This window comes from Zingiber officinale, chromosome 4B (assembly GCF_018446385.1).
Source record: "Zingiber officinale cultivar Zhangliang chromosome 4B, Zo_v1.1, whole genome shotgun sequence".
Classification (NCBI taxonomy): Eukaryota; Viridiplantae; Streptophyta; class Magnoliopsida; order Zingiberales; family Zingiberaceae; genus Zingiber; species Zingiber officinale.
In genome coordinates, this window is record NC_055993.1 from 8,289,986 (window position 1) to 8,359,836 (window position 69,851).

Consider the following 69,851-nt stretch of genomic DNA (forward strand, 5'->3'; position numbering starts at 1 on the left):
CAAAGTTGCTGACTCTTTGATTTCCCGGCATTTAGCTGTTACTAGCATTAAAAGATACATCAGTTATAAACAACTTTTAATGAGGTTTGAATAGGGTTTAAGACAACATTAATAGTCTTCTCTCCCTACATAATGTGACGGTAGGAGGAGGGGGTCTAGAGGGGGTCCATGTTAACTTAGGAATCACAGAAATTTCATCGGCTCTCTCGATGAACCTTTGATGTTTATTACTATATGTAGAAAATTACTCTACCGTATCATCGTGGTGATGACATTTTCAAATCGGATCAATATACATTAAACATAATTCCACATTGATACAGACATGCCCAATTTAGAGACGGGGAACCTCTACAATTAAATCACATCAGCTTGTTTGCCTCCACGAACGAAGGGAGAAACAACACTTGTTAATTCTGAGCAAAAGAGTAGTCTGTTTATAATGGTAAACTTAAATATACCACCAAAAATGGACATCAGTACAATCCTGAAACTTACTTCTTTGTTTTTTTTGTTTATTTGTTTTTAAAAAATAGATGAACAGTGTTAATTTTTTTTTCCTATAAGTTTGAGAGGAAACCATAATCTTGAGAGAGGAAAAAAAAACTTTCTTTCATCGTATTCTCGTGATCTATCGTTCCCAAATTGTTTTTTTTTCAATTAAAAGAAAAACAATAGATGAATTTGTAGATTTCTAAATTCTGATACGATCTCCTTCAGCATGTCCCTGTTCTCCATGGTTTCCCCTCTTACGCTTCTGTTTCACCTCTTCTCGACGGCCATGGCCGCCGACACTCATCTCGGCCGCAAGGACCACGCCATTCGGCAGGCCTGCACCGCCACCCGCTTCCCGGACCTCTGCGTGTCTGCCTTGTCCCCCGCGGCGCCTTCCATCTCACCAAATCCTAAGGCCTCCGAGCTTCTCCTCGCCTCCATCTCCCAAGCGGCGGCCGGCGTTAAGTCCGCCCGAACCACAGCACAGGCCATCCTCGACACCTCAACTAACGTCAACCGCTCCACCGCCGCCCGAAATTGCCTCGAGATCCTCCGCCTATCCGGCTACCGCCTACAAGCGGCCTCGGATTTGTACGCCGCCGGGAAAATCGCCGACATGCACGCCTACACCGCCGCAGCGCAGATCTACCAGTACGGGTGCATGTCCGGCCTCAACAAGGTCAACGACACCAGACAGGTGGTCGAAGCGGCGGCCTTCCTCGCCGGCGTCGTCAATACGACGAGTTACGCCGCCGCCATGGTGGCCGCGCTTCGGCGTTACGGCAGTGACATGTCGCGATGGGGCCCGCCGCAGACCGAGCGCGACGGGTACTGGCCGGAGGCCGCCGAGGGGAGCGCAGGAGTGCGGAAGAAGTTCCCGCCCCGGTCTGCGCCTGCCAACGCTACGGTGTGTAAGGGAGGCGGCTGCGGCGGGTATGCAACGGTTCAAGCGGCGGTGGACGCGGCCCCGGAGAAGTCGTCGGCGCCGTTCGTGATTCATATAAAGGAAGGGGTGTACAAGGAGACGGTGAGGGTACCGTTGGAGAAGACGAACTTGGTGTTCGTCGGCGACGGGATGGGCAAAACGGTCATCACAGGCAATCTCAGCGCCGACATGGTCGGCCTCTCCACTTACAACACCGCCACCGTCGGTGAGTTCGGATCTCATTAAATGTGGCAATTATTTTACGGAGAGTCGGTGCTCCTGTCTCTTCTAATTTTAAAATATTTTTATCAGTTTTAAAAATAAAATCGTTATTTTATTTTTTTTTATCAAAATTATTATTATTTATTTCAGTATGTCCTTTTCCTCAAAAAGAAAAAAAAAATACCGGCAATCGTGTTCGCACATGGACAGGTGTCAACGGCGACGGTTTCATGGCGCGGGACATGACGATGGCGAACATCGCCGGTCCTGAGGCCCACCAGGCGGTGGCTTTCCGCTCCGACAGCGACCGCTGCGTTCTGGAGTCGGTGGAGTTCATCGGACACCAGGACACGCTGTACGCGCTATCTCTCCGCCAGTTCTACAACGCCTGCCGCATCGCCGGCACCGTCGACTTCATCTTCGGCAACTCCGCCGCCGTGTTCCGAAACTGCGAGATCCTGGTGCTCCCGCGGCAGCTCCATCCTGAGCAGGGGGACGTCAATACCGTGACCGCTCACGGCCGAACCGACCCGGCCCATCCGACGGGGTTCGTTCTGGAGCGGTGCACGGTCGACGGCAGCAAGGAGTACCTAGCGCTGTACCGGTCCAATGCGGCGGCGCACAGGACGTACCTGGGGAGGCCGTGGAAGGAGTACTCGAGGACGGTGCTGATCCAGTGCGCCTTGTCGGAGATCGTGCGGCCCGAGGGGTGGCTGCCGTGGAACGGCGATTTGGGGCTGCAGACTCTGTTCTACGGGGAGATCCAGAGCACGGGGCCCGGGGCGAATGCGACGGCGAGGGTAACATGGAGCAAACACATTTCCAAGAAGCATATGGGGATTTACACGGTAGAAAACTTCTTGCAGGCCGATCAGTGGTGATGGAGTAGGAATTCCTCTTTTTATCCAATACTTAACTGATTGCAAGAAAGAAATTCTTATGAGGAATTATTAATCTATTGAAATAGAAAGAATTAATATAGGTTTTCCACATCTCCCATGTAACAAGAAATGTTTACCTATCGACTTCTCTATGAGATCGAACAAGGAAACATGGCGTATGAAATTACAATCAAATTCAACACCTTTGCATTTATATATATCTATATCCAGCAAAGGAGATCTAGCGACGACGTAAAGGACGACGATGGATGGATGGATGGACGGACGCCGATTACAAGCTCGGTTTCGTTGCTTTAGGATCTGCATCAGTAGTCTGTCCCCAACTAACCAGCATGCTTCGCCAGTTGCAGAAATTCTCCGTGCAGATATGCAATCTGGGATCGGTAATGTTCCTCCTCCAGTGCCCGTCCGGGTACTCTCCCTTCTCCGCCTGCCGCCGGTTGTACTCCAAGAACGCCTTGTTCCTCGTCTGCAACAGGCAAAACTTCTGGAGCTCCTCGGGCAACGCGTCGTGCACCCTCCACCACGTGGCGTGCGCCGCGTCGCTGGCGAAGCCCCAGAACATCTGGTTGTCCCAGTTGCAGTCGTAGTCCCTGAAGCAGAGCCACGGCTTCAAACCCAGGTAGTGCAGCGCGTGGACCGCCGGCGGGTCTGCGGCGAATAGCCTCTCCCTTCTCGCCTTCCTCTGCTCCGTGTCGCCCTCCCAGAAGTGCTTCAGGAAGTTGGTGTGCCTCGGCACCCGATGCCACCACGTGAAGACCTCGTTCAGGTACCCCTGGTCGCCGCCGTTGTACGACGTGATCTCCTCTATGTTGTCCATAAGCCACTGGAATGTGCACTCCGACGGCTCTACCACCATCACGCCGGAGTTGAACATGGTGCCGTCGTTCCCGATCGCGCTCACCTCCGGCAGCGCGAAGAGGAAGTCGATGTTTCGAAGGATGAGGATGTCGGCGTCGAGGAAGACCACCTTCTCGTACTCGGTCAGCTGCCACAGCCGGAACTTGCTGTAGTTCCACTCGTTGTACGCGTCGCGCTTCGCCTTGGGGTTGCGGATCCTCTTAATGGTTCTGACCTTCCACCCTGCGGATTCCAGCCCGGCCCGGTCGCTCCCGCCTATGGCCTCGTCCACCAGGATGACGAGGTCTCTTGCGGATCCCGACGAGCGGATGCTTTTGGCCAGCGCGATAGCTCCGCAAGCGTACTGGTCCGCGGAGTGGAGGATGGTGGCGTACGCCTCCCTTCCTCGTCCCACCTCGGTGTACGCCCGCGTTTTTGACTCGAATGGAATCGACAGCTTGCACGACCCGATCGGAAGCCGAAGCTTCTCCTCCAGCGCTGCAGGTTCAGGCTCGTACAGCCAGAGATTTCCCTCGCGTCTGTTGAGATTCTTGCAAGGGAAGAGATTGGGAATCGGAAGGCACTCTGTGAGAATAAGTACACTGACCGGAGACTTCCCGGCGGCCAGCTTCGCCGCTGAGAGTTGCAGGTGTAGCCTCGCCACGTCCCTGGACCAGCTCTGGGACCGGTCGCAGGGCAGCTTGACGGCCACGAGATCGAACCTCGACCCCTCCTTCGCTTGGGGCTCTGGGAGAGATGGACAAGAAGGCACTTTATTTTCCTCTTCCTCGTCGATCCATACCGGATACAGCAGATCCCAGGTGATGCTCGTGTCCGCGTAGTCCAGGTGCAGCAACGAGACCTCTGTTTCAGGCTGTGTCTGCTGCCAAGATCTAGCCTCTGTCACGTTGAAATTGAGCAATCCAACTTTGAGACTTCCATCTCTTGGTTCTAAATCTTCCAGTATGGTTGACAAACGATTCCATCCGATATCTAAGTGCGATATGTACCGAGGGTCGGATGCTGTTGCTTGCCACATCTCTCCCGCATTCACAAACCGCGATCTATCATCCAAAGTTCATCGCCATTTAGAATTTGATCCGTGCAAAAAAAAAAAAAAAAAAAAACTTTTAGAAAGAATGCAAAAGTTGAACCTGGAACCGGCGCGCGGCGGCGGTTGTACTTTACGGATCACGGGGGAGAAAGCCACAGTCAAAACCGTGCAACAAGTGAGGATGATCATTGCAGTTTTCAAAATCTCGAATTTGCAGACTGAATACCTCTCGGGACTTAGTATCTTGCACTTGTCTACTATCTTGACATCTTTCGACTTGGTCAGCTTTCTTCTGTCGGTGTCATCACTGTTGATACAAGCAGATATCAGAAATCAAACTAATGAATTAAAGAATCCCTGCCAAATCGACTTGGGACATTAAAGTATGGTCTGTTTCCAGCTCATTGGCTGTGGAATGAGAATTATGAGATACAGAACAAAACTTGGCATGCAGCTCTGTGTTTGCTTATCAGAGGCTCCTGTCTTTGAGCGGAACAGACGCCAGTTGCTGGACCGCTATCTAAGAACTTGGCCATTTTAGTAAAGCTTGATAATTACTGATTCAAGGAAGGATAAAGCGATGGCTTTTTCTCTCAAAAAGAGAGAAGAAAAGAGTGATTTTTCTCTCTCTTTTTATAGAGAAGAAGAAAGTGAGTAGTAGAAACAGCAAATCTTCTGCATCAGAATTCTCAACCAGAGCCTTAATGTGGATAAAGTTATTTATCATTTGCTACATGCAAACAAAGAAGAAGAGGAAGAAGAAGGAAAAATAGAGAAGTGGTCCGGGCTAATAAATGAAAAGATAAAAATGGTGGTTCGTTTGATCAACAACTTTTACTGTGCTAATAAATAAGAACACATTTACCACTTGGAGTACTTGCTACTGCTCATGAATAAAGAAACCATTCAGATGGAGGAATGGGGGGAGAAAGAAGTCCAGAATAAAGGCACTTGGATTCCCCTAGGCCTTCAAGGCCATTTCGATTTGTTTCTTCCCCTTTCTAATCTCTCCAGGGAGTCGCATGGGTGATAATTCCCCGCTTCTCAATGCCTCAAATCTAATCTAACCATGAAATATTATGGAATTACTGTATATTAACTATTTTGGATGATATATAATCACTAATAACTGGACCAAGATCAAATAGCAGATAAAACAGGATAATTCTGAAAAAAAACTTACTCCATGGCCGTCGATCGTTGCCGGGCTTCGGTGGTTGAAGGAACGGCGAGTAGTCCTTTCATCATACCAAGTTGAGATGCGAGAAAACTTCTTAATCTGGTGAATTCATAAATCATATCATCCGTGAGATTACGGAAGGCACAGACACCGATAAAAATAAATAAATTAGGAAACAGATCGACAACGTGGGAGAGACATGGAAAGTATTTTTCAGGCTTCAAAACTCTACTGCCATGGAAGTGGAACCACGCAGAATTAACGTACAATTCACACAGTCTGGAATGGAGAAGGACATGGAGCCCAAGTTCATGGAAGAAGAAGAATCAAATAATTCCAAATCAAATCACGACAAGATGAGGGGAATGAAATTAATTAAGCAAGAAATCACTGTTTCGAGAGAAAAAAGAGAGAAGAAAGAAGCTCACCAGTGCTCAAAGAGTGGTGTCGTGAAGAAGAGGAAGAGATGGAAGCTGAGTGGGGCAGGGTGTGATGAAGAATGCGACATTGTTTGTTGTGGGTTTGGGTCTCCTTTATATTCTTCTAGTTATCTAATGGATTGCGAGAGGTAGATCCTTGCTTGGCAAGGGGTCCCTGGGGAAACATTTAATCCATCATCTTCACCCTGATACCGACTCCAGAGTCCTTGGCCAAAGATTGAGGGGTTGGATTCGCTCACTCACTTTGACAAAAAGAATATTTAAGGAAAGTGTGAAATTGTAAATATGTAATTCATAAAAATATGAACCAAGAATTAATAATAGGCCAAGTAATTAAGGTTTGATCATCAAATGATTACTTTACTTCCTACTATTTTTGAGGAAAAAGGAATAACAAAAAGCATTCAAAGTGAAATTACTGGCATCCTATTTTTTTTTTCTTCTCATTTTTGTTGTGTTTCCTATTTGTTTTTGTTATCTCAAGAATCGAGTTGTTGAATGAAGAAGACATGCAAACAAATTTTGGTAATGTTAAACGTGGTTTAAAAATTATGCTTCTCATATGCTTGTAAGTTGGAAGTTACAACTATTATTTATAATATACATGAAGCATCTCTCTCTCCTCGGGGCTACATTCTTGCCCTTGAATTGATTGCAGAGTCAACTTGTTTTGGCCATGCATAAGCCAATGGAATATATCTGCTGCATATGTTTTTTCTACTAATGTTCTCTTACTGATCAACGCCTGAGCAGCAGATATCTTTTGTTATTCAGTTTCAGAAATTTCAGATGGAAGTATTCTGATTCCTGAGGATGCATGTTCTCCATTAATTTTAAGCAGAAATGAATCATAAAACTAGAGCAGATGCCACAGAATAGTTGGGCATCCTCATCCTCATGCCTCAGCCACCATTAAAACAGAGTATTGGTGATACAATTAATTATGTTAAGTTTGGTGATCCATCATAAATCTTGGTTATGGAACTTCATTATAACATAGATAGAGACAGCTTCAAATTCAATAGATTATATGACTCTGAGTTTTGCAACAAAGAAGTAATTTGTTGGAATAAGTAAGTGGTTTAATTTTTCTTTTGCTACTCCCTTTTCAATCTTCTTACAGAAAAGGGCAGGCTCAGTTTTCTGCTTTTGCCTTTAGAACAACTTAAATCAGTGAAATAGATTTTTTCCCTTTTTTTCCTAAAGAAAAACAATGAGATCCATCAATTTCTCAACATACATCCAACTTTTGGTGTCATTTTGTGCCAAAGAAGGTTAGAATTTTTATATGGCTACTGATGAAAGAGGGGTTAAAATTTGACTAATTAATTGTCTTCATTTTCAAAGGAAATGCTCTAATCCGCAATCCTCAAATCAATTAGTTGAAGTGGCTAATCTGATATGAAGCTGAAAACATCAATCACTGATCAGTGTACACCGATGATTGGCCGTGGAGATATTTAATTGTTAGTATGCTAATCGCTAATCGTCGTTTATGCAATGCAATTAATTAATAGTCGTTGGCTGATGGATGACATGGTACTTAACTCATTAATAAGGACCCAACATCCTTTTCTAATTATATAAATATCAGGGATATGTTCGATGCATAACAAAACATCCTTTTCCCATTAGAGATAAATCTATGGAAGAGCATGAACCATGCTCTCGGATACCTTTGTCCTTACCACCGAATGAAAAGCATTTCTAAAGTTGATTATCTAAGTGTTGATAAGTAAGACCAAAAAAAATCGGGAAAGAAGTACCTATCATGTTTTGGTTGAACTTGGATTCGATTCCACCTCGAACAATGATGGATATGAATCAAGAGGAAGATCGATACAAGTGTTGATAAGTAAGACGAAAAAATAGGGAAAGAAGTACCCATCATGTTTCGGTTGAATTTGTATTCAAATCCAACTCGAACAATGATGTATATGAATTAAGAGGAAGATGGTCCATGTAACAAATCACTGTTAATTGAAGTGTACTTATATTCTTTCCTCACTAATTATATGCTTAGCCGACAAAACACGTGGTGTCGCTCGGTTATATCACTACTATCCACAACTTTTTTTTTTCTTTTCAAAATTCTCACCAAACATTCCTTAGCAAATTTCATATTTTGGAATTATTTTTGTATAAGCCTCCAAACTTGCTCGCTGGTAGATCTGGAATTGATGGGCCATTGCGAATAAGTTCGTTGAGGTTAATATTGCACCACTGGCAAGCATTATAAAAGTTCCAACATCGAAATCTTTATTAAAAGTACCGAGGAGCAATCATGAACACATAAATGAAACGGTCAATAATAATCTAACAAACATAATTCACAGATAAAAATAAGTAACAGATGTTGAGGGGAACACAAAATGCTTGGTGCTACGTAGACTTAAAAGTGCCAGTGAAGGCACGGTCGCACCTACCAAAGGGGTAGGCATTATCAACATGATGCATTAAATCTTACACAGAATTCCAGTAGCCACATATCATATAATGCACTGTTAATTTGGAGATAGAAAATGTACTCGAGCAAGGAGATACTCTTTGCCAGACACCCAAACTCCGGTTTGTGACCACTGGATATCTTCCCAGTCCAAGTTATCATATAATATCTGCACACAAAAAAACATTAAAAACATTGCAAATTCATTGAAAATTGGTCGTCCATCAAACAAGCTATAATAATGATGGTAATGGAGTATGTTTCTACAGGGAGCAGAGACTCCCAGATGGAAAAATAATTAAGCGTAAAAATGGATTTGAGTCTTGGAAGAGGTTATATTTGAGTTACTAGTGGTTACCTCTAGATGTTCCATGGGTAAGGGGATTCCTGATGACCTCATTAGCTTCTCGGGTAACGGTGTTTTGCAGCGGGACCACCTAAAAACATCGATGACAGTCTCGCGTTCTGTCGAATTTCTATCTCCATTTGAAGCGTGTAAGCCGTGGTTTTGTAGTTTCTCATGATCCAAATCGGTTGCTTGAGAAGTAGATGGAATGGGCTTCTCTCCATTAAAACAAAGTTCATATCTGCTACAAAGAGGTCAAGTAAATATGATAAACACATTAAAATGAAAAGAGAACTTATACAATAAAGGAGTGGGTATGTTCCTAAAAGTATCTGCACTCAAGTATAATTTCAAAGTCAATTCTAAAATTTCTGATGGAACTGTCTCTACCTTGGTCAACGCAACTTATTTCTTTGCAAATAATCAACTTTCAGAATTATCTATTAGACTACAAGAGCCTCATCCGGACAAACTGTTACCATCAAAAGCAATAGACTCCACCACCTTTATATTCCATAAAATAAGAGACACAAAAACAACCACATACTTCAACACAAATTTCATCTCATCTAGAAACCAAGTTTTCCAGGGGAAAAAAAATCAATCAATTCCTAAATGAGATATTTTCCATCTAGTCAGCAATGATCCTAACCAACAAAAACAAAAGGCCGTGCTAATCCCCAAATAGCAACAGTAATCCTAACCGGTAAAGAACAAGAGAGTAGAGAACAAGATTATCTGACATCAGATGTGCACGAAAATTTTTAAGCACGTCTTGTAAAAGTAATCTATTGCCATTTGATAAGATAAAAAAATAATATAAGAAAAACAATGTCAAAAATAAGCACACCTGTTGAAATGCGTCTCCAAATATAGAACTTCTCCTTTCTTTAGACGTGCTGAAGTATAAAGAGGCTTCTTGAGTCCCTTATCAGCGACAATATTAATTGTGTATTTCAGCCTAAGGAACATAAAACAAAAAAAAAAAAAAATCATTCCAGGGGATACAATAGGGTAAAGGCTGCATCATGTGCTCACAGAAATTAGAATAGTAGATTAATACCATCATGCATGTGGATATGTTTCTAAGCTGATTATGCAAACTGAAGATTCTGAAGCTCATGAGTAAACATGAAGTTTACACAACTGCTTAAGAATGAGCAATCGTGTCTGTCATCTCAAATTTTCCAAGACCACAAAAGAGCGGAAACACAACATAATTTTATACATAAGTTCAATTTATATATGAACAATCTAGGTAAGAAGAATACTTGACTATCTATTCACTGACATAAATCTTATACAAAAATGCAAGTCATATATCAATCAGGTTCTCCTTGAAAGATCACAATCACAAAATCCTGAAACCGGATGAAAAACCCTCACTGCTTGTTTATGTGAAATCCTTTATTACATAATATCTATTATCAGGCTAAACAGTGGTGTAAAGTAGTAAGCGGTTTATCATGTATTTACTTATCGATATAGCCTTCATGATGATATTGATGGTGTATACAGAGAAATATCTAAATAAGCAATATCACCTAAATTCTGAAGTAAATTTGCTGAACAAGTTACCTAGATTTCAAAAATGCACACAAATTATTTACCAAACATTTCTTTGGTCATATAACAAGTGAAATGATAACTACCATGGTTCATTGCAAAGATTGTACTGAATGGTAACTTCTCGAACAAATCTTTGATGACGCAAGGCATTCTGCAAAAGGAAATAATAGAAAAAATATCTGTCAAGATCAAGAAAGAGTGATCCATCAAGCTAAAATACACACAGAAAGGCAAAAGGTGGAAACCAAAATCTCATGCTTCAATTTCTACCATATGAAGTTTATCGCTAGACACTTCAGGAAGTACAGTCTAATTGTGAAGGCTTTGCAGCCATTAAAGAAAATATTTCATGCAAAAAACACAGATAGTCGACAGCCTAGCCACTTTAAGAAGAGCTGGATAATCAAACTCAATCATTGACATGTATATATAGAGAGTGTGTTTTGTTACCCCACATACCTTACGGCGCACCCCGTGAGCACCTCAATATTTTTTTTGTTTTGAAAATTTATTTGTGCTTAGTACTATAACTTAACCCCTAAACTTCCCCAAGCAAAAAAAAACCTGGTATATATCAAATTGTTTAGGGTCTAAATGCTAAAATCATAGGCATGATTTTAAAAAGTATTATATAACCTAGCAAGCATAAAGGGCTATGATCAAGACTAGGAATTAAGATCATTGTCATTTGAGAACTCCTAGATCTATATGACAGGAATTCAATTTTGGGGATATAATAGTAACGTTAAATAATTGGGTTTAAATAGAATATTAATGTTGTATGAATGAGCCATCATTTGGGATAGATGAGGTTATGATTTAGGTTGTTATCTATGTCCAAGGTTAGATTTTTTGTTAACATTACCGAATGGTAGAAAGATAGTTAAGGTGACTTTTATAAATGTTATTTTAGGTAGAAGGTTAGATTAGGGCAGAATCACAGACCTGCTAGAAGCAGATATGTGAAAACATGGTCGTACAGTATTGCCTTATGCCTTCAGATGCTAAAGGAGACCTTCAGGTGCTTGAGCAAAGGGATTGTCACACCCAATCGGTAATCGATTTTGGTTGGATTGGAAGCTCATAATACTTTGGTATGTGAACTAGCTCGTCTTCCCTATGAGTTATGGAACAAGAATAAGCCCAACTTGAGGATGACTAGGTCTGGGAAGGAAGAAATGTCATGGATCTTGCTAGAAGTGAATCTGTAACAACATGATTTCCATATTGAAACATCCAACCTATCAGATGTTGGCATGAAGAACTAGAAAGTGGCTCATTCAGTCCCACATGTTCAAGTTGGGGAGGTCTCTTAGCCCTTGTATGGAAGTAGTGCCACCGCCAAGCTGCTATAGTTTTGGTTGGATTAAAGCTCGTAGCAGTCACATTCTACCATTCAAACAACACAAATTGTAAAATTCAATATCAATTCTTCCAGTAAATTTCTGTAACATATAGTATTCTTATATCAGTAGCTGAGAACTTTAAAAAAAATAGTATAATGATGTGGATTGCTCTGACCATAGATAATGTTACATATAATTAATACTTTTGAATATGAAAGTGGTAGACCACATACCACCAGCATATGCTTTTTAGAACTTTGACAGTAGTTACCCATCAAATAGCAATGCAATGTTAACTGAAAATTTCAGAGTGAATATTAAATCATGTGAAGAGATAATTGTACTACCGAAGCTGCAGCTCTTGTTGTCATTGTACGCTCAACTGATATTGGAGCTATAGTTGGCTCCACTGCTGATGTATACGTAAGGCGAGGTTCCAAATCAATTGTCCCACCGCATTTCTGTCATAAGATAGCCACAGTCTAAAATGAGAAACAGTCAGATGATATATGCAAATGACAAATTCATTGCAATGCAAGCAAGCAAACATTAGTCATAAATGACTTTAGATATGAATCCGCTAAAGCATAAATCGAAAACCGAATAGATAGTAACAATGAAATTTCAGGAGCACATGAAAATTAAGATATCAGAGTCAACGAAAAATACATACCTTCACAATACAACAACGCTCAACTCGAAAACTACAATCAATTCCTGCCCCCCAAGCACGTGAACGGACATTGTTTCGTAAAGTTGAAGTATAACCTGTAATAAGGGGACAACAACTAATCACATAACACAAAAAGAAATATTGCATAAATGTAACTGCCAATGGTAAAACATATTGTAATAGTATAGTCACAAGTAAAAAGTTCATAAAGAAAGGTTGATTTTAGCAAAATAATATATAGCAAAAATAAGGCCCAAACAACTCATTACTGCCACTACAAAGAAAGCAGCAAACTTCTAGACCTGGTGTAGTATTCAGATTTCCTAACTGAAATCTGAATTCAGGGTAGTTATTTTCCACCAATTAAACTAGCCACCACCACAACAACAAAATCTACTGGAGGTAATCCAACTCATTCAAGAATCCTGAGCATAAAAAGTGGCCCAAATATTAGGATCCTAAGCATGCTAATATCCCCACATACTTACATTCTTGTGATGGTAGAACTCGAACTGTTGTGCATAACTCTTGAATGCCAAGTGGCGGACGAGATGACGTGGAGATATAACCAGTGTGCATGAGAACTGGACAATATACACCTTTAAAAATAGCCTCCAAGAAGACACAGAATTCAAAATATGAATATTGTACAATGGAGCAGTAAATATACCAGCTACTAGATCTGAATCATTTGAGTATATATCTGTACCCCAAAGCTGAGCACCTTTCACCTGCAAAAAGTTACTTGTATTACATTCATTGGTTGTACTAATTGTTCATACTTAATGATTTAATTCTTCAATTGCATTGAATTTTTGGTTCCAGTTTGAATTTGAGGTCATATTCAAAGAATATATAACATACAATATATATTGCTAAATTCTTTTGACTAAGTGATGCCAAAATTACAAAATTATTTAAGACAATTAGTTTCTTTACTAGTTAGTACAAACATAAGAACACCACTGACTTAATTTGCATCCGTGCTTCTATAATAATTGTTTTAGGAAAACAGAGATTAAGTAAAGAAACAAAAAAGCACACCCTTTTCATTATTCTGGTTATTGAGCTCTTTTGGTGTGTCTTTATCTAAATGTCAAATATAATGGATTTATCCTATAATTGTAGATCAATTTCAGAATTCAGATAAAGACAATATTCCTAAACACACCTAGAAGTAAAAACATAATTAATTAATTTAAACATTATTATTAATATAGCCTTGCAAAGAGAACATTGGAGGAATAAGGTTCTTGTAGCCGAATTCATGTAGTTCACAAAATGTGAGTTTATGATATGAAGCCTAAAAACAAATTGCTTTATTACTTGTCGATTTGTGGAAGTTATATATTCTGCAGGTATTCGAATTTCCAGAGTTGGACCATCTTGCAAGATCTTCTCATTTTGTACATCCTGAGATGCTTTAAATTCCTTCCAAGATTTCATAAGTTCCTGCATACACTCACCAGCTTTATAGACTATTGCAGATGCATCAGATTTTCCTGCAGTGAGAGAAGTGCAGATGAGCAAGACTAACAAGCAAGTCTAATCACCAAAAGCCACAAAAGTTGTTGCTCTGGAGGAGAAGTCCAATTAAATTCTCAGACAAAATGCTATGACATATTTTTTATCTATGCATACTACAGCAACTAGAGCATCAAAATACTAATGAATCCAAAAATGAAAAGGAACTATTTAGCAGAATAAAAGCAGTGGAAGGAGGATAAAACTGAGAGGCATGTCTTCTTGAAAAGGCGAGTAAAACACGAGTCAACTGCTTTGCCACCCAAGTGTCAGAAAACTTTATCAGATTTCAATTAATGGAAGCACAGATTGTAAACACAAATCAAAGAAGAAATGACCTATTGATGTATTATTAAATTCCATTCTAGTTAGTGGCAAATACAAAACCTTGCACAAGCAAGGTGCTAAGTCAGGTATTTCAGAAGATATCACAAGTTATCCCTCCTTTATTGACTCTAGTTTCTTAGATATACAAGCGGCAGATCTCTGCCCAAAACAATAGTGTGTTGGATGCTCCAAAGACAAATTGAATGTATATTAGTTTTTCACTGGCCAGAATAAATTACTTTCCAACAGGTAGAAAGGCAAGACAAAAAATGGGGTCAGAAGAGTCAAGGAAATAATGTAATGTGCTAAGAAATAACTTGAACAAAGGTGTACGCTAAAGCACCAATAGAGTTTTGCAACAACAGTTAGCCAGTTAGCATTACCAAAACAGAACAATAGTGTAAAAGTAGAGTAGTAATTAAACTAACAAAAAACCAGATCAAAACAGAAACAAAGACATTTTTTTTGTCAATTTCAAGTTTAAACCATGATAATCACGTATTGAATATGTTATGGCATATATCCAATACTGAATCAAGCAAATATACCATAATTAAATAGTGACTAAATGCACAAACTAGTTTTGATATTCTCAAGTAAATATAAAAGAGAATTTCTTGCAGAAATGTTGAGCTTTAAACCTTGGGAAAATTTTTGAAACAACCTAATAAGAGCAAGGATATGAGCACATTAAGTGAAATTCAGCACATATTTGAATCAAATATTAAAGACAAACAGGCAAGTCACATAAGTTTATGGAAACTTATATTCTCTACATATATGGCCCATCATGTGCCGCATTAATCTTCAGAAAGGACCCCTGTAATATCCTCAATGAATATTTAATCACGTTGTATGATGGAAAAAGTGGTACAAAAGCAATAAAATATAAACAAGAAAAATGAATGTCAAGAATGAAGTTGCAATGTTAACTAGTTCTAAAGCACCAAGTGAGTCTAGTGAAGCAAAACATCCCCCACTTGCACCAATTGGTAGCCAGATAATGAGTCACCAAAATCCATTAAAAGCAATGAACCTATGAGTGAAACTGACCTTGAGATCTGCAAAATAAAAAACCAGAAAAAATATATATTAGCAATTGCACAACAAAGATAAAAATTAACCAAAGGAAAATGGAATGCCAGTGACAAAAAAAGACTCCACAAATTTTTTCCTACAAACTTTGAGTAGAAAAAGTGGTACACTATGCCATAACAGGAAACAAGCAAAATGAAGAATTACAATCTGTTAGGAACAAATAATTCAGACACATAAGCATAGCAAGTGAATGAAGTAAAAGCCCAATGATAATGACTAATTCATTCAACAATCCAAAAGGTTAAACAACAATAAACCATTGGTCCCAACTATTTGGGATCAACCACAACCCCATGAAAAAAGCAACCAGGGTTCAAAGAGGCTAATTAACACAATAAAAATATCATTATGAAAGGTTTCTTCCATGTAATTGCAAATACTCTAAGCATCAATGTGTAACGAAATATTACGAATGGTAAATACAAGGTGAAGAGGGAGCACAAAAAGGGATTATTATAAGTAAAATAAGTAGAATTAGATTATATTAGTGGACACCAAAGAACAAAACATAATTATGATAACTACAACAACAATCAAGCCTTATCCCACTAGGTGGAGGAGTTAGTTATATGAATCCTTCTACACCATCGGGCTATATCCCATACTATATCATCACTTATATTTAAATAAATTATATCTTGTTTTATTGTTGTAAACATCTTCCTCGTTTGATGTGCATAATTGTCATAATTTCACATCGCCTAACGGGAGCATTAGTAATGATCTGACTTGAGACAAACAAATGCATAACTACTATTCTTAAGGAAAAGGACAATCACCCATGACATAACTAATTAATTTAAACAATTGGACTCAATCTCCACAATAATCAAACTAGATCGTCTTCAAAAGAAAGAGGTTAATTTTCCCTAAGGTCAAGTTGGTCATTCCATAACTACTCAGACATAGTTGTTGGTGCAACATCCCTCAGGTCAAGGTTGACCTGGTTGACCAAGCTAAGTCTTCGTTTGAGTTTAGATGTTTGACAATAAGATGTTAATTGAAGAAGAGTCAAGTAGGTCAAGGTTGACCGAATACTTGACTGGGAAGTCCTAACTGGGATGTTAGGCAGAAGGAAAATCCTGGTGAGTGAAGCCAGGTGAAAGACCTAGTGAGTGAAGCTAGGCAGATGGAAAACCCTAGTGAGTGAAGCTAGGTGAAAGTCCTGGTAAGTGAAGCCAGGTGAAAGACCTAGTGAGTGAAGCTAGGCAGATGGAAAACCCTAGTGAGTGAAGCTAGGTGAAAGTCCTGGTGAGTGAAGCCAGGCAAGGGAAAATCCAGATGGATCAAGGATGATCGGACATCTGGTGTTGGGAAGTCCAAGTAGGTCGAAGGATTGTTGGATACTTGGCACGAGGAATCCAGATAGGTCGAAAGGATTGACCGGACATCTGAATAGGAAAGTCCAAGTAGGTCGAGGAGTGACCGGATACTTGGCATGACGAGAAAAGTCCAAGTGGGTCGAAAGGAATTGACCGGACACTTGGTGGGAAGTCTGGCGGTCGAGGGTGACCGGATGCTAGGCATGATGTACCAACAGTCGAGGATGACCAGATGTTGGTTTGGAGTCTTGGAACTTGGTTTTGGGCAAAAACCAAGTCTTGATCGATCAGGGATCGATCCTGATCGATCGGTGGATCGATCCGGAGCTCCCAATGAGAGCCTCCGGATCGATCCGTGGATCGATCTAGATGTCCCAATCGATCGGTGGATCGATTGGGACGCCTTTTCGGGAATAGCCGGATCGATCCGTGGATCGATCGAGCGCCGGAAGCAGAGACTCGGATCGATCCGTGGATCGATCAAAGCCTCCGATCGATTGGGAACATTTGAATCGATTGGGTTCCGGCCGTTGGCGTCGATTTAAGCTGCAGGCGCGATGGCTGCGGTATCTCTTCGTAGATTCACTGATCTCTCGCCAACTCCGCTCTCAAAGATCGGATCGCCGGTTCTTGAAGGATCTTGGAAGCTTTCAAGTCAAGAGGCGGATACGGCAAGAAGAAGCTAGGGTTAGGGTTTTCTGTACTCGTTGTAAGCTTTGCGCTTGTATTTTGTTTCCCTTTCCTTTCTTCTTGTACTGAGAGTCTTGTAGGGCTTCTCCGCCCTCGGTAGTTACCGAAAAGGAGTGTTTTCGTAGTGGAGGGTGCGTGCGTGGTGTGGATCCTTGGCCTAGTCACCTCTTGTGAGGTGGATGCCAAATAAACCAACCGTGTTAGCGTTGTGTGATTGTTTCTTTGTATTTCAGCATCCTTGAAGAAACAAGTCACGCCGAGGGCACGCGACGAGCTATTCACCCCCCAGCTTCTTTTGGTCCTAACAAGTGGTATCGAGCAAGGCCGCTCTTCACCGGAATCATCGCCGGAAGGTCAAGCATAACGAGAAAAGCTAGAGGGTGAAGAAGTTGAAGCAAATTCTTGAGTTCAAGACTTTATCAAGCTCGACTTCAAGATGCATTCAAGATGGACTTGGATTTGACACAGGTGGCTCCACCATACACTTCCACGAGCTTGATTCTTGGAAATCAAGAATCGAAAATTTTCTTATGATGGAGATGGAGCAATGGTTTGCTCTAATGGAAGGCTTCAAGGCTCCATGAAATTGAAGGGCAAAGTTCTCAAGAGGAGCAAGTGGAGCCAAGAGCGAAGTCCAAAGGTGCGAGGCAAATGACAAAGTGACCAAGCTTTTGGTCAATTTATTGCCAACACCATCCTTTGCAAAATTGGAGAGTTTGAAGATGCGAAGGAGCTATGGAGCAAATTGGCCAAGCTTCATGAAGAGATCCCTCCACTGTACAAGATCATGAAGAATCCAGAGAGGGTGACTCTTTGGAGCAAGACCAAGAGGAGGACTCAGAGGTTGAGAGATGCTCAACCTCCGAAGAAGAGAAATCCAAGAAGCTTCATCCTCAAGGGAATGCAACGAAGGGAACAAGGAGGAGCATACTCCTTGTTTCATGTTCAAGATGATGAAGCCTCCACCTAGGATTGAGGGGAGCGATCCTTGGTGACGGGATCAAGAAGAAGGAGAAGCTTCACATCCGGGTCAAGTGAAGAAGAAGAAGATGGTGCCACCTCCGAAATTCAAGAAATAGCAAATGGAGGAGCAAGTGCCATCCCTACACAAGAAGGTATAAATGTTTCAATTAAAAATAAAAATCATATAATATGTTTTGAGTGTAGGAAAGTGGGCACTACAAGAGCAAGTGTCCCAACTTGGCCAAGAAGAAGGGTCAAGTGACAAAAGGGCAAGGAGAAGCCCGAGGAGACCGTTCCGAAAGAAGAGCAAGGAGCATATCATATGCTTCTCTTGCAATCAAGGGGCATTAGGAGTCGATGCCTCAAGGGAAAAAGATGGTCAGGATCGAGGAGGCTCAAGTCAGGGGAGCCTCTAGGTAAAAAGGAAGGTAACATTTATCGAGCCTACCCTTTACATTATGGTAAAAGCATGATAGTTCTAACTTTTATCATTTTAATGCGATTTACCATAAGAATAGGAAGCATGAGGGCTTTAAGGAAAAGCATGTGGCCCTACATGCCAAAACTACTACACCTAAGGCTAGGAATGTAGGTAAAAGTCTAGGCAAGAACTCTAAGGATTGTAGCTACAAGCCTAGAAACAAAAATGCTCATGAACTTAATGGAAAAACAAAAACTAAGGACTTAGTGATGGAAAATCAAGTCTTGAGGTCAAGACTTGATAAAATGGAAAAGACCCTAAAAAGGATGGAAAATATCCTATTAGGGCAAAAAGAGCATAACCTAGGTTTAGGGTACAAAAGTCATCCAATGGCCATGGAGGTTTGGGATACAAACCAAAGGCTAAGAAGGATGTGCCCTCTTACCATAGAGTTCCATATAGTTATGGAACAAACCCCAGGTCTAGTGGTCAAGCCAAAATACTAGGGAAGTCATCCCTAGAGTTGCAATAAATGTGACTAAGGCTTCTAAGAAGTCCAACAAGGTCACTAGGAAGTTATCCCTAGTGAGTACCTAGAGCATCCAAGGAGCACCAATAGGTGTTGGGTTCCTAGGAGCATTTTCTCTACCCCATAAATGGGTTAGAGAGTGTCAACTCCGATTAGAAGGGTAGTTAACCCAACTTTGAGGAAATTGACAATCAAGGAGCATTTTCAAGGTTTTTGTTAACCTTTGAAAATGAAATGGAATTATTATTTACTCCTTGAAAGAGTAAAATGTGCCTAATGGTGGAAGAATTGATTTTAGTCTTAAATGGCACATATTGGGAAATTCATAAGAACTACCAAGTTGGGATTCTGGTATGTTCTTAGGAAATTTAAGGCAATCCGGGCCTTAATTTAAAAGTGCTACTCTTGTGGAAAAATGAAATATGCCAACATTTGAGGATATGCTTACTTTCAATTGGCATACATTAATCAAGGGAATTAGAAATGCCAATTTAGGTTTTGGCATTTTCTTGAAGCACTTTAGGGCAATCTAGGTTTAAGTTGTAAGTTTAGCTAAGATTTTAAGGATAGTTAGATAGTTAATCTAGGAATACTTTATTTATGCTAAATCTTGCCATGATTGTTTGCCCATCATATGCCATGACATCATGTCTATTTTTGCATTCATGTTTTATTATGCAAAATCCAAAAATATCATGTCATGACATTCATACATCATGTAGTTATAGGAATCTTTCTTTTGAAAGTTATTTTATTTTGATGTATGTCATAACATTATCATGCATTAGTTTATTTCCTTGTAATTAAGGACAAATGGCATTTAACAACAATTATTGACAAGTGACATCCTAGGTGGATGTCTAATATCTCTAGAATGCCTAGATAGATATGCATGATCCCTAGATTAGGGCAAAATCAAAATCTCACATCTCACAAGGACTATAAGGTGACTTGTACGTGTTTTAGTGTACATTAGATACAAGTGAGATGTTAGGAAGATGAACAAAACTCAAGATGTTGATTTAGTGCATTCTTTTGAGTTTTAAGTTTCATCAAAACACATAGTTATGTGTTTTCCCATCATTGGGAAAGCTAATGTACAAGTCATGTGCATTATGCCCAAGGAACATGATGGGATATTGGTTTTGAAAATGTTTTTAAAATGTTTTTGGAAAACCTTGGTGAAGGCTATCTTTTGATAGTAATCACCATTGAATAGTTAGACACAAACTTGAAGAAAACACTAAAGTTTTTGCAAGTTTTCAAGTTTGTGTCAATCTTTGAAAATATGATGTATTTTCATAGAAAGCTATTTTTCCATGATTAAGTATGCCCTAAATAATGTCTACACGAAATTTCATGATTTTTGGATTTTTGTAGAATTTTCTAGGGGTTTCTGAAGTTGACTGAAATGGAATTTCAGCAACTATCGAGCTCCGATCCATGGATCGATTGGAGTGCCTGAATCGATCCATGGATCGATTCAGAAGGCAAATCTCGCGAGCAGTAGCTCGCTGGATCGATCAGCCGATCGATCCAGGTAGTCTGAATCGATCAGTGGATCGATTCAGAAAGGTTCAATCGATTGGAACCCAACTCCAATCGATCCAAGTTGCTGATTTTGGCTGGGAAGGCCTGATTTCAGCATATTTGAACCTCGTTGAGTCTAGGTAACCATTCCAAATCCCTAAAATACATTTGTATACATACAAAGGGTGTTTTCATGTGAAAACAAGGATGGATTGGTTAAGGAAGGCTTCATTGAAGTTTAGGTTGAGGTTTGTTTCAAATTTTGAATATTTGAACCTCAAAACTTCTAAATTTGGGTTTCCTAAAGGTTTAGGGATTCCAAGTCATTGTTGGTGCAATGACAGAAGTTACCACCATGTCTTTAGGGGGAGGGACTCTTTAAAGACATGAAAAATTATTTTTTCATGAACCTTGGAAGGTGGTTAACCTTCTTTAAAGAAAATGCTCATGTATGAGCTTTTGAACTTGAAATGGGGAGTGGATATCCTCATTATTTCAAGTGGGAACTCACGTGGTTAGAAAATGCTCAAGGTTGAGTATTTGTCTACAATGAGGGAGAAGGTACGGATAAATGAAGGGTATGGGACCTTCTTTATCGTGTTGATCACAACGAGTGATGTTGTGAACAACGATGCGCAACTCTTCAGGGGGAGAGTCTTTCAACAATGGATTTGTTGAAGTATACCCGAAATTGAGGCATGGGTTGGTGTGTGCCTAAAGATGGGTTGAGTGTGCCCCACAGGGGAGTTTGATGTGTGCCAATAGGGGGAGAATGAAAAGACTAGTGAAAGGGAGTAAGTTAGGCTTTCATTATCTAAGAGGGAGTTTGCCCTCTTAGGGGGAGAATGAAGAGCTTAACTTATGCTTTCATTACCTAGTGGCATGAAGAATGAGGCTATGGGATTAGCCTAACTTACATGTGGTATTGTAAGTGTTATTGTGGTATTGTCAAACATCAAAAAGGGGGAGATTGTTGGTGCAACATCCCTCAGGTCAAGGTTGACCTGGTTGACCAAGCTGAGTCTTGGTTTGAGTTTAGATGTTTGACAATAAGATGTTAATTGAAGAAGAGTCAAGTAGGTCAAGGTTGACCGAATACTTGACTGGGAAGTCCTAACTGGGATGTTAGGCAGAAGGAAAATCCTGGTGAGTGAAGCCAGGTGAAAGACCTAGTGAGTGAAGCTAGGCAGATGGAAAACCCTAGTGAGTGAAGCTAGGTGAAAGTCCTGGTAAGTGAAGCCAGGTGAAAGACCTAGTGAGTGAAGCTAGGCAGATGGAAAACCCTAGTGAGTGAAGCTAGGTGAAAGTCCTGGTGAGTGAAGCCAGGCAAGGGAAAATCCAGATGGATCAAGGATGATCGGACATCTGGTGTTGGGGAGTCCAAGTAGGTCAAAGGATTGTCTGGATACTTGGCACGAGGAAATCTGAGATAGGTCGAAGGTTGACCGGACATCTGAAAGGAAGTCCAGTAGGTCGAGGGTGACCGGATACTTGGCATGACGAGAAAAGTCCAAGTGGGTCAAAGGATTGGACACTTGGTGGGAAGTCTGGCGGTCGAGGGTGACCGGATGCTAGGCGTGATGTACCAACAGTCGAGGATGACCGGATGTTGGTTTGGGAGTCTTGGAACTTGGTTTGGGCAAAACCAAGCTCTGAATCGATCGAGGATCGATCCAGAGGCTGGATCGATCGGTGGATCGATCCGAGTTTCAAAATCAGAAGCTCGGATCGATCCGTGGATCGATCTAGATGTCCCAATCGATCAGTGGATCGATTGGGACGCTGCTGCTTCGCGCGATAAGCGCTGGATCGATCCGTGGATCGATCCAGGCGTTTTTCCTAGAGCACAGAGGCACTCTGGATCGATCCGTGGATCGATCCAAAGCCTCCCCGATCGATTGGGAACATTTGAATCGATTGGGTTCCGACCGTTGGCGTCGATTTAAGCTGCAGGCGTGCGATGGCTGCGGTATCTCTTCGTAGATTCACTTCAGATCTCTCGCCAACTCCTCCACAGCGCTCTCAAAGATCAGATCGCCAGTTCTTGAAGGATCTTGGAAGCTTTCCAAGTCAAGAGGCGGATCAAAGGCAAGAAGAGAAGCTAGGGTTAGGGTTTTCTGTACTCATTGTAAGCTTTGCGCTTGTATTTTGTTTCCCTTTCCTTTCTTCTTGTACTGAGAGTCTTGTAGGGCTTCTCCGCCCTCGGTAGTTACCGAAAAGGAGTGTTTTCATAGTGGAGGGTGCGTGCGTGGTGTGGATCCTTGGACTAGTCACCTCTTGTGAGGTGGATACCAAGTAAACCAACCGTGTTAGCGTTGTGTGATTGTTTCTTTGTATTTCCGCTGCACATCCTTAAAGAAACAAGTCACGCCGAGCGACGAGCACGCGACGAGCTATTCACCCCCCCCCCCCCTCTAGCTTCTTTTGGTCCTAACAATAGTGATATAAGCAAATAGGTTATCAGTATAATGGCATGGACAAGTTTGCATTTTGAAAATCAATAAGCCATGTGGTGGTATAAGAAACTGGCATGATCAAGAAATTTTCTATTAACCAAGAGCACTTGCAAAAATATTAAAATCAAACTACTAAACTACTTTCAGATCTATAAGTCAGGCATGTATATATAGAGGAGTGATATGCTCCCCAACTCGCTGTCCACCCCGCTCGTCCACGATTGAGTGGTCGGGGCATCCGGAAGTGATCCAAGCAGCCCGAGTGCATTCACTTTGGGGCGCCCGCAATGGCATAGCGAGGATCTTCAACTGCCCTAGACTAAATTACGAACAGTTGGTACTGGAAAGAGCACAGGGCAGTTGGCACCAGTGAACGCCGTGCTTCTCAGCCAGTGAAAAAGGAACAGTGCAGCCCAGCACTGGACTATGATTTAGCGCCGGTTTGCCAGTGAACTTATTTTTATGATGAAAATGATGAAATTGCTGGGCTGCACTGGGCTGGAGCACTGGTTACGCCATTGGGTGTCCGGATCACTTCCGGGAGCCCTGACTACTCAGTCTCGGACAAGCAGGGCGAATAGTGAGTCGGGGAGCATATCAACTCCCTATATATATATTCTGCAATGGAGTTTACAGAAACACAGATGACATTCATGCATACCCCTCATTATCACGTGCTTTAGATCGAGGACGACCTTCACGTTGAGGTGTTTGAGGAGTTCCTCTCGTTCGTAGTCTCCGACGCTGTTGAACATTACCAAAAGCTTCCTTTTCTTTATCTGTAGCCCCATCTCCATCTACGAAACTATCATCTAATTCCTTGTCATTATGCTTACCACGTTGTTCTGGTCTCTCCCCAGCATCTCCATTCACTTCTCTTTTTTTCTCTTTCATGTCCTTCTCATGAATTTTCCAACTATCAAATTTTCCTCTCTTAGGTTCAGAGGTAGTGTTATCCTGCTCAAAGCTTCTAACAGAACCATCAATGAACTCCTTTTCAGATTGCACAGTATCCTTTTCATTTGCAGCCAATGTTTCTCTCTTCAAAGTATCCTTCATATTCCATTCTTTATCTTTCTGCAAATCTTTCCGCTCCCTTTCCCATTTTTCCATGTCTTTCTCTTCTCGCAGCAGATCTTTGTGTTCATCACTAGTACCACCAAGCAGCATATTGTTCTGAAAACCATTTTTATCCTTGTCCTTTTCACCAAGATCTCTTTCCTTTGTTTTCCTGTCCTTATCTCTGAATTTTTCTTCAACCTTCTGGTCAATTTTGTTATCTCCAATTCTATCAAGTGTTTCAACAGAGCGATCCTCAGATATTAACAGATCCTTTGTAAGTTCATTAGCACTTTGTAAACCACTTCGGGATCCAGACCATGAATTCAAACCATCAGCTGCAGATCTTCTACTCCTGTGATGTTCTTTACTATCTTTCCAATTCAAATGAGCATTAGCTGCAGCATAATCTTTCTCAAACTTTGTATCATTCCTACAATCACCTTTATCAGTTCTATGTTCTTTGTCTTCCCAACTTTCACTCTTGACATTTCTCTTCAAATCTAATCTGTTTTCAGATGTTATTGGATGGTCTAATGAACTGATAGATGCTGAAGGCATCCGATGCAGCAGAGATGATCTTTTATCAACTTCACGGGCTTCTAAGCGTTGAGCTTTTGCTACTCTTCCTTCATGTCCATGGTCAAGAGGGAGGTGAAATTCATTACCAACTGATTGGTTGGCCTTTCCTGATGGAGATGAATACATCACAAGTTCTTCATGTGGTCGTTTTAGAGGTGTAGAATGCCCACCCTCCTCATGCAATCTCTTTGGAACACCACTCATAATGCTAAAAAGTACACAATGGGTGCTTCTTCAATCTGACAAGATTGTTGATAATCATCCACCACCTGCGGCAAAGAGAAGAGGAAACTCCCATTAGTGCAAAAGCCTAAGCAATACCTGAATCATCCATATCATACTAGTTAGGAACATGTAATCAGTTGTCAATGACTAAGGAAAGAAATACCCAAAAACTTCAAACTGCAAAAACAGAATTCATTATCTCAAAAGAATTTCTAATAGTCTAGATAAAAGAATCACGATACCAAGTAAGATCTTAAATATGGGAAATATTTAACTTATAGCATATGGATCTGCTTCCTGATCATCTTTGACCACTAGATATTTGATGGAAAAATACATAATTTTAGTTAGAGAAACGGTGTTAGGATAGTAAATTTCACTCTGTTAAAGAGTTCGATTGCATCAAAAGGGATTAGAAGGTTATGAACGCCAAAGGCGAGAATAAGATAATTTGCGTTGGAAAGCAACAATTGTTGATAATTACGCGAGCAGATTAGAAGATTAAAAACAGCCCTAATACAAAGCTATTAATGCGTAGCATCCGAAGTCTCTGGGGATAAATGAACTCGAACAATGGGCAAACAACTACGTCCGAATTCAAGGGTTTTAAACTGGAAAGCAATCAACTTCCCACGAAGACGTCCATGGAAATCCGCGAGGTGAATCCGGCACAAGAAGCGGAATACATCTGTAATTTGGTAAAGAAAACAACACATTACACAGTCAACGAGATATTTGCAAGACCAGGAGGATCCATTACAATTCTCCATAGAACAGACTCCAAATCAAATATTTTTTCAAGGCAAATAGGATATGCCACAGCGAAAATTTTGAACCAAAGAACCAAGCTATCCCAAACCAAAATCCAACCTTGTTTGTCGCTCAATCCATCAAAAAAGAGACCGAATACCACAAACCAGAATATAAATAAATAAAACAGCTCTACCGATCTGTGAAGGCGGAGGGCGGCCGGGGGAAGGAGGCGGCAATGGGAAGAAGGAAAAGACTAGGATTTTCGCCCAGGTCCCGACACAGGAACCATTTGTTAACAGGACCAGTACTGGAAGATAAAGCAGTCTAGTTCTTCTCTCCTATTCTCCCAGTTGGGCTTGGGCTTTTACCCGCAAGAATAAGTAACTTACAGCAGGTGCCTTCAACGCGATTTACTCTAAGAAAACAAATTTGGTAAATCTATTTTATACTTTAAAAAGTTTAATTTATCTAGATTATTCGCGTCGTTGAATCAGAAATTCCTAGGACTAATTAATAGATCCCAAATATAAAAAGAAAAAACGGTGAAGATCGAATTTGAGGCGACCGATTTGGTCGTATGGAAGTTCCACCGACCAAGTAATTGCTCATCCTGAGTGACTCGACGCACTTACCGTGGAGTCCGCATAAAATTTTTACTTTTATTAGCCCTACACCGAGCAGACCAGAGAGGGTAGAGGGAGTGGCGTCAGGAACTGCTCGATGGCATCTTTCGCCGAAGCCCCGCCGGGAGATCCCAAATCTGGGGAGAAGATCTTCAAGACCAAGTGCGCGCAGTGCCACACCGTGGAGAAGGGCGCCGGCCACAAGCAAGGTCGTTTGGATTTTATCTCTCGAGGGTTTTTAATTGATCCTTGTGTGGTTTATGCTTAAAGATGATTTTATATATATAAAAAAAGAAGAACAAACTGCAACTGCGAAGAATGTTTTGTATGTGCCCTTTCTTCTATCGATTTGTCTTCGTGATGTCGTATAGGCATTTGATCCCTGGAATCAGCATCACGTTATTGTTATTTTCTATTGTTGTGTTTTGATTAGTGTCTGTTTTTGATCTCTCTCTGTCCGGAACTCACAAAGTTCTAATCCTAAACTGGCAGGGCCGAATTTGAATGGACTTTTTGGGAGACAATCTGGTACGACCCCCGGCTACTCGTACTCGGCTGCAAACAAGAACATGGCTGTTATATGGGAGGAGCATACATTGTATGACTACTTGCTTAATCCTAAGAAGGTATCTACGGTCCTTTTAATGTTTTTAGCTATCTTGGACAATTGAAGGAACAATTATGTAGCATTACTACTGAAAGGCAGAGTTTTGAAAACACAAGAACAAATTATGTAGCTTGTACTGAGTTTTACAAGCCCTTGATCTATTTCAGTGAGATGAGTCCTTGCAATCTGCTTAAGTTACTGCGACTCCTACATTTGCCTCTCAGACTTGAAACTCCATCATTGTATGTAGACTAATTCTTTGGGTGTTGAACTCCTTCAGTGTGGCCAAATGGCATATCAGATTCATGACCTTTAAGATTCCACAACCTTCAGGAGATCATGAATTAAGGTACCATCGCTGGGGGCGAGCGTATTCGCCTTTTTAAGTTTTACCGCCATGAATTAAGGTACCACAATTGGTTGAGTCAGAAATGTCATCCTAACTTGCAGTCTTAAGTTTCTATAACCTTTAAGTGATAGAGTTGATATGTATGGGCTGCTGTCTACTCTAAGCTTGTTTTCTGCATATTTAATATAAGATGATTGTTTATTTAGTAAAGAACGAGGGAAATGATTCATGATAGATTTATCCAAGCTTCTTGACTTATAAGCCACTCTTTTCAATTTAGTTGGATGTTGTTTCCTCAGAAAAATATGATAGAGGTTAATTATGGTATTAACCAATAACAAATGTGTTTTTGTTTGCAGTATATTCCTGGGACCAAGATGGTTTTTCCTGGTTTGAAGAAGCCACAAGAGCGTGCGGATCTAATTGCTTATCTTAAACAGTCGACGGCTTAATGGTTTTCTTTCAGTTGCGTTGGAAACATTTCTTTGTTTTTCAGTAAATAAATGACAGATTGTTAATGCTTGCGAGGAAGCGGTAGAGATACAAACTTTGTTTACAAAATCTGTACTGTTGTGAGCAAGCAGTTTGTTAATGCTTGTCAATTCATTTGCCATCATGTGTAGTTTAATCAGACCATTTCGCTGTCTAACTTATCTACCTGTTTGGCTGTTGTGTTTCATGCGAAAATAAAAATCTGGTGCTAATTTTGCTCAATAAATTTTAAACTAAATAATATTTAAGCTTTTTTGAGTACTTCAAAATTAATTTAGACAAATTTAAAGCATTCTCTCTTTCCTGAAAAAGAACAACGAAAGTGAAAGAATTCAATTCAATTTCAATAATACCAGCACAAGTTTCTGAGTTTGATCTACAAGATAGTTATTCAGTAATCTCTATATGTAATAATGCCTTTCATAATCATGCTGAGATTCAAAAGCATCACAACAATGTTGAACCCGATATAAAATTTTATTCAGGATCCAGTAATCTCTATATGTAACGATGCCTTTCATAATCATGCTGGGGATTCAAAAGCATCATAACAATGTTGAACTCAATATAAAATGTTATTCAGAATGGGGAAACCCAGTAAACATACTCAACAAAGTGATTCACGAATCAATTTGATTTTCATGTCCATACTAAACAGTTAGTTGAACAGTTTATGAATTACAAACAGGATGGACCTGTGCTAGTGTCATGACTAGGAGTCGTAATTCCGCAAGCTGGTAATTGTAAATCAAACTCGTGAAAAGACACTTAACAGAGATGCAATGTGATTATTTTTGAAAATTATCTGGCTACACTGTCTTCTACAAGATGAACCTCAAATAGGAACCTTCTGTTGAGGCACTAAATAAATTGATGGTTGCCAGTAGTGCTGCAGGTTCTGTAGATTTAAGCTTGAGAAAATAAGAATCATCCACCAGCTGAAAGCATTTATTGTTAGTGTTGCAAATTCTTGGTAGATATTCTAAGCCCAGTCTTTCATTAGTACTCAGCTGAAACCATAGTTTTTAATCTTTATTGCAGAGAATCATCTGCAGCAAAGATTTGCCCAATTTTAATCAGTCCGACTGGTAACCGTCTTTGCTGCTCGTGAGTCCATGTTGCAAATAACAAATAAACAAAATTTGCTATGTTCGTTCATCTGTTATTGGTCAGCATGATGAACGACTTCATGGTCTTTGAAATGTGCCAATCCTAGAATGATGTAATGTCCATTTAGATCTATGCATGGTTTAAGTTTGTGAATGATTCCAGGTTTAAGTTTACACGGGCATTTCTGACAAATGGAAGCTAAATAGCTAATTCTATGTCTGAGATCAAAAATTTTTCACCCCTCAATGTTATCAGAAGATCTGAAATCCACAATTTCAAGTTGCATAGGATCACTCATTTGTCCAGTTAATATGTCCAACACCTCGTATATTTCATGTGCAAGAGGGTTTGACCGATCATCCACCAAGAAAGGATGAAATCCATTTCCTAAATCAACCCAAGCCAAAGCTGGTGTTTTCCTAACACCCAAATCCCTCATCATTGTCCTCACCTTTGCAAGCTCATCCCAACATCCAGCAGTTGCATACATATTAGCAATCAATACATAGTGCCCCGAATTGTCTGTCCCCATCTCTAAGAGCTTCTTTGCAGCTCTTGCTCCAATCTCTGTGTTCAAATAGACCTGGCATGCTCCTACTAGAGCTGCCCACATAGCCGCTGTCGGTGGTATTGGAGCTTTATTAAGCAATTCCTCTGCTTTTGCAACCAATCCAGCTCGAGCAAATAGATCAACCATGCAAGAGTAATGTTCCATCTGTGGCACAATGCCATATGTGTCAACCATCATGTCAAAGAGCTTTTGACCCTGAGATACAAGTCCAGAGTGGCTACAAGCTGAGAGGATAGCAACCATGTTTATGTGGTCTGGTTTCATCCCACAGTCAATCATCTGATGAAACAGTTGCAGGGCAGCAATTCCTTCACCTTGAGATCCATAACCGGCTATCATTGAAGTGTATGATACTTCATCACGATTGGTCATCGAGTCAAACACACATTTAGCTACCAAGATTTTTCCAGACTTGGAATACATGTCAATTAGGGAATTCCAGAGTAGGAGGTAGAGCTGAAAATCATGCTTAGTGATGTAGCAATGGAGCTCCCGCCCATGCTGGAGGTTTGCAACACGAGCACATAGCGCAAGATATGTGACAATGGTTACGTAGTTTGGCTGAACTTCTGAATGTATCATATCTCTGAAAACGATAGAAGCTTCCTCAGCTTGGTCTGTGAGGCTGAACCCAGTGATCATTGTGTTCCAAGTAACTAAACTCCTGAACTCAGCTTTCTGAAACAAGAGCCAGGCATGCGCTATATGGTCGCACCTTGAGTACATTGCAATCAAGGCATTGCGGACATTCTCAAGCCGATCACAGCAGCTACGGATTGCAAACCCATGGAGCTGTTTCCCCAATTTCAGCGATCTGACGTGAGAGCAAGCACTAAGACCGACAACTAAAGTCACAAAGTCGACCTCTGAACCACTGCAAGTCACCTCAGAAATCAATCTCAAAGCTTCTCTAGGATTGCCCCTCTGCAAATGCCCACCAACAATTGTGTTCCACGTTACACTGTTCACCTCCAAACCTTCCGCTCTCATCCGCTCGAACAACTCGAATGCCTCCTCCCACATCTCCCGTGATGCATACGCCGACACGATGGAGTTCCACGATACCACATCTCTAATCGGCATTTCTTCGAACAGCTTCCATGCAACTTCCAATGCACCGCATTTAGCATACATCGCCACGAGCGCATTGTGGACGAACAGGTTCCACTCCATGCCGCTGCCATCGATGGTCCTGTGCACCTCCCTGCCAAACTCCAAGTCAAGCAAATCTCCGCAAGCCTTGAGGACGGGTGGGTAGGTAAATTTATCAGGCTCGACGCCTCTCTGAACCAGATCCCTATAGGCGAGGAGCGCATTGGAGGTCTGGCCGTCCCTAATGTAGGCAGAGATCAAAAGGTTCCATTGGATGACCTCCGAGCTGCCGGAGAAAAGGGCGATGCCATGGGCGTCCGGCAGTAGGCCCAAATTGGCATAAAAGGAGGTCAGCTTTGGGAGAATACGAGGGTGGTCGTGGAAGCCGAGAGTGAGGCAGAGAGCATGGAGCTGCAGGCCATGGGCGAGGGTGCCCTGGGAGGTGCAGCAAGAGAGGAGGGAGGCGAGGGGGTGGAGGAGGGAGGCGGAGAAGCAGCGGAGGCGGAGCAGAGAGAAGCAGGAGAAGGCATGGGAGAGGCGGCCTTCGGCGGCGAGGGTCTTGATGGAGGATATGAGGAGGCGGAAGGGGGAAGGTAAAGCAGAAGGTTCTTGTTGAGGCTCAAATGGCGCCGCCGGCGGCGGAGGAGGAGGAGGAGGAGGAGAGAGGATCGGTTTCGTCCTTGGATTTGGGAGGTGTACTTGGGTTTGACGTAGAGCGTTGCAGTAACGAAGGGCAGAGGAGGACATGTTCTTACGTGCATGAACTTGCGCTTTATGCTCTGTTTTATAGAGCGAACAAAAAAACAGAGACAAATAAACAAAATTAATTCTTAAAAGTTTTAAAATCAGGGTTCAGATTTAAATATGATTAGATTTTGCTAAGTTATATTATTACGTTCCTCCGTGTTAGCCTTGAAATTGATTGACGGAGAAATTAATTGACAGAGACGTTAATCCTGAAATTGATTGACAGAGACGTTGAGGATGAGCGTTTCATCTTTTGTCATCGTGAGGTATACTGAAAGAGTCTCAGATGAGGATTATCATCTTTTGCATGTGGTGTAGCAGCAATATGGATTTATCATTTTGAAGTATTACATAAGATTCTAAGTTTAGATTTAAATAGAACCTAAACGTTAGGGACCTTAAGCGTTAGAATCCCTAGCTTGTTTACTTAAAGAAGAAAGAAGGTTGTAAACAAGAATCAGAACAAAAGGTCCTGTGAATTAAAGCCTAATTTCTATAATAAAAAGAAGATTGAACTAAATGACAATCACAAAACAACAGCAGGTAACAAATTAAGAGAACATACTTCAAGTTTAAATTGGGGGAAAAGAAACATAGAATAATGAATACCAATGTGAAATTAACTCAATCATAATAGATCTTTAGATGAAGCAGTACCCACGTATGAGTATCATAGGTAGGACTCATTTGAAAGTGCTTGCATAGTTTAAGAACAATAACTTCTGCTTCAAAAGTATTTCCATACTGAAAATTTCAAACAAAATTTCCCAAATCATTCATTATAAACACAAGTAAAAGCATATGGTCCAATGCTACACGAGCATACACAGCCGGGCTATCATCTTACATATGGCACAAGCTCAACAAGATTCAAACTAAGAAAAAAGCATCATTGTTTCTGAGAAGTTTCTTGCATAGAAATCAGTACAGAATCAAAAGCACAACACTAACTTATTATCAGTTTCCACTCAGAATTTAAGCCTGTGAATGTTGAAATAAATTAATTCAGAGAACATGAAGATGCACTGTAACTGGGGGGAAATTTAGCTGGTCGCAGCATGAGAAGGTGCAAAATTTATGAAAATACTGCCAACTGTCCATTTCGGGCTGAAAGCTGTATGAAATATAAAAGAAATAAATTAGTATACATAGTTGAAAATAAACCAATTATCCCTGTACACTTTTGTTGCAATGCAATCGCTGAAAAAAAACCAGTCTCAAGAGTATTGCTTGTGCTATTGTTGGCTTGCTTTATTTCCATTTGAATCCATAAGATTCTCAATGAAACATTTCTTGTATTTTCGGTATCCAAATGGATAAACACAACTGTAAAGCAAAATTTGAATCACATGATGCACTACAATGATAGTTGTATTTCAGTATAAGAATTGAAAATCTCATGAATAGATTTTTTCTGACAAAAATATAACTAAACATTTAGAAAGAATACCCACCAGAAATACCACCAGATCAACATGGTTCACAAGAAAATGAAACGTTAAAGATTAAACATGTATGCTATCAAATGTTAAAAATAGCAGATAAATTTAAGTTCCTTTAATGTCATGAATAGCAAGAATATTAGGTTCTAGATTATTCATTAAAGTAACGTCTAACCTCTAGCAGTCCTTCCTAACAAAATTTCCAAAGCATTTCTTTAGGCTTCAATTTGAAGTTCTGCAGTAGAATACTCCAATTTGCTCAAAAAGATAGCAACAGGATTGCCAGGTGAAGGTGGATTCTGATTTAGCAATGAGTTGTATGAACCAGCTCTGCTTCGTGCAGCAGCATCAGTTGCAGAAAGGATTTCAATATGATCAAGACCAAGTTGTCTCTTTATCAAGTCACAATTCTCTTCAAGAACCTGAATTTCACCAAAAGGCAGTTTCAGATCCAGAGCCTGTGGACCAATTGATAAAGTTTCATCCTTCTTGAACTTAAGAAAAGGCATGCAAAGCTTCTGGATCTGCTTAAAGTTTGCAGCCTGCCCAACAACACTCTGTTTTAATGCTTCAAGTATCTCTTGATCAGGTGCAAAAATTTGTGTCTCAGCGTCATATTTGCTTGTGAGTATCCTCAAACATTCTTCTTTCCACCCATCAAATTGCTCATTGACATATATAAGACCCACTGTTAATTTGTTTTCTTCTGTTGTAGGAATTACAACACCCTTTTTAGCCTTCTTCAAACTAGATGATTGCTTTTGGAGCAACTTCCTCATTAATACTATCGTGTCTTGCAAGTACTTGTTAGCAATCTTTAGAGTAAGATCAGGTGCATCAGACAAAGGCCAGCCAGCATTTACAATAAAACCATCATTCTTTAGAACATTATGCCAAACATGTTCAGCATAGTGTGGACAAATTGGAGTAATGAGCCTAGTTTGAACATCCATGAAGCGCCACAGCAAGTCGCGGTTCATACCTACTGGCCCACAAGACAACCTATATTCATCCCTAGCAGCTTGCAAGTCATAGAAACCTGTCTTAAGAGCTTCTCGGAACATAAATTTGTTGTAGCTCTGTTCAGTCGATTTGATTGCAATATTTATTTCATTGGCAAATACAAAATCAGCATAAGTATTGGGTGGACCAGCACGTAAAGTAGACTCAGAAGCCAATACTTCTTCCATCCAAGCAATTTCCTTAGTAAGCCTTAATATCGCAGCATTTGATGTTTCAAAAACAAAATTTGCATCATCCATTCCATCCCCAGCATCTGCAAGGGAAAACCTCGTGGCATCAGAGGAGAATTCCTCTATTGCCTGACGAAGAGTCCTGAAATTTCCAGTTGACTTGGACATCTTTTCAGAGTTCAGCATAAGATGTCCATTGCATCGGAATCCACGAGGCCAATGACATTCAGACAACAGCGCAGTATGGTTATAGATACTGAAAGTGAGGTGGTTTTGAATAAGGTCTTTACCAGATACACGAAGATCAAATGGGTACCAATAGTCAAATTCTTGCTTCATCTTGTTAAGAAGAACCACAGGGACATCTGATTTTGGCTGAGGACCTCCACAAAAGATATAATCCCAGACATCATCAGTCATTTGATCTGGCTTCACAGAAGAATGATCAGATCCATACATGTCACCGCATTGCAATAGATGAGCAACAGTATAGAAGGCCATGTAGAGTGTTGAATCTGAAAGTGATTCGACTAGAAATTGCTCATCCCAAGGAAGGCGTGTACCAAGTCCAAAAGATCTGGAACATGCCCACTGATTAAGCCAACTTAGTGTATGCTCAAAACCATTTCTTGCTTCTTTATAATACAGGTTCATCTTGGCCAAACAATCCTCTGCCTTAGCCTTCCACTCAGCCTCACCATAGGTAATGTACCATTGATCTGTGAGAGCCACGACACACTCATCACCTGATCTGGACATTACCTTTTTCTCTGGTTCACTGTACATCACTGCATCTCCTGATTCTAGCAGTTTATTCCTAATCATAGGCTTTGCTTCCTGGACCTTCATTCCTTTAAAGTCATCTACCAGCATTATACCATCAGTAAATCCTTTCAAATAGGTTAACTTTTTTGCCTCTGCAAGTTTATCTTTGTCATTCTGACTCCTGATCTTAAGATCGAGACATACTTTCTCAGCAGACTTATCTCCAAATTCTGGAATATTAATAATTGGTATGACCTCATAAGGAAGAACCCACTCATCTTTAACCCCAAACTTGGATCTCAGAGCAGGTTTTGATTTCAAATCTTGTAAAGCCATATAGTCATCAGGTGAATCACTAGGGACACTTGTAACAATCCCCGTTCCTTTATCAGTTAAGATTGTAAGCATGGGAAGTGAGTATATAATTTCATTAAAAGCAAGAGGAGACCTCAAGGGCAAACCAATAAGATCATGACCAGAGAGCTCAAGTAAACAAGTTGGCTTCTCTGGAACTCGTGACATCTTTTGATACGCAAGATTCAAAGCAGCACGTTGTGTTATAATGAAAACATCATTTTCATTAATCTCAAAAGCCCCGTATTTGCCATCTGGAAGCACCCATGCATTTGTTTGCCCATACATTGTCTCAGGTCTCAATGTTGCAGCTGCTAGATATACCTTCTTTCCTTCCAAAATTTTAAATTTTGATGTAAAAGGAGGAAGGACTTCCATCTTGATCAGAACATAATCTTGTGGCTGAACACCCTCACCAGAAGCTCGATCATGATCTGCACATGGTTGGCCATCCAATGGAGAGTATATTGTATACCGCATATCCTTCACAATCTTTCCTAAGCTTTTCAACTTCCTCATTTGCCATCTGACAAAGGAGTCATAGTAGGGGTTCGTGTCTGTCGTAATAAAAGAACGCCTCCAGTCACAGCCCAAGCCGAAAGCTGTTAGATCTTCTTTAGCTAGAGGCGGAAAATAGCTTAACCAACAGTATGGATCTTGGAACTTAGCAATTTCTTCATTTGACAAACCAAGAGACTGCATAATTTCCCACTGAGACTTATATCCACCTGATTTTGCAGCAGCCTTGGACTTCTTGCTCTTAAATTTATCAGGGGCGGCAACATTGTCATTTTCAGGTTTGGCCTCCTCAATATCTTCTGCATTAGAATCCTCTTCTAAAGAAGGAAAAACAGGAGGATTCCCATATAATTGAACCTCTCGTGCAAGCTTGTCAGCTGACGCCTTGATAGGCATTCCAGTGCAGTGGAAAGCGAATGGCAAAAGGACATTACGACCACATAACCTGTGGTAGGCAGCACCAAATTCAAGTTTTGATAGTGAAAAGGCATGACCTAAATGCAGCATGCCATTCATGTACGGGTATGGAAAATTTCCAAAGAACTTCTCGCCCTCCTTAGGTGGTTTACTGCCAGCATCTGCCTCAAAAACCTTGTGTTCTTCCCATCGCTTTTGCACCTCTGACTGTATCTTAAGTAGTTGGTCCCTCCTAGCAAAGCTCCTACCTTCCTCAGCATTTGAAGTCATTTCTCTACATACAGCAGCAGGGCTTTAAAATGTTAAACGTTGAGACAACGACTGTGTTCTCACTCTTTGCAATTCAATCAAAATGCAAGAAATTTCCAAGTCAAAGAACAAAGAAGACAATACAATAGCATAACTATTGATAGCTAATACACATTTTGCACTACTGCAGTCATGGTAGTTAACTTATTGAAACAAATACCGAACATAATAAGTTTGCTTAACAAATCTAACCAGAAGAAAAAAAGGGCAAAAATAACCCCTGTGAGCTTAGGGAAAGGAGCATTCTTTTGCTTGGTCTAATATACAAAGCTACCTGCTTTTTAGCACAAATTACTGTTCAATAGTAAATAAAAATATTGTATCGCCAAGAAGTGAATTTTTTCCTCCTCAAAATTTTCAGCGAGCAGTGCATAAGATAAGGCACAGCATGGCCGATGATAAAAAAGGATAGAACTGCCGTCAAATTTCCGCACCAAGGATTGTATCATAAATACAAGCAATCAACATTGACTACAGAAAACATTCAACATGTGAATCAGTAAAATGACCATTTTTAAGTACCACAAATCAAATCGAACAATTACAGAGTATCTCAAACACAGGGAAGAACAATTCTGAAACATAATAAAATTGTAGAACAAAACGCACCTATACACAATTAAATTCCAGGATTTAAACCAAGGAGTCGGTTTCCAGCGGAAACGCCAGAGGAGTTGCGACGGCGCCAGAGAGACTTTGCGGCAGTGGTGGTCTTTTTTTGTCTAGGGTTTGCTATCACGTGACCCGTTCCGGTCCAGAGAAACTTAACAAACTGAACCCGAATTGGTTCACAATCGGTTCAGAAAAAGAATTAGTGCAATTCATCTCCCCTTCAGACTCCTTACCCGTGGCCACCAGATTTAGTTGTGGAGAGGAGAGCAAGACGAGAGCTTGGCGATGGCTCTTGCGCTTCTCCCAACCCTTTCCTCCTCTTTCTCTCCGCCTTCATCTCCCTACATTCATCGTCTTCCTCCCTTCACCGCCTCATCCCCTGCTTCTTTTCACATTGCTACCTCGCGAGGCAGTCTGAGCCGCACCCGCCCTCTCGAGGCCGTCTCGGGGAGCGGAGCCGGCCTCGTCGAGGCGCCAGCCGGTGGGAACGGGGACCCGAAGGAGATTCTCGGATCCTGCGCCACCTGGAAGTGGAAGGAGTTCGATGTCAACTACCTTGTAAGAGGCGCGGGCCCTCCTCTCCTCCTCATCCATGGCTTCGGCGCCTCCATCGGCCACTGGCGCAGGTCGGGAGAGTAAAAAAAAAAAAGAGAGTTAAAAATCCCATCTTTTTCTCTATTAATTCCTTGCTATAGATTTTCTCGATTACCTGATTTTTCTTATGTTTAAAATTGATAAAATCTGATATATAAAAGTTAAGGAGTTTAAGAATCGGGCATCTTTCATCTTCATGATCATATTCGAAAACGAGAAGAGCATGCCAATGAGTGCAAAAGGCAATAGCTCAGACAAATGTCATCTGGTTGCACTAGGGAGTTTACTTTGCTCGATAAGGAACTTCAAAATTCATTCAAATTCGTTGCTGACTCATTTAAACCAGTTTTTTGTTGTTTCGAGGTTCAATTTATAGTTGCAACATAGAGAATTCTGAAAGTAGTTCTTTGTAAATATTAATCCTCTATATTTCAATACCACATTATAATAACTCCACGAGTCAAATGTGCTGTGCCAATAGATTTATTTTTTAGCTCTTTCCACTGGACTTCAGGAATATTGGAGTATTGTCAGAGAATTATACAGTGTATGCTCTTGACTTGCTCGGATTTGGTGCATCCGAGAAGCCACCAGGTTTTTCATACACAATGGAAGGCTGGGCTCAGGTACCTTTCTGCCTTTTATATCCATGTTCATCTTACCAATATCACGATTCTTTGGATGCTTATAGTTACCAGCATGTTTCTCAAACAGTTGATTTTGGATTTTTTGGACGATATTGTTCAAAAGCCTACTGTGCTTGTCGGAAATTCAGTTGGAAGTCTTGCATGTGTGATTGCTGCTTCCGGTTAGTATTGGCTTTAGATTGGCAATTCCCCTTGGCATTGTGTGAACTTTCTTTCAAAGTTTCTCCTATGCAATAGATGTAGGATATGCGTGTCCAATGGTGATTCTTTGAATTGTAAACCAGAATCCACTGGAGGTCTAGTTCGAGGTCTTGTACTTTTAAACTGTGCTGGTGGCATGAACAACAAGGCTATTGTTGATGATTGGAGAATCAAGCTGATTTTGCCTTTGCTTTGGTTATTTGACTTCTTACTGAATCAGAGACCAATTGCTTCAGCTCTTTTTGATCGGGTTAAACAAAGGTACCGTTGTTGGATGGCTTTTTTGTTTCTGTGCAATTTGAAGATTGAAGTTAATCAGTACTTGTTGACAAACCAGGGAGACTCTTAAGAATATCTTACTTTCAGTTTATGGAAACAAGGAGGCTGTTGATTCTGAGTTGATTGAGGTACAATTTTTTCCATTGACCAAAATCTTTGCTACTCATATCATATGACGAGACCAAAAAACACCACACTTACAACTGGTTCAACTCAGTCCAGTTTGAATTGTTTACTAATGCACTTGTCATACCATGGACACAGATTATCAAGGGACCAGCAGATGATGTCGGGGCTCTTGATGCTTTTGTTTCTATCATCACTGGACCTCCAGGACCAAATCCTGTGTCGTTGATGCCAAAACTTTTGATCCCGGTATTGGTTTTATGGGGCGATCAGGATCCATTTACTCCTCTTGATGGGCCAGTTGGAAAGTACTTTTCTTCTTTGCCCAAGGAATTACCGAATGTGCAACTGATCGTTTTACCAAAAGTGGGTCACTGCCCTCATGATGACAGGCCAGATTTGGTGCATGAGAAGCTCCTCCCTTGGTTAGCTAGTCTTCCATGTTAAATGGAGGCATTCACTGATTGCTTAGCGCTTGGCGGCGAGCTCAATTTCAGAGGACGTCAGATAACAAGAAGCACAGCCACTTCTTTATCTTGGTGCATTGTTCCTGTTATGTGAATATTTCTTGAAGATGATACCTTGAATATTGTTAATACTATCAGACTCTAGTCGTTAGCTTCATCTGCTTTCATTTGAAGATCGTAGCAAGTTAGACTGCAAAAAAGATTTTGCCTTTTTGTTAAATGATGTATTTCCATTGTTCAAGGGCATTGAACGTATGTACACCAGAGAGTCTGTATCAACGTTTGAATTCAACAAAAAATCTTCCATTATTATGTTCCTTTGCTAAAAGTATTTACTGTCGTTGACCTGCTATGATCTTATGTTCAATGAGTCTCACCCTTGATAGGACTGACTCTAGTGTTAGAGTCAGTCATGAGTCATATTATTTTCGTTCATATCACGAAACAAAAAAAAAATTAATGACAAAAAAAACTCAGAAATAATGATAATGAATCATGATCATGAAAAGTGCACATCTAATGTTAAATTTGTCTCCGAATGCTTTAACTTAATTTTTCCGCTTGTCAAAATAAGAGGTTTTCTTTTCTCTTAAGAATAAAAAAGTGCAAATATTGGGGCATAAACAGGTCACTTAGTAGAGCAAAAGGAAATTCCATCAGAATAATATTCATGGAAGAATTTCTCTTTTAGAAATTAAGGGTGAGTATCAAAAGTATTCTTTAAAAGAAATTCTTTTTCTAGAGTTGAAATGTTTCTTCTACTTATCTAAATTATCATTCAAATGATATATACTTTTTTCGACAAATTACTTAAACACGTACTATTAGAATATATTTAGGTTTTAAAATTATTAAATCATGTATCTAATATTCATTTTACCCCTCTTAATGTTCTAATTAATTAGTAGAATTGTCAAATGATTGTTATAGTATAGCAATCAATTGATAAATCTATCAATCGATTGAGATTGGTGGAATTTAACTCAATCAAAAACGAGTTGAAAAAATTACTGCTCTCAATATAGTACGTCAAATTAATATTTGAGAGTATGAATATAATTAGAAGAACTATACAAACATATAGGATTTAGTTTCATGTTATTCTAAGATCTCTAAGTCCATCAACTGATTTGGTCCACTCAGAAATCAAATTTGACACACTATATTAAGAGCAGTAATTTTTTAAACACGAATCAACCTGATTCGTGTTCAAAAAAATGTTGTATGGCCTGTGGAAAGTATGCTTGAGAGTATGAATATAATCAGGAGAATTAAACGAACACATAAGACCTGGTTTCATATCATTCCGAGCTCTCTAGGTCCATCAGCGATTTTAGCCAAAATCGGCTTATGAATCTAGAAAGCTCGAAATGATATGGAACCAAGTCTTATGTATTCGTCTAATTCTCTTGATTATATTTATATTCTCAAACATTATTTCCATACATCATACTGAGAACAATAATTTTTGAAACACAAATCAGATTTTTTTTTTTTTTTTTATCTATTGTTATAGTATAACAATCGATTCAAGACATTATTTTGTTGATGAACAATGTATGAATCGATTGTTACACTATAACAATCGATTCAGAGGGGCATAAATGAAATTTAATACATGATTCGGTAATTTTAAAACTTAAATATGTGATTTAGGTATTTTTAGAATTTTAGCTATGTACACGATTTAGTAATTTATTGTACTTTTTTTAATAGATGGAGCACTTTAAATAATATTAGAGCTTTGTGATTCTGAAAAAAAGTAGTTAGTGAATAGAGGGAGCACTTTGAATAATATTAGAGCTTTGTAGCAAAAAAGTGATTACGCTCCTCATAGATGTCCCTCACAGTCCTGTTGGTGCAACCATAGGTCAAGGTTGACCTGGTTGACCTGACTCGAGTTGACCTGACTCGAGTTGTATTTTGATGTTTGACTTAGGAAGATTGTTGGTGCAACCTTAGGTCAAAGTTGACCTAGTTGAGTTGTATTTTGATGTTTGACACTCGTGGAAGAGTTGTATTCTTGATATGGGACAAGAATAGATGTTTGGGAGATTATTGGTGCAACCGTAGGTCAAGGTTGACCTGGTTGACCTGATTCGGGAAAGAGTCCAAGTATGGAGACTTAGCAACGGAAAAAGTCCAAGCAGGGAACTTGGCACTGGAAAAGTCCAAGCAGGGAGCTTGGCACGCGAAAAGTCCAAGTGTGGAGACTTGGCACGGGAAAAGTCCAAGTATGGAGACTTGGCACTGGAAAAGTCCAAGTATGGAGACTTGGCACGGAGAAGTCCAAGCAGGGAGCTTGGCACGAGGGAAAGTCCTAACTGGGATGTTAGGCAGGTGGAAAGTCCTGGTGAGTGAAACCAGGCAGTGGGAAAGTCCTAACTGGGATGTTAGGCAGTTGGAAAGTCCTGGTGAGTGAAGCCAGGCAGTGAGAAAGTCCTAACTGGGATGTTAGGCAGTGTGGAAATCCTGGTGAGTGAAGCCAGGTGAAAGTCCGGGTGAGTGAAGCCAGGCAAGGGAAAATCCAGATGGATCAGGGATGATCGGACATCTGGTGTTGAGGAAAGTCCAAGTAGGTCAAAGGGATTGACCGGACACTTGACACGAAGAGAAAAGTCCAAGTGGGTCAAAAGGATTGACAGGACACTTGGTGGAGAGTCTTAGCAGGTCAAGGGAGTGACCGGATGCCAAGCATGATGTACCAACAGGTCAAGGTTGACCGGATGTTGGTTTGGGAGACTTGGGACTTGGTTTGGGCAAAAACCAAGCTCTGGATCGGTCTGCAGACCGATCCAGTGATACGTTTGTATATCTGATCGGTCTGGTGACCGATCTGATAACAAACAGAAGGCAAAGCGCATCGGTTCTGTGAGCTTACTGATCGGTCTGGGGACCGATCAGCATGAAGCCTGATCGGTCTCCACGACCGATCAGAGACGCAGCCAGAGAGGTGGGATCGGTCTGTGGACCGATCCAGCTGTGGCCTAATCGGTCCACAGACCGATCAGGAAACGAACAGAAAGTTGGGCAACTTTCTGTGAAGCATTCTGATCGGTCTAGGGACCGATCAGCCAGGGCCTGATCGGTCCCCAGACCGATCAGAAGGGGCCTGGACCGATCAGGGTGGAGCCTGATCGGTCCACGTTCGACCGTTGAGTCACAACGGGTCGCTCCGTCTTTTCCGCTGGCTTCTGTCTTCACTGTGCAGGTTCGCAGGTTATAAAAGGAGATCAAGGCTTTGGTGCTAACTCTTCTTTTTCCTTCTTCCTGTCCCGAAGTGCTGCTGTGCTTGAGCTTTGTTGAGCTTCTCCAAAGCTTCGCGTGAGCTTCCGGCTGGATCACCTGCTGTTGTAGGCGCTTGGAGTTGTTGCTTCTTCCAGTCGACGAGAAGGCAAGATTGTTTTTACACTTGTATTGTCTTCTGCTTTCTTGTATTTCTTGTACATTCATCTTGCTGTTGCAAGAGTATTGTGGCGAGGTTTCTCCACCCACAAGGAGTTATTTTTAGCCGGTTTTCCGGGGACTCATCCACCGACGGATTGACTGGACTCGTCCACCTTACGGACACGCCGAGGAGTAAGAGTTCATCTCCGAACCTCGTTACATCCATCGAGTTTGAGGTTTGATCTTCTCACCGTTTCCTTTCTACTGTTTTATTTCCGCTGCTAACTCGATTTGTAGAAAGAAAACGAATTTGGGGTCGGCTATTCACACCCCCCCTCTCTAGCCTCCGTACGAAGGATCCTAACAAGTGGTATCAGAGCGAGGCCGCTTTTCGACGGATCAACACCCGGGGGAGCACGGGCTAGAGATGGATCTCTATGGAGAAGATGTCACGATTCAACCCTTCTACGAGTCTCACGACAACTTCACATATTGAAAGGTAAGAATGATGTATTTTCTTAGGACTAATATGTTAAATTGGTTTTGTGTACAAGAAGGGTTTTCCCCTCCGATGGATGAGGAAGGAAAACCTATCAAGAAGAAGGAGTGGACGAAAGAGCAAATCCGACAATCTAAAATCAATGACGAGGTAACAAAAATTATTGAATTTGCTTTACCTAATAATGTTTTATGCAAGATAGATAGGTACAACAACGCCAAGGAATTGTGGAACAATTTGGCAAAATTTCATGAAAAGGAGCCTAGTGAGCCAAGTAGCTCACATCATGGAGGAAGCGAATTGGGAGTTGAGGGCTACTCAACATCCAAGGAAAAAGAGGAGGAGAGCTCTTGTTCAAGATCGGAGCAAGAAGAGGCATCTACCTCCGGAAGGGATGAAGAAGAAAGCTCATCTACATCCACAATCCTAGGTAACTCAAACACTGTGATTTCAAGCAAATTACACATAATGTGTTTTGAGTGTAGGAAGTTTGGGCACTACAAGAGTAAGTGTCCAAAGAGGGTTAGAAAGACTCCACCGGCACCAAAGGTCAAGGAAGCCGGAGTCCCGACATGCAAGAGCAAGAAGCACATGGTGTGCTTCCAATGCAAGCAACGGGGACACTATAGGAGTCAATGTCCAAGGGGGAGGCAACCTCACAAGGACAAGAGGCCAAACACATGTAAAGGGGGAGCTAAGGCAAACCCTAAGGTAACATTTAAAGCTCATTCTTGCAATTCTAGTAGGATGCATGCTAGTAGTCTTATTGCCATTGTCAATAATGATAAGCATGTTAATACTAGAAATCGATACATGTGCTTAGGAGCCAAGCATGTTAGCCTAGATAAGAATAATTCTAGAAATGCTAACCCTAGAATTAACTCATCTAAGGCTAAGGAAAATCTAGATAGAAATCTCAAATCATCTAGACACATGCCTAGGAATGCCTCAAAGAAAAATGATAAATCAAAACTTGAGGTATTAGAGAAAGAAAATCAAGTCTTGAGGTCAAGACTTGACTCTCTAGAAAAGGCTCTTAAGGATTTGACTCTAGGGTCTAGGGGTCAAAAACCCAAGTCCAAGGACAAGAAAGGTTTGGGTCACAAACCTAAGTCCCAATTGGTCAAGCCCACTTATCATAATGTTTCATTCGATTATGGAACAAAACCTAGGGCTATGAAGACCATTACCAAGGTCACAAGGGGAGTCACCCCTATAGTTGACCTTGATGAGACCCAAATGACCAAGGCTTTAAAGCCTAAGAGGGTCATTAAGAGGGTTGCTAGGGAAGTTATCCCTAGTGAATATTTAGTGAACCCAATGAGCTCTAATAGGTATTGGGTTCCTAGAAGCATCTTCTCTACCCCATAGATGGGTTAGAGAGTGTCAACTCCGATTAGAAGGGTAGTTAACCCAACTTTGAGGAAATTGACACTCAAGGAGCATTTTCAAGATTTTGAGAACTTTTGAAAATGAAATGGAATTATTATTTACTCCTTGGAAGAGTAAAATGTGCCATCATGGAAAATGATGATGTTAATTTCAATTGGCACAATTTGAGAAAATCTAGAGAACTCTTGAGGAAAAATGAAACATGCCAAGATTTGAGGATAAATTTGATCTTTAAGTGGCATGAATGAATCTAGAGTTCAAGAAGTGTCAAAATTAGGATTTTGGCATATTAGGGCAATCAAGGGTTAAAGCTTAAGTATTAGCTAAGACTAAGGATACTTAGATAGGTAATCTAGGTATGTCTTATTCATGCTAAATCTTGCCATGATTGTTTGCCCTCACATGTCATGACATCATATTTAAGTTAATCTTTTGAAATGTCATGATAATGCTTAGGTTAGTTTTATGTCATGTTTAGTTAAGTTTCATACTTTATGCCATGACATCATGACATTGGCACATGTTTTCATTTATGATATTATTTCATGCCATGTCATCATCTCTTGCATTAATAATCAATGAAATTGATTTAAGGATAAAAAAAAAACACATTTTGATATTGAGATCAAATTGGTGTTTAGAAAATGCATGAGAACTTAGCCTAAGATGACCTAAACCCATATCTCACATCAAAATTGACTTGGATGTGTTTGATACACTTTAGATGTGTGTGAGATATTAGGATCATGAGTTAGGATCAAGGTGCATAGTTCTTGTACCTAGATGAGCCTAATTCAAGAGATTGGGGATCATAGGGAAAACTTGTGTACAAGTCATGTACATATAGTCCTAAGATTATGGTCCTAAATTAAAGGATTTAAAATCATTTTAAAATTGATTTGAAAAACCTTGATGAAGCCATCCTAGTGATAGCATTCATCATTGAACATTGTGATACAAAGTTTACTTAACTTTGAACTATTTCAAAGTCTTTTGAACTTTGTATCAAGATTGAAAAATGGAATCTATTTTCTTAGAAAATTATTTTTCCTTGATAGTATATGTTATGAGGAATGTATCCTCAAAATTTCACAATTTTTAGAATTTTATGGAATTTATTAGGGGTTTCTGAATTTCGGGAAAAGAAAAATCAGAAATCCCTGTGGTCAGAGTCTGGATCGGTCAATCCAGGGAGGGCTGGATCGGTCACTGGACCGATCCAGAGTGCTGTGGATCGGTCTAGTGACCGATCCAGTGAGGTCTGATAGCGTGTCAATGTGCTGAAATTCGACTGGATGTCTGAAATTTCGGCTGGAATTTGGGTTTTAGATTTCTAAAGGTTTGAAACTCTCCAAGACATTGTTGGTGCAATGGTCAAGGGGGAGTTGACCTTTAGGGGGAGTTTTTACCTAATTGTCAAGGGGAGTTGACTCTTGGGGGGAGTTTTTACTCCTTAAGACTTTTGAGGATTAGTGACATAGGATTGTCACTAAGTTGATTGTTGAGTTTAGTATCAAGGGGGAAATTAAGAGTTTCAATGAAAGGTATGGGACTTTCATTAGGAGGAAACTCTTGACCTTGATTCTCTCTTTTTGATGTGTGTCAAAAAGGGGGAGAGTGTTGGAGAATGGGAGAATGTTCTAGATAATGTTCAAGGAAGAACATTGAAGAACATTGGGAAACCTAAGTTAGGTTATCGGATTAACCTAACTTGATTATGGTTTTGTCAAACATCAAAAAGGGGGAGATTGTTGGTGCAACCATAGGTCAAGGTTGACCTGGTTGACCTGACTCGAGTTGACCTGACTCGAGTTGTATTTTGATGTTTGACTTAGGAAGATTGTTGGTGCAATCTTAGGTCAAAGTTGACCTAGTTGAGTTGTATTTTGATGTTTGACACTCGTGGAAGAGTTGTATTCTTGATATGGGACAAGAATAGATGTTTGGGAGATTATTGGTGCAACCGTAGGTCAAGGTTGACCTGGTTGACCTGATTCGGGAAAGAGTCCAAGTATGGAGACTTGGCAACGGAAAAAGTCCAAGCAGGGAACTTGGCACTGGAAAAGTCCAAGCAGGGAGCTTGGCACGCGAAAAGTCCAAGTGTGGAGACTTGGCACGGGAAAAGTCCAAGTATGGAGACTTGGCACTGGAAAAGTCCAAGTATGGAGACTTGGCACGGAGAAGTCCAAGCAGGGAGCTTGGCACGAGGGAAAGTCCTAACTGGGATGTTAGGCGGCTGGAAAGTCCTGGTGAGTGAAGCCAGGCAGTGGGAAAGTCCTAACTGGGATGTTAGGCAGTTGGAAAGTCCTGGTGAGTGAAGCCAGGCAGTGAGAAAGTCCTAACTGGGATGTTAGGCAGTGTGGAAATCCTGGTGAGTGAAGCCAGGTGAAAGTCCGGGTGAGTGAAGCCAGGCAAGGGAAAATCCAGATGGATCAGGGATGATCGGACATCTGGTGTTGAGGAAAGTCCAAGTAGGTCAAAGGGATTGACCGGACACTTGACACGAAGAGAAAAGTCCAAGTGGGTCAAAAGGATTGACAGGACACTTGGTGGAGAGTCTTAGCAGGTCAAGGGAGTGACCGGATGCTAAGCATGATGTACCAACAGGTCAAGGTTGACCGGATGTTGGTTTGGGAGACTTGGGACTTGGTTTGGGCAAAAACCAAGCTCTGGATCGGTCTGCAGACCGATCCAGTGATACGTTTGTATATCTGATCGGTCTGGTGACCGATCAGATAACAAACAGAAGGCAAAGCGCAGTTCTGTGAGCTTACTGATCGGTCTGGGGACCGATCAGCATGAAGCCTGATCGGTCTCCACGACCGATCGGTCTGTGGACCGATCCAGCTGTAGCCTGATCGGTCCACAGACCGATCAGGAAACGAACAGAAAGTTGGGCAACTTTCTGTGAAGCATTCTGATCGGTCTAGGGACCGATCAGCCAGGGCCTGATCGGTCCCCAGACCGATCAGAAGGGGTCTGGACCGATCAGGGTGGAGCCTGATCGGTCCACGTTCGACCGTTGAGTCGGTCACTCCGTCTTTTCCGCTGACTTCTGTCTTCACTGTGCAGGTTCGCAGGTTATAAAAGGAGATCAAGGCTTTGGTGCTAACTCTTCTTTTTCCTTCTTCCTGTCCCGAAGTGCTGTTGTGCTTGAGCTTTGTTGAGCTTCTCCAAAGCTTCGCGTGAGCTTCCGGCTGGATCACCTGCTGTTGTAGGCGCTTAGAGCTGTTGCTTCTTCCAGTCGACGAGAAGGCAAGATTGTTTTTACACTTGTATTGTCTTCTGCTTTCTTGTATTTCTTGTACATTCATCTTGCTGTTGCAAGAGTATTGTGGCGAGGTTTCTCCACCCATAAGGAGTTATTTTTAGCCGGTTTTCCGGGGACTCATCCACCGACGGATTGACTGGACTCGTCCACCTTACGGACACGCCGAGGAGTAGGAGTTCATCTCCGAACCTCGTTACATCCATCGAGTTTGAGGTTTGATCTTCTCACCATTTCCTTTCTACTGTTTTATTTCCGCTGCTAACTCGATTTGTAGAAAGAAAACGAATTTGGGGTCGGCTATTCACACCCCCCCTCTCTAGCCTCCGTACGAAGGATCCTAACAAGTCCGTGTCCAGATTATATGAAGGGAGGTATATCATGGGATCAGTTTATAGCCTATCATCAAGTGACTAAGGGATGGGAGAAGTTTTTTCCCTAAGGCATGCGTTCACCAAGAATTGATCTCTTTCCCATTATAGCAAATTTATTATCCTTTAGCCAATTAAGCACCCGATAGAGACAGTATTAGAGTTTTGTTATAGTAAAAAGTGATTATGCTCACTCCAGACGTCTCTCACAATCCGTCCCTAGGTTATGTGAAGTGAGGTAAATGACTCAAAACCATCCCAAGAAGATTCACTCAGGAATAATGAAGATCCACTCGGAATTAAAGATCCACTCAGGAATAATTAAGATCCAATCGAAAATGAAGATCCACTCAGGAATAACGACAGTCACTCCCTAAGAAGATATACTCGGGAATAATGAATATCCACTCGGGAATGAAGACAACCACTCCCCGAGAAGATCTACTCGGGAATAATAAAAAATTTTAACTCCTATGCAGGATTCATACTCGGGAATGTTTATACAATGGTACTTACAAATGAATCCATTTTTAATGTCTTTAACTATTACCTTGTTAAATGTAATTTTCATTTTTCAAGGACTTAGGAATTATAAATCTCATTAATGATTGTTTGACTTTTCTTGGAGGATTGTTCTGAGTTCGCTATAAAGGCTCCTTTTTTGTATGGTGAGGAGGATGGTTTTTTAGATTAAAATATGTTTGAGCTTTTACGCTTGTGAGAAGAATTTTCTTCTCGTATCCCTCTAAACTCTTTGGTGGATTTCGTAGAGTGGTGAGTTGAGAGCCCTGCCTTGTGTTACCTCTTATTTCTTATATGTTTTGTGTGTCAAATTGGTATCAGAGCGAGGTTTCCCGATTCCCGATGGGTGGTCATAGAAGACAAGGGTCAAATGGTGATGATCCGGTAGCTTGTCAAAGAGACCTTCATGATATACAGTTGGATAACTTCAGGAGACAAGTGCAACAACTCGAGCAACGCCTTGTGCATGGTGAACCCGTGAATCGTGATGTTGAGGGTCATGGTTCAGAGGATGATTATGCAAATCATGATATGGGTTTTAATCCATTTCATGGTCACAAAGATGATGATTCCACTGATGAGACACCTCAAGGGCGGGGACATCAAAGGAACAATGTTCACGAGAAATCCTTTGACTTCAAAGTCGACATCCCATATTTTGATGGAAGTAATGACCTGAATAAGTTCATCTATTGGCTCAACTAGGTTGAAAAGATCTTTGAATTTGGAGAAATTTCAAAAGATCGCAAGGTAAAATTGGTTGTCATCAAGTTGAAGAAATATTGCACAAAAAATTTTTAACAGATAATTATTTTTAAGATATGTTTCTCAAGTACCATAATTTCAAGCAAAAAGATCTGTTAGTAGAAGAGTACATTGTAACGACCCAATTTTCACTATTTCGAGTTCCAAATGTCTATAAAAATATTTGGAAATGCTTTTAAAATATTCTAGAGATTTTAAAAAAATTTTAGAGTATTTTTATGTAATTTTTGAAGTTCGTTTGATATTTTTACCAAGAGGAAGAAGTTTAAAAAAAAAAAAGAAGAAATATGTTGAAGCCAAGTTTTGAACCCACAATCTCAACCCGAGCCGAACCTCAGCCGAAACCAGCCCAACCAACTGAGTTACACGATTTTTGTTAACATTATATGAAGCGAAATATATATATGCAGTAGCTGGAATGTTTGAAATAAATTGGAAAAAAAGGGGCGCGGCTGAGAATCGAAGCACAGACCTGTGGCTTCGAGCAAAACCCAACAGACCAACTGCGCCAGCGGTCAGTGTTAATCAAATGTGTAGCGACAAATATATAAGTTATAGTTGGAACCAAAAATAACTCTAGTTATAAGGAGAGGATTTAGGTTTCCCGAAACCTAATTTCTTTCTCACCTCTTCTCACGCGGCGTCGGCGATTCCTCTCGGGCAAAAACGAAGCCGCGGCTAGGGCTTCGTCTCCGGCGGCCGGCGAGCACTTTTCTCCAAGAGCTCTTCACACCGTTGAGATCCTCTCGTCGAGGAGAGGTTGTGGGCACGAGGAGGAGCCGAAGGTCGAGCTACCGAAACCCTAGAACTTCTCTTTCTCGGTTGTAAGTTCAAGAACAGCGAGGTGAGTTGCTACTCACCTGCAGTAGGATAGCTCCGAGATTTGGTTTCCTTGTTGCCGAGATTTAAGGATTTTGGTTTTATGCTATTGCCGTGAGTTAGATTTCTGAGAGTAGTTTTCGGACTTGTTCTTTTTGATTGTTGAAGCATGCTGTAAGGAGTTTTGTCTTTGAAGATTTCTGTCGTGAGTGTTCTATAGGTTATCGCTTGATTTCTAATTCTTTTTGGAAGTTAGAATGTTGGAGCTATGTAGCCCTATCTTTGCATGATTGTCTATTCCTTTGTATCGAACAGGCTAGTAGTTGTTTGAATTGGGTTTATGCTCGGTGGATTTTTGGGCTTTTCGTTGTTTAGAATTGCAAAGTACACCCTTCCATATGACCCTATCCCAGCAGGTTTTAGCTTGAGTTGGAGTTGCTGTGCAGGTTTGGTGGTGTTATTAATCCTTAACATGTTGCTAGATTTTGTGTTGTTAATTCTTTGACACAGATTTAAATTCCTTCTTAGTGTAGTTTAGCATATCAGTGCATTTTTGTAACCACGAACAGCTTTACTAGAGCTTAGAACAGCCCCTTTGGAGCTTATTCTAGTTCAAGTTTTCTTTGAGCTCACTGCAGAAACGTACAGCTCTATTAGAGCATAGGACAGCCTTTCTTTTTGATAACTCAGCAAGTTTAATTTTTAAAGTTTCAATTCGGCAAGCTTGATTCCTTTATTTCGCAATTTGTTGTGCAGAATGGTTGCTAGGGATTTAGCTGAGTAGTTAGTGAACATCGAGTTTAAGTAGAAGAAATATCCATTTTTCTCTAGCTCATTAGGCATGATCTGGTATAGAATTCAGCCTAGTTTTCTTAGGTGTATATATGCCTCAATAGTTTTCTCTCGAGGTAGGAATGTTTGCAGAATTTTGTAACATTCACAGTGCAGATTTGTATTAGTCTTATATGTAGATTTTTTCTAGTTTTCATTTGCTATTATTGAGCATGTGCAGTTTTTAATTGCTATGAGTTAAGCATGATCAGTTTTCTTTATTACTAGATACACATGAGCAGTTTCTTTGGTTTTATTTGCTATTTTAATAAGCATGAACAACCATGTATTCTAGTGGGAAAATAAGAGTTCTATCAAATTCTTTTAGAAGCATTAACAAGTAAAAAGAAAGAAAAAGAAAAGAAAGAAAAGGCCAAGGCCTTAAGTAAATCCAAAAGTCAAGACTTTAGGGATTTTGGCACATAAGATGCTATTAAAATGCCCAGGCATTTAAAGAAGGAGTAATTTAAGATAATAAGTATTTTACTTTTTAAGAGGAGGCTAGTACCCGACTTCCAAGGTTGTCGTTAAACAAATCCAGGTGTCCAATTCCAAGGTCTTGGCCCTGATAGACCAAGGTCTGCTCTTTTAGGATTGGCGGCTCGCTACCCCAACCTATTAGGGAACGCGCATAAAATGGTACTATGCCTGAGCCCAAGAGAAGTTAATTATTATTTTCAAGTATTAAAGTATAAATTTTAAACAAGTGAAATAAAAGAATAAGATTAGAGTAAATGAAGTAAGTTTCACTTTGTTTTAAAGATCAGCAAGTTTAGCTTTCTTTTATGCTAGCAACTTTTACATGTTTAGTTTTTTACATGTTATTTATTTGCTAGTTGATGAGCATGTTTTGCTTTATATGTTAGCATTCCAGTTAGTTTGCTTTCTTTATTAGTTTATGAGCATGAGTAGTTATACATGTTATCTTTTCTGTTAGTTGATTTCTTTGCTATTTATGAGCATGAGTAGCTTTACATATTAGCATTCAGTTTTAGCATGTTTTTATTTGTATATATGCATATCGAGTTTTTGTAAGTTAGATAGCGCTCACTAAGCTTTATGCTTATAGACTGCACTTTCTCCTACTGCAGATAAAGAAAAAGGAAAGTTAATATGAAGGAAGGCGACAAGGAGATGCAAGAGGGGTGTGTGATGTCTGCACTATGGAAGTCCTAGGGATCCTTGCGAATAAAATAAATTATGATTTGTTTTTTGAGTTAATTAAGTCTTTATGTGTTAAGGAAATTTGATAACTGTTTATAAGGACACTTGATACTGTGTTTGCTATTCAGTTGTGGTTGTGGATTAGTTTTCCTTTATTGTTGCTGAGTTAGATTTATTATATTGCGTGGTTGATTTTTATGTGTTCCAGCCGCTTGTGGCTGAATATATATACTGCATGTATTGTTGAATATGGTCACCGGTACAGGGGAGATTTTGTCGAAATTTTTCGGTAGGGTTTTCATGTAGTTTTAATCACACCGGTTAAGTAGAGTTAGTAGTTAAGTAACGGTCATCTTTAGAGAATAGTAGTAGTAAGAAGGGTGGTCGTTACATACATTGCCGAATTTGAGAATCTCATGAGGAGATGTGATGTTCTAGAGCCAAACGAGCAAACTATTGCTCGATTTCTTGGAGGGATTCGATATGAGATCGGAAATGTTGTGCAGCTGCAACCTTACTAGACTTATAATAATGTATGCAAATTGGCTCTCAAAGTGAAAAAACAACAAAAAGGTTCTTGTTGATTTGGTGGGCGTTTCACCTCAAATGGTGGTGCTTCTAACCGAGGGAGTGTCTCTACGTCCAAGAATGCATCAACATCAAAGGGTGCAACACAGAATGTTATTTGCAAGCAAGGAGAACCATACTGATTTTGTAAAATCAAGTGGTCTTAACCATAGTTTGTAAAATCAAGTGGTCTTAACCATAGTTTGTAAAATCATGATCCGGATCGTAGGATCGTACTATCCTACGATCAGAAAACTCAAAATCGATCCAGGATCGTGCAGAATCACTTTTTGCAGTAGGATCGCAGCAGGATCGGTAAGATCATAACAGAATCGGTAGGATCAGAACAAGATCAGAGCAGAATCAGAGCATGATCGGTGGAAACTTTAAGAGGTCATAACTGTTAGAGTGTATACTGAAAGCCTAAGTTTTTTTAACATTTATTTTGAATAAAGAATCACATTTGGTCAAATTATCTACATTTGTTTGTAGTTGTTCAATTAATTTATATTGTAGATAACATAGTATGTGGTGTCACGTACAGAAGATGATATTATCAGTACCTTATAAATTATAAACAGCAATTCACGACCAAAATGGAAAGGAACAAACCATTGGAAGGTCGTAGTGTAATTAAGAATTAGTTTATCTTAACTATATAATTACACTAGTACACTTAGAGTGTATTGAGTAGGACCATTAGAGGTCGTTTCTTTTATACTGACTTTATAAAGGAACAAAGACATCAGTTATTATGGGAGTGTGTGCTCTTAATCCTAATATAATAACAAGCACATATATTTGATATTTATTTCTTTAATTTGTCAATAGGTGAGATTTAGTTCGATAAATCAATAAACCCGATAAGTTGGGAAATGATATCACTTATAGTGTGTGTTGTTGATTATAGAAGGAAACTGTGTCCTAGTGATCTAGGTTGATAATGTCCCCGATAAGAGCTCATAAGGATTGTCATGTTAAACCCTGTAGGTGGATTTAGTCCGACATGACAATAAGGTTAAATGGTACTATTCTTGGACTAAGATATTAATTAAATGAGTTGTCAGTAACTCACTTAATTAGTGGACATTCGACATCTTAAACACAGGAAGACTAACACACTCATAATAAGAAGAAGTCCAAAAATATAATTTGGGATTGGTGCGGTAGTTCAATAATAGTTCTCTAGTAGAATGAATTATTATTGATAAAATTAAGTTGTGTGTTCGGGGCGAACACGGGATGCTTAATTTTATCGGGAGACCAAAACCAATTCCTCCTTTCGGTCCCTATCGTAGCATCTTATTTATAGAGTACTATACCCACCTTCGTACCCATGATGTAGGGGCCGGCCAAGCTAGCTTGTGGATCAAGCTAGGGCCGGCCGGCCGGCCCTAGCTTGAACCCAAGCTTAGGTGGTCGGCCCCCATTAAATTAAAAAGAATTTTAATTTTAAAATTTTCTTATGTGAAAGATATAATTTATTGGAGAGATTAAAAATTAGAATATCTTTTTTAAAAGGATCTACAAAAGATTAAAGAAAGAGATTAGATCTCTTTCCTTATTTGTAGATTGGAAAGATATTTTATTTTTCTTCTTTGTAAATTATTCACATGTTGAAAAATTAAAATTATAAAAATTTCTTTTTATCAACCATGAAGGGATTTTAAAGGGAAATTTTATTTTTTTAAATTTCCAAAGACAAATAAGGAATTTTAATTGTTGATTGAAATAGCCTTGTTTGCTCTTAATGATGTGGTCGGCCATGACATGAAGGAATAGGATATTTTGTTTAATTTTTATTAATTAATTCATGTTAAGGAAAGTTAAGGAAATTTTATTGTAATTAAATTTCCTTATTTGCCAAAGTTAAGGATTATAAAAGAGGGGGTTGGAGTGCCTTCATGACACACAACTTTTATTATTCTTCTCCCTCTTTTCTTCCTTGGTGTGGCCGAACCTCCTCTTCCTCTAGGAGATTAAGTGGTGGTCGGATCTTAGCTTGGAGAAGAAGAAGAGAAAGCTTGCATCCCTTGGAGTTTGGTTGGTGGAAAAAGATCTTCATCTTTTGGAAGCATTGTGCTTGGCCGAAACTTGAAGAAAGGAGAAGAAGGTGCTTTGGTGGTTTCTCATCTCGGAAGATCGTTGCCCACACAACGTCCGAAGTTAGAAGAGGAATACGGTAGAAGACCTAGAGGTTTTTGCTTGCAAAAGAAAAGGTATACTAGTATTTTATTTCCGCATCATACTAGTTTTATCTTCATGTAAAAAAATACCAAATACAAGAGGCATGTGATTCTAGTATTTCAAATTTGTTTTCGATGTTGTGTTCTTTGTTTTTCTTTTCCTTGTGATTTGATTGTTCTTTTCGGTTGATCTAAAGTTATTTAAGGAAATTAAATATTAGCTTTCCTTAAAAGGTTTTGTCTAGGCGGTGGTGGTTGTTCCCATATCCAAGAAGGCCATGTGCCTCGCCATGTAGTCCTGGAAGCCAATTTTGGAAATTAATATTTAATGGAATTAATAACCTAGGTGATTTGGATCGAACGTGTTAAGTTCCGCAGGAGATCCAAGTCTAAACCTAAAAGAACAAATAGATTAAACTTTGGATCAAACGTGTTAAGTTCCGCAGGCGATCCAAGTTTAATTTAAAAGAACACATGGTAGCTAGGAAAAGGTTCAGACCTTTGTACAAAATTTTTGTACAGTGGAACCATTAGATTTTTCGAGTAGCAACCAACAATAACTTTTGACTCGGATTGAACCACGGGGCTTATAATATATCAAATCAAAACTCATTCAGAGATCTTTAATAAATTCCAAAGTTTATCATTAACCACCCTATTTCAAACCCAAAAAATATCATTTAAATCCTTTTCGAATGTCTAGAAGATTTTATCTTTTTTTATTATCTTTTTTTTCATCTTATTAGGGCTTTAAATTATTTAAACATATGTTTAATTATTTTTGAGTTAGTTTTTTATCAATAATATTCTGTCATTTCTTTTCCCAAAATAATGAGTTTTTGGATGTTTATTGTCTAGTATTGTATAGCATCAACTAATGTTTAGAAGATCATTTACGGCATTCATATTTAAATCAAAGGATTCAATAACTTCTGTTATATACGTTAGAGCTTTGTTGGCCTTTAAATTGAATTATCTTATAAACCAAGGAAATATTTTTGATATTGAATGTGTTATTATTATTATGTTAATGGAAACTTATATTCTTTCATTTTATGATATGAAAATATAAATATTATTACTATGCGAGAATGATAGTTGAATTACAAGTTAATTTAAATTTGTATATGTAGTAATGTAATTTGAGGTGTTGAGTGTAAATGATTGCATATATATATACAAAATTAGTTATTTATTTATATGTAAATAAGTTTTTTAGGTATGCAAGGAGAAGCTCAAGGAGACAATCCCCACAACAAAGAAGAGCAAGGAACACATTAAGTGTTTCTTATGCAACCAAAATGGGCATTATTGAAGCCAATGTCCAAAGGGGAAGAAAACAACCAAAGTCAAAGGAGGAAGCACAAGTATAGGGGGAGCTTCCAAGGTAAAAGCCAAGGTATCATTTAATGAATCCATTCCTTTGACACATGATAAAAAGCATGCTAGAAATAATTCTTATCATTTTAATGCTAATTATCATGAAAGTAGGAAGCATGATGGCACTAAGGGAAAATACATTCCTCCTCATGCTAGAACTACCACACCTAAGTTTAGAAAGGTATATAGTAACTTAGGTAATAACTCTAAGGACTTTAGATATATGCCTAAAAATAGAAATGCTCAAGGATTCAATGAAAAATCAAAATCTAGGGATTTATTGAGTGAAAACCAAGTCTTAAGGTTAAGACTTGATAATTTAGAAAGGACCTTAGCAAGAATGGAAAATATGCTTAGGGTTCAAAATGAGCATAACCTAGGAAAAGCTAAACAAGAGTCATCCAATGGCTATAGAGATTTGGGATACAAACCTAAAGTCAAAAAGGATGTGACTTCTTTTCATAGGGTTCCATATAGCTATGGGACCAACCCTATGTGTAAAGGTCAAGTCAAGGATACTAAGGAAGTCATCCCTAGGAGTACGTTTGTCAAGACCAATGTGACTAAGACTTCTAAGAAGTCTAATAAAATCACAAAGAAGGTTACAAGAGAAGTTATCCCTAGGAGTGACATAGTAGAAGTGACCAAGGCTTATAAGAAACCTAGAAAGGTCCTTAAGAAGGTATCTAGGGAAGTTATCCCTAGTGAGTACCTAGAGCATCCAAGGAGCACCAATAGATTTTAGGTTCCTAGGAGCATATTCTCTACACCCTAGATGAGTTTAGAGAGTGTCAACTTCAATTGGAAAGGTAGTTAACCCAACCTTGGTAAAGTTGACACTTGAGAGCATTTTCAAGGTTATTGTTAATCTTTGAAAATGAAAAAGATTATTGGGTTACTTTTTGAAAAAGTAAAATGTATTAAAATTTGAAGAGTTGAATCTAATTTAAATTGACACACTTGAGAGAAGCAAAAGTGTAACGCCCCACCTTCTACTGTCTAAGCTGTAAGGCCGGGGGTTACATTATGCTGTTGCTAAACTATTCTTAATGTGCAAAAAACTGATCTAATTTAAGATTTCTTTATGCTAATGCAATTTCTTTGTTCTACATGTACTAAGGGATGGGATCTAAGGTATACCTGACATATCTTTCATCCCCCACGGTGAGTGACTACAACCAAAGGTTTCCAGTCAAAATCCAGCTTCCCGATCGATTGAGCTTATCACTCAATCGATTTGAGCTATTGGATCGATCCACCGATCTACTCAGCTTGCTACTGTGCACGGAGGTCCCGTCTGGATCGATCGGCTGATCGATCCAGTCTGGCCAATCGATCCAGTGACCGATTCCAGAGCTCTCTGTTCACGATAGAACGCTACCGGATCGATCGGATGATTGATCCAGGAGCTTACTGTTCGCGGAACAAGCTGCCCAATCGATCAGCTGATCGATTGAGGAGCCTCCAATTGACCGGCTGATCGATTGGGGTTTCTGATTTCGTATCAGAAGTCTGATTTCAGCACTGTTTCGTGCTCAAATCACATATACCAACTCTATAAGCAGAAACAAAGCTACTAGACCTATCACTACTCATGGCTAGCTAACTAAGATCATGACAATCAGTAATCTAAGCATAACTATCGCAATTCAAGACACTTAATTAACTAAAAGTACAGAAAAGTAACACTACAAGAAATACTAAGGGTGCGTTTGGTTTGCACCGTTTTCATTTTCATTTTCTGGAAAATGCGCATTTTCTAGAAAACAGAAAACGACTTTTTGCCATTCTCTGTTTTTCTAGAAAACGATAGCTAATTTTTTAGAAAACGCGCGCGGAAAATGCAAACCAAACACCATTTTCCAGAAAACGCGCGTTTTCCAGAAAATGAAAATGGAAAACGCGCGTACCAAACGCCCCCTAAGTTCTTAAGTTGCTAGTTTCTCCAAAGATCTTTATTCCAAGTTCCTATCCACACACATCTTCATTGCATTGTCCTCCAGCCTCCACTAATCCATCTTTCCTTTACCTTTATCTGCAATATAAGGAAAAGAAGTATCTGTAAGCTTGAGAGCTTAGTAAGAAACTATCTACCTCACAAAACATGCATACGATGCAATTTAAACTTTTAAAACATGCTATTTGAAATATACACTGAACATGTTAGAGCATGGCATGGCATACTATCATACAAAACATAGAAATCAAAAGCTGATCATGGTAATATCTCCTAGTATCAACAAGATAGAACTAAATTGATACAATAACTGACTAAACTAATGCTAAGCTGATACAAATTCTGAACTGTAATCACATAACTAAATTGTGAAGCTTTGAAAACTATTTATCATAAATAGATGAAAATACTAAACATGCTGCTGATGGGCCCGGCAACTGTACTTGCTATGCGCGCATCCCTAACTAGACCCGAGGTAGCAAATCCCGAATCTAGTAGGGTTTACTAGGTTATCTAAACCTAGGGACGACTATGGGAGCCCAACCCAAGGACAACTGAAGTCCAGTACAGTGCCACTGATAAAAGTAAAATACTGTTTTATAACTGAATTTTTCTTATCTTACTATTTCTAGGTTATCTGAACCTATAACTAGGTTATCTGAACCTATAACTAGGTTATCTGAACCTATAACTAGGTTATCTGAACCCAGAGGCGACTGTGGGAGCCCACCCATTGGACCGTAGTCCTATATGAGTTGTAGCAAGGCTAAGTATGCTATAAAATGCTCCTATTGCATTTATCTAAGCTATTAAAAATGCCTATGTTGCATTTAAATGAGCTAAACATTTAATCAAACATTTGGTATGCACTAATTCACACCCTATATGCTGAAAATCTGTATACAACTAAACTAAGGCATAAAATCGTGAAAAGAGCTACTTATACTGCAGGTGAGGGGTTTCTTACATCCTGCGCTAGATTTTCTTACGATCTGATCGCTAGATTTCCGATGGAGAAGATCCCTTCGTCGATCTCCTCGCGTCTACGTGCTCTTCTCTCGGAGAGGAGCGTTCTCGTGCCGGAGTCGTCGCCGGAAGGTGCTCCTATAGCCCTTGGGATGAAACCCTAGGTCTTCTTGAGCTTGGGCGCCGAGAGGTTTTGGAGAGAAAGGGGTCGGCGGTGAGGGTTTGAGGGAGAAGAGATTTGTCGTTTGGAAAATAACAATCCCCACTTAAGTTCCTTATTTATATTAAGTGATAATTTCACCCCAACTCCATCATAAATATAATTGTTCCTCTCTTCTTTCAGCACACCCCTGCTGGGGCCTCCTAGTTACTAGAGTTGTCTATAAGACATAGGGTCTCATAGGTCTCAGGCTCAATCCCCGCTTAGGCCATTTTACGTTTCTATTTATTTTTGTTACTTCCGCTACTCTAAAATTTTCATAAAAATATCCTAAAATTTCAGAAAATAATAGAATATTTCTAAAAGTCTTTTGAGAATTTTCGGGCGTTACAAAAAGTAATGCCAAATTTGGAATTCGATATTTTCTTATGGAATTAAGAGAAATGTAACCCTTAATCCAAATTGTGACTCTTGGAAAGAGTAACATGTACCAAATCTTAAGGAATTATGTTTGGATTAAATTGGCACAATTTAGAGAATCATATGAACTACCAAGTTGGAATTTTGGTATGTTCGTAGGGAGTCAACGGCAACTCCGGGCTTAAAATATAAGGTGATTACTCCTTTGGAAGGATAAATATGCCAAAATTTAACGAATGTGCTTAATTTTAATTGACATAAATAAATCAAGAGATTAAAGAAATGCCAAGTTGGGGTTTGACACTTTCTTGATGAAATTGGACAATCTAGGATTTAATTTTAAGATTAGCTAGGGTTTAAGGACACTTAGATAGGTAATCTAGGTATTTTATTTATGCTAATTTGACATGCTTTGTTTGCCCATCATATGTCATGACATTATATTTATTTTTACATTCATGATCATTATGAAAAATATAAAAATATCATGTAATGTCATACATACATCATGTAGTTATAGGAAATTTCTTTTGAAAATTATTTCTTTTTGATGTATGTCATAACATATCATGCATCATGTTTAATTCCTTGTAATTAAGAACAAAAGGTATTTATCATGATTGGTAAATATCTCAACAAGTGGGATGATACCAAGTGACATCCTAGGTGGATGATCACAAGTTTCATAATGCCTAGATAGTTATGCATGATCCCTTAGTATAGGGCAAAATCAAATATGCATCTCACAAAGAATCATAAGGTGACTTGTATGTGTTTTAGTACACACTAGATACAAGTGAGATGTTAGGATGGTGAACAAAACTCAAGATGTTGATTTAGTGCATCTTGTTGAGTTTTAGGTTCATCAAAACACATAATTATGTGTCTTCCAATCATTGGGAAAGCTAATGTACAAGACATGTGCATTGAGTCCAAGGAATATGGTTGGATATTGGTTTTGAAAATGATTTTAAAATATTTTTGAAAACCTTGGTGAAGACTATCTTTTGATAGTATTCATCATTGAAAAGTTAGATACAAACTAAGAGAAAACATTAAAGTTTTCAAGAGTTTTCAAATTTGTATTAATCTTTGAAAATAGGAAGTATTTTCATAGAAAAATATTTTTCCTTGATAGAGTATACCCTAAATAATGTCTACATTAGTTTTCATGATTTTTAGAGGTTTGTAGAATTTTTGGGGAGTTTCTGAAGTCTGCTGAAATTAGATTTCAAAGAAATCAGAAACTCAATCGATCAGCCAATCGATTGGGATGGTTTTAATCGATCAGTCGATCGATTGGGAAGCTAATTCCCGTAAACAGAAGGTCATTGAATTGATCAGTCGATCGATTGAAGTAGGCTGGATCGATCAGTCGATCGATTCAGAAAGAATTTCTGCAAGCAGAAGCTTGCGGAATTGATCAATGGATCGATTGAAGTAGCTTCAATCGATTGAGTCCCAACTTCAATCGATTGGGAAGTCTGATTATAGCTGGAAAAGGTTGATTTCAGCACATTAAGTCACTTCAAGTTCGAATAACCATTTCAGATCCCTTGGAATATATTTGTATACATTAAGGGGGAGTTTTCTTGATGAAAACAGATATGGTTTGGTTAAGATAAATCAAAGTAAAGTTTAGGATGAGATTTAGTTTCAATTTCGAATTTTGAAACCTTAAAACTTCAAGTTTTGGTTGTCAAGGGTCATTAACTATTCCTAATCCTTTGGAATACACTTGTATACTTTTAGGGGGAGCTTTCATGATGAAAGCAAGTATGGATTGGTTAAGGTAGACTTAGGTGAAGTTTAGGTTGGAGTTTAGTTTCATTATTGAATTTTGAACCTCAAAACTTCAAGTTTTGGTTTTCCTAACTGTTTAGGAACTCCAAGTCATTGTTGGTGCAATAATAGAAGTGTAACCATGTTTTTAGGGGGAGTTACTCCTTGAATGTATGAAAATTTATCTTCAAGGACCTTAGAAGGGGGTTAAACCTTCGTGATGGATAATACTCAGGGTCGAGTATTGGGAAACAATGGAAGATTGGTTATCTTCATTGCTAGGATGATAAATGCTCTCGGATGAGTATTATGAAGTAGGTTACTGCTCAAGGGGGAGCATTGAATTAATAAAGGGGATCGAACCTTCATTGGTAAAGCGAAAAATGCTCTTGGATGAGCATTGAGAAGAAGATTACTGCTCAAGGGGGAGCATTGAATACAATGAATGAGAGTTTCATTGGAAAGTTGATGCATGCTCTAGGATGAGCATTGTGAAGTGAAGTAGAGTTTCATGGGGGAGCTTTGGCGGTAATGAAGAATATGAGATCTTCATTGTGGGGTTGTTAACAACATATGAGGTTGTAACCAACGTAGAGTTAACTCTTATGGAGAAGAGTTTGTTTTCTGGTTTGATGTGTGACAAAGGGGGGAATGGAAGGTTAAGTTAGGTCTTCATCCCAAACAGGGGGAGTTTGCCCTCTAGGAAAGGGAGAGAATGAAGGAAACCTTCATTCATTAATGTCTTGTCATGAAAGGGTTAAGGCTATGAGATTTAGCTTTTGTATAAAGAAGATGTTAAGGTTATGGGATTTAGCTTTGGTATAAAGAAGAAGTTAAGGCTATGAGATTTAGCCTTGTGATAAAGAAGAGATTAAGGCTATGGGATTTAGCTTAACTTAGAGGTATTATCAAACATCAAAAAGGGGGAGATTGTTGGGATAATTTTCCTAGATCATGGTTGACCAGTTTGACTAAGCTTGAGTTGAGTCAAGCTTGAGTCAGGATCTGAGTTTTGATGTTTGACAATATAAGGAGGTTGCTGGAGCAATCGTCCGATTATGGAGATAGTCAAAGGGTTGACCAGGTTGATGAGAATACAAGTCAAGTAGGTCAAGGTTGACAGGAGACTTGACTGGGAAAGTCCTAACTGGATGTTAGGCATTTGAAAAGTCCAAGTGTGATCTTGACAAAGGAGAAAGTCCTGATAAGGAGTCAGGCAATTGGAAAGTCCTAGTGAGGAGCCAGACAATTGGAAAGTCCTGATGAGCAGTCGGGTAATTAGAAAGTCCTGGTGAGGAGCCAAGTAATTGGAAAGTCCAAGTGTGATTTTGGCAAAGGAGAAAGTCCTGGTAAGGAGTCAAGCAATTAGAAAGTCCAAGTGTGATCTTGGCAAAGGAGAAAGTCCTGGTAAGGAGCCAGACAATTGGAAAGTCCAAGTGTGATCTTGGCAAAGGGTGTAAGTCCAAGCATGTGATCTTGGCAAGGTAAGTCCTGGTATGACTTGGCAAGGAAGACCCGACAACTAGGATGAGGCCGGAGGAAGCTCCTGAAGGCAAAGCGTGAAGGATGAGGAGATATCCGAGGGATACAAGATTGATAGAGGAGGCTAGAAGGCTAGTTCGAGGTTGGTCGCGTGTGGCCAAATGCTAGGCATGGAGACCCAACAGGTCACGATTGACCGGAAGTTGGGGTTGGGACTTTGGAATTGAGTTTGAATCAAGTTCAGGGTGTAACGCCCGAAAATTCTCAAAAATTTTTTAAAAATATTTTATGATTTTTCTGGAATTTTAGGATATTTTTATAGAATTTTTAGAGCAGCGAAAGTAGCAAAAACAAATAGAATTGTAAAATAGCCTACGTGGGAATTGAACCCGAGACCTATGGGTCCTACAACTTATAGCGGACTCTAGTAACCAGGTGAACCCAGCAGGGCCGTGCTGAAAGGAAAGGGAAACAATTATATTTATGTTAGAGTTGGGCGAATTAATTCCTTAATATAAATAGGAATTAATAAGTGGGGAGAATAGAATTTTTAATCGGCAACTTCTCCTCCTCACCCTAACCTCACGCCGCACCTCTCCCTTTTCTTCTTCCTTCGGCGCCAACCACAAGGAAGACCTAGGGTTCCATCCCTAGGGCCATAGAAGTAGTTTCCGGCAGCATCAAAGGCACGAGGATGCTTCTCTCCGCGAGAGGAACGCATAGACGCAAGGAGATTGTCGAAGGGATCTTCTCCACCGGAAATCTAGCGATTAGAATCATAAGAAACTTCGAGCAGGAGGTAAGAAACCCCTCACCTGTAGTATAAGTAGCTTCCGGGTGAATTCCATGTTGTAGTTTAGTAGTATGTAGACTTTCGACACAAAGGATGCGAATTAGCGCATACCAAGTGTTCGATTTCATTGTTTAGCACAGTGAAATGCAATTTAGGCGTAGAGCAGCTTCCATAAATGCAATAGAAGCATTTTTTTACAGTTTATTTAGTCTTGCTTCAGCTTTTACAGGACTAGATGTCCAATGGGTGGGCTCCCACAGTCGCCTCTAGGTTTAGATAACCTAGTTCTGGGTTTAGACAACCTAGTACAAGCAAGACAAGAATTTATTAGTTTACGTTCAGTATTTTACTTTCAGTGGCACTGTACTGGATTAGATATCCATTGGGTTGGGCTCCCACAGTGGTCCCTAGGTTCAGATAACCTAGTAAACCCTACTAAATTCGGGACTTGCAAACCCGGGTCTAGTTAGGGATGCGCGCATAGCATGTACAGTTGTCGGGCCCATTAGCACCATGATTATGTATTTTCATCTATTATATGTATAGTTTTTAAACTCTCACAAATCAGTTGTGTATACAGTTTAAATTCAGTACTAACTTAGTTTAGTTTAGCTTAGTTCATGCTTCAGCTCAGCTCTTTCCTATGATTATGTATGATAGCTCTATGTTCAGCTTCTGTTACACATGTTTAGATGATAGTATGCCATGATCAGTTTAGCTTTCTATGTGTTGTATGTCATGCCATGCTTAGCATATTCAGTATGTATTTTCAAATAGCATGTTTTAAAAACATATTGCATCGAATGCATGTTTTTGTGAGGTAGATGATTTCTTACTAAGCGAAAGCTTACAAATACTTTTCCTTATACTGCAGATAAAGGTAAAGGAAAGATGGACTAGCGGAGGCTGGAGGACAATGCAATGGAGATGTGTGTGGATGGAACTTGGAATAGAGATCTTAGGAAATTTCAGCAAGCTTGTTTTAAGCATTAGAACCTTTTTGCATTTTGTTATTTTGCACCTTAGTATGTTAAGTGTTATGAATTAGTTAATCATGCATCCTATCATGTTAAGAACACTATTTTTGTGATGTTAGAATGTTTGGTATTTAGTTAGAATTGTTATAAGCAAATTTTGGCACGAACAAGTGCTGAAATCAGACCTTTGGCGCGAAATCAGAAACTTGAATCGATCAGCTGATCGATTCGAAAGTTTCCAATCGATCGAAGGATCGACTGGGCAACTTGTCTCGCAAACAGTAGGCCTCTGGATCGATCAGCCGATCGATCCAGCGAATTCTGTCGCGAACAGAAGGCTCTGGGATCGATCACTGGATCGATTGGCCAGTCTGGATTGATCAGCCGATCGATCCAGAATATCGCCCCGAGCACAGTAGCGTGCTGGATCGATCACTGGATCGATCCAACCCAAGTCCCGCATACAGTAGCCGGCTGAATCGATCACTGGATCGATTCAACCATTCCAATCGATCCGTGGATCGATTGGGAGGTCTGATAACAACCAAAAATCCTCAGCCCAGTTCCTTTACCATGGGGGAATGTAAAACATGTCATGAATAGTTTAAAATACATCCCTTAGCACATATAGAATCAAGAAATGATAATAGTTTAGCAAAGTTTTGATTAGTACAGCTTCCGCACTTAGATTTAATGATGGTCAGGGAATAGTTAGCACAACATAATGTAACGATCGGCCTCACAGCCTAGTTAGTAGAAGGTGCGTCGTTACACAGGGTGTTCAATCGATCGGGCGATCGATTGAATATGGTCCAAATCGATCGGTCGATTGATTGGGACTGTGCTGCGATTATGGGAAGGCTCAATCAATCGGTCGATCGATTGGGATGTGAAATCGCGAGCACAGAGACTTTCCCAATCGATCGGACAATCGATTGGGAGTTGCCAATCGATCGGTCGATCGATTTGGCAGCAGAAGCTCTCGCGCGATCGCGAGAGCATAGAAAGGTTCTGAATCGATCGACCGATCGATTCAAGCAGTCCCAATCGATCGGTTGATCGATTTGGAAGTGATCGTTGCATAGGATGCAGGTGATGGACGGCTGCGATGGAGCGGTACTGACGTGACTATCGATTGAGGTTGATTTCAATCGATTGGGAGCACTGTATATAGCCTGGGCAGAGCTTTTTCTTCGCCAGAACTTTGCATTCTTCTCTTGCGATTTTCTGCGATTTTCACCAGTGATCTCCTCCGAGATTCTTTCTAGTTCTTGAGGGTTCTTGGAGTGCATCTCCAAGATTCAAGAGGCAACAAGCAACAAGTAAGCAAGAAGAAGGGTGTATTTCAGTTACATTCTTGCATTTTCTTCTTGTGTGAGTGTTGTAGTGTTGTGTGTGTTTGTACAAGGCTTCTCCACCTCCGGTTGCGATCGAGAAGGAGTATTTCATAGTGGAGGAGTGAGTCGGTGTGTGGATCCTTAGATTAGTCACCTCTTCTTGAGGTGGATACCAAGTAAACCCTAGGTGTTAGAGTTTTGGTTTGTTGTGTCTTTCTTTCCACTGCATATCATCAAGACGACGCAACCAACGAGCGCGCGACGAGATGCTATTCACCCCCCCTCTAGCGGGCACATTGATCCCAACAGGTTTTTCTAATGCCCCCTCTACATTTATGTGGCTTATGAATCATATTTTTAAGCATTCATTGGAAAATTTATTGTTGTCTACTTTGATAACATTTTGATGTACAACTCTAGCGGGAAAGAACACTTGGAGCACATTTGACAAGTTTTTGAGTTGTTCCAAGAGTAAAAATTGTTTGCCAACTTGAAGAAGTGGCATTTCTTTACTAATAGCCTAATTTTCTTTGAATATATTATTTCCTCATATGGCATCAAAATGGATGAGAACAAGATTGAAGCTATGAGCTGGTTGACTCTTAAATCGCTACATGATATTCGAAGTTTCCATGGCTTGGCATCTTTTTATCACATGTTTATTAAGAATTTTAGTACTATCATTGCACCTATAACGGAATATTTGAAGGGTGGCAACTTCAAGTGTATAGAGGAAGCACAACAAAGTTGAACTTCTTAAAAGAAAGGTGACAGAAGCTCCAATACTATAAGTATCAAATTTTGATAAAGTCTTTAAGGTGGATTGTGACGTATCAAATGTGGGAATTGGTGGTGTTCTGAGCTAAGAAGGTAAGCCCATTGCTTTCATTAGTAAAATGTTGAATCATTCTTGACGAAATTATTATATATATGAAAAAGAATTCTTTTTGCTATTATCCGAGCATTGGATCATTGACAATATTATCTCCTACTTAAAGAGTTTGTTCTTTTCTCGAATTATGAGGCCTTGAAGTACTTAAACACTCAACAAAAATTAAAACCTCATCATGCTAAATGAGTGGAGTTCCTACAAGCCTTTGACTTTGTTATCAAACACAAGTTCAGTGTTTTTAATCAGGTGGCAGATGCTCTTAGCTGACAACATGCTTTATTGTATACTTTACAACTAAGGGTACTTGGATTTGAGGTGGTCAAAGATCTCTATAAAAATGATCCCTATTTTGGTTACATCTAGGAATAATGTCTGAACGATCCATTCAGACTTTTCTTGATTCATGTTAGGTTTCTCTTCAAAGACAAATGTCTATGTGTTCCAGATTGTTCTCTAAAGTATGTCATCATCAATGAAGTCCATAGTGGAGGTCTTGCGGGATATTTTGGTAGGGACAAGACTCTTGCACTTGGCCAAGAGAATTGGCCAAGCATGGATCGGGATGTAAAAAAATATATTGAAAGTTGTTGAACTTGTCACATTGCCAAGAGTCATGGTCAAAATACTGGACTATATACTCCATTACCAGTACCATCAGGTTTGTGGGAGGATTTAAGTATAGACTTTGTGGTTGGATTACCACACACCCAAAGGAACAAAGATTCAGGGGGCGTTTGGTATGAACATGGGAATGAGAATCGGAATGGGAATCATTGTATTGTGGAATGAGAATGGGTTTGAGCATGAATATCACTCTTAAAAGCAATGTTTGGTTAGTTGCATACTTTCTATCGGAATAAATTAATATTTCCTTTTTTACCCTTAAAGGAAAATAAAAGGAAAAAATTATATGTGAGAGAAAAATATGATGAAAGAGAATGATGAGAGAGAAAGTATGATGAGAGAGAAAATGTGATGAAAGAAAGAATGAAGAGAGAGAAAGTATGATGAGAGAAAATGAGAAAAGAGAGTGTGATAGAAGAGAGCATGATGAGAAATAAAATATGATGTGAGAGAAATTATGATGGGAGAGGATGAAGAGATAGAAAATGTAATGAGAAAAAATGAGGGGAGAGGGAGTGTGTGATGAGAGAGATTGAGGAGAGAGAAAGTATGATGAGAGAGAAAGTGTGATGAGAAAAAAAGAGAACAGTGAGTGTGATTGGAGAGATGATGAGAGAGAAAGTATGATGAGAGAGAAAGTGTGTTGAGGAAAAAAAGGAGGGAGTGTGACAAGAGAGATTGAGGAGAGAGAAAGTATGATGAGAGCCAAAGTGTGATGAGAAAAAAAAGAGAAAAGAGAGTGTGATGGGAGAGATTGAGGAGAGAGAAAGTATGATGAAAAAAAGAAAAAATAGAGTGTGATGGAAGAGATTGAAGGGAGAGAAAGTATGATGAAAAAAAGAAAGAATAGAGTGTGATGGAAGAGATTGAAGGGAGAGAAAGTATGATGAAAAAAAAGAAAGAATAGAGTGTGATGGAAGAGATTGAAGAGAGAGAAAGTATGATGAGAGAGAAAGTATGATGAAAAAAATAAAGAATAGAGTGTGATGGAAGAGATTGAAGAGAGAGAAAGTATGATGAGAGAAAAAGTGTAATGAGAAAAAAGAGGAAAGAGAGTGTGATAGGAGAGAGAAAGTGTGTGATAAAATGATGAGAGAGAAAATATGATGAGAGAGAACAAGGAGAGAGAAATGATATGAAGAATAAATAAATAAATTTTGATATTTGATATTAAGGGAGAAAATTTTAGTTTTAGGTCAAGGGTATTTTTGGAATAAGAGAATATTTTGATTGATGAAAATAGGGTAATGGCTCATTGAAGGGGAGGTACATGAGAATGAGTTATTACCCAATTTCAATGATTCATTCCCTTATTCCTATTCCTATTCCTATAATCCAAACATTAACAATGACAATCAATGATTCTCATTCTCATTCCCCACTCCTATTCCCCTAAACCAAACGCCCCCTCAATAATGGTGGTGGTTGATCGGTTCTCAAAAATGGCACACTTTATTCTCCGTACCAAGAATTTGGATAATACACATGTAGCTAATCTATATTTCAAAAAAATTGTAAGACTTCATGGTATTCTGAAAATCATCACATCCGATCAGGATTCTAAATTTATGAGTCATTTTTGGTGCACCTTATGGCAGAAGCTGGGAACTCAACTCCAATTCATAAACAGATGGACAAATAGAAATAGTAACCCGAAGTTTGGAAAATCTTCTTAGAAGCTTGGTTGGTAAAAATCTCTGCCAATTGGATGCGATCATAGCTCAAGCCGAGTTTGCTTATAATCAGACTATGAGTCAAACTACAAGACGAAGTCCCTTCAAGATTGTATATGGACTTAATCTCTGTCACTCATCATTTAAGTGGAGATGGAGAAGAGTATGTATGGTCCATCAAGAAGTTGCATGAGTAAGTTCGAC

The 69,851-nt window shown here is 39.8% G+C and overlaps 7 protein-coding genes across 8 annotated transcripts; 3 read left to right on the plus strand and 4 right to left on the minus strand.

The window, feature by feature from the left end:
• The first annotated feature begins 590 nt into the window (after positions 1–590).
• Positions 591–2,741, plus strand: LOC121974646 (probable pectinesterase/pectinesterase inhibitor 51). Its single transcript, XM_042525799.1, has 2 exons — positions 591–1,646; positions 1,853–2,741. The coding sequence occupies exons 1-2, from the start codon at positions 722–724 to the stop codon at positions 2,521–2,523; spliced, it is 1,596 nt and encodes a 531-aa protein (XP_042381733.1). The 5' UTR covers positions 591–721; the 3' UTR covers positions 2,524–2,741.
• On the minus strand, positions 2,644–6,203 carry LOC121974645 (UDP-glucuronate:xylan alpha-glucuronosyltransferase 1-like). Its single transcript, XM_042525798.1, has 4 exons — positions 6,047–6,203; positions 5,622–5,717; positions 4,539–4,745; positions 2,644–4,448 (listed from the first exon to the last, which is right to left on the minus strand). Exons 2-4 carry the CDS (start codon positions 5,684–5,686, stop codon positions 2,816–2,818), a joined length of 1,905 nt encoding a protein of 634 aa, XP_042381732.1. The 5' UTR covers positions 5,687–5,717; positions 6,047–6,203; the 3' UTR covers positions 2,644–2,815.
• Positions 6,204–8,343: 2,140 nt separating this feature from the next.
• On the minus strand, positions 8,344–26,264 carry LOC121974647. Its single transcript, XM_042525800.1, has 12 exons — positions 26,111–26,264; positions 23,960–25,208; positions 15,343–15,350; positions 13,765–13,940; positions 13,109–13,169; positions 12,927–13,022; positions 12,439–12,533; positions 12,113–12,226; positions 10,503–10,570; positions 9,701–9,811; positions 8,863–9,091; positions 8,344–8,673 (listed from the first exon to the last, which is right to left on the minus strand). The coding sequence occupies exons 2-12, from the start codon at positions 25,141–25,143 to the stop codon at positions 8,563–8,565; spliced, it is 2,253 nt and encodes a 750-aa protein (XP_042381734.1). The 5' UTR covers positions 25,144–25,208; positions 26,111–26,264; the 3' UTR covers positions 8,344–8,562.
• A 201-nt stretch (positions 26,265–26,465) lies between these two features.
• Positions 26,466–28,132, plus strand: LOC121977360 (cytochrome c-like). 2 transcript variants are annotated; one of them, XM_042529944.1, is made up of 3 exons: positions 26,466–26,749; positions 27,033–27,166; positions 27,428–27,478. In XM_042529944.1, the coding sequence occupies exons 1-3, from the start codon at positions 26,638–26,640 to the stop codon at positions 27,461–27,463; spliced, it is 282 nt and encodes a 93-aa protein (XP_042385878.1). In that variant the 5' UTR covers positions 26,466–26,637; the 3' UTR covers positions 27,464–27,478. The 2 variants fall into 2 exon arrangements, with proteins under 2 accessions (XP_042385878.1, XP_042385877.1); XM_042529943.1 differs by lacking the exon at positions 27,428–27,478 and adding an exon at positions 27,856–28,132 and having other exon boundaries at positions 26,469–26,749.
• Positions 28,133–28,473: 341 nt separating this feature from the next.
• LOC121974648 (pentatricopeptide repeat-containing protein At1g71490-like) lies at positions 28,474–31,512 on the minus strand. Its single transcript, XM_042525801.1, has one exon. It carries the CDS (start codon positions 31,506–31,508, stop codon positions 29,334–29,336), a length of 2,175 nt encoding a protein of 724 aa, XP_042381735.1. The 5' UTR covers positions 31,509–31,512; the 3' UTR covers positions 28,474–29,333.
• Positions 31,513–32,259: 747 nt separating this feature from the next.
• On the minus strand, positions 32,260–37,269 carry LOC121974649 (leucine--tRNA ligase, cytoplasmic-like). Its single transcript, XM_042525802.1, has 3 exons — positions 37,117–37,269; positions 33,126–36,472; positions 32,260–32,622 (listed from the first exon to the last, which is right to left on the minus strand). The coding sequence occupies exon 2, from the start codon at positions 36,466–36,468 to the stop codon at positions 33,166–33,168; it is 3,303 nt and encodes a 1,100-aa protein (XP_042381736.1). The 5' UTR covers positions 36,469–36,472; positions 37,117–37,269; the 3' UTR covers positions 32,260–32,622; positions 33,126–33,165.
• A 92-nt stretch (positions 37,270–37,361) lies between these two features.
• LOC121974650 (uncharacterized hydrolase YugF-like) lies at positions 37,362–39,745 on the plus strand. Its single transcript, XM_042525803.1, has 6 exons — positions 37,362–37,745; positions 38,228–38,339; positions 38,428–38,521; positions 38,645–38,822; positions 38,899–38,968; positions 39,105–39,745. Exons 1-6 carry the CDS (start codon positions 37,405–37,407, stop codon positions 39,411–39,413), a joined length of 1,104 nt encoding a protein of 367 aa, XP_042381737.1. The 5' UTR covers positions 37,362–37,404; the 3' UTR covers positions 39,414–39,745.
• Positions 39,746–69,851: the final 30,106 nt, after the last annotated feature.

What these genes read in the sequence shown, in the direction of transcription:
- LOC121974650 (XM_042525803.1), top strand. Translation starts at nt 37,405, where the DNA reads ATGGCTCTTGCGCTTCTCCCAACCCTTTCCTCCTCTTTCTCTCCGCCT. An exon ending in CAATGGAAGGCTGGGCTCAG is followed by an intron (nt 38,340 to 38,427) that starts GTACCTTTCTGC and finishes TTTCTCAAACAG; the next exon opens with TTGATTTTGGATTTTTTGGA. An exon ending in TTTGATCGGGTTAAACAAAG is followed by an intron (nt 38,823 to 38,898) that starts GTACCGTTGTTG and finishes TTGACAAACCAG; the next exon opens with GGAGACTCTTAAGAATATCT.
- LOC121974648 (XM_042525801.1), bottom strand. Translation starts at nt 31,508, where the DNA reads ATGTCCTCCTCTGCCCTTCGTTACTGCAACGCTCTACGTCAAACCCAA.
- LOC121974649 (XM_042525802.1), bottom strand. Translation starts at nt 36,468, where the DNA reads ATGACTTCAAATGCTGAGGAAGGTAGGAGCTTTGCTAGGAGGGACCAA.
- LOC121974645 (XM_042525798.1), bottom strand. Translation starts at nt 5,686, where the DNA reads ATGATGAAAGGACTACTCGCCGTTCCTTCAACCACCGAAGCCCGGCAA. An exon ending in CAACGATCGACGGCCATGGA is followed by an intron (nt 4,746 to 5,621) that starts GTAAGTTTTTTT and finishes TTGTATCAACAG; the next exon opens with TGATGACACCGACAGAAGAA. An exon ending in CCGCCGCGCGCCGGTTCCAG is followed by an intron (nt 4,449 to 4,538) that starts GTTCAACTTTTG and finishes TTTGGATGATAG; the next exon opens with ATCGCGGTTTGTGAATGCGG.
- LOC121974646 (XM_042525799.1), top strand. Translation starts at nt 722, where the DNA reads ATGTCCCTGTTCTCCATGGTTTCCCCTCTTACGCTTCTGTTTCACCTC. An exon ending in TTACAACACCGCCACCGTCG is followed by an intron (nt 1,647 to 1,852) that starts GTGAGTTCGGAT and finishes GCACATGGACAG; the next exon opens with GTGTCAACGGCGACGGTTTC.
- LOC121974647 (XM_042525800.1), bottom strand. Translation starts at nt 25,143, where the DNA reads ATGAGTGGTGTTCCAAAGAGATTGCATGAGGAGGGTGGGCATTCTACA. An exon ending in CAACAAGAGCTGCAGCTTCG is followed by an intron (nt 10,571 to 12,112) that starts GTAGTACAATTA and finishes TTCCTTTTGCAG; the next exon opens with AATGCCTTGCGTCATCAAAG. An exon ending in AATCTTTGCAATGAACCATG is followed by an intron (nt 9,812 to 10,502) that starts GTAGTTATCATT and finishes TATGTTCCTTAG; the next exon opens with GCTGAAATACACAATTAATA.
- LOC121977360 (XM_042529943.1), top strand. Translation starts at nt 26,638, where the DNA reads ATGGCATCTTTCGCCGAAGCCCCGCCGGGAGATCCCAAATCTGGGGAG. An exon ending in GGGCGCCGGCCACAAGCAAG is followed by an intron (nt 26,750 to 27,032) that starts GTCGTTTGGATT and finishes CTAAACTGGCAG; the next exon opens with GGCCGAATTTGAATGGACTT. An exon ending in ACTTGCTTAATCCTAAGAAG is followed by an intron (nt 27,167 to 27,855) that starts GTATCTACGGTC and finishes TTTTGTTTGCAG; the next exon opens with TATATTCCTGGGACCAAGAT.